Below are 72089 nucleotides of genomic sequence, written 5' to 3'. Positions count from 1 at the left end.
GATCATTGTTGGGTCTATCAAGGCGGATAAAGTAAAGGAATGCCCTTCAACTCCAAGCCTTTTCTTTATAGGAAGTGGAGAAACTGAAACAGGAGCTGTTAATAGGGAAGAGCTAGAGATGGAAGAAGAAGAAGAAGGAGATGTTGGAGGGCTTAGTGGACCTGAGTTGTTTACCAAAGCTGAGATTTTCATTGGCAACTTCTACAAGCAGTTGAAGATGCAGAGGGAAGAGTCTTGGAAGAAGATCCATGGATTTTATCAAAAAACCTTTTAAGTGATCTACTGCTCTACAAATCTTCAGCATATCGTATAGTATTATAATTATCTTGGTCAGTATAGATAATGCATGATTTGCTCTCATTTTCCTGCTTGCCAAGCAGGTGAATGGTTAGTCTCTTTCAGGCACTTCAAACCATATTTTACCTTGAGGTGTCATGAAAACAAGAGACATAGATTTCCAATAGTTGTACATATTATAATATTGCAGACATATAATTTAGGATTTTGCCATATTTGTAACATTATTTGTTAAAAATGTTAAGAATATCAGTTCTTGAAATTTGATGGTACTGGTGTTTGCTCAAGTAAAATTAATATTTGACCCGTTTATCTGACAGAACATAACATAGACTGGTCAACTGGCCAATGAGTTTCTTACCTTAAAGAAAAAGTCCTATAGTAAGTACTCAATAATCTCTTTTGCTATGTTGATTGATATAATGGAGTCTTCAACAAGCTTTTAGTGCAAGTAAACCCGAGATTTAGCTAAATGGTTTCAGCTTTAAGAACCTCGACATTTGCAGTCTCCTTTCATACGAAAAGTGTACAAGTTAATGCAAAGGCCACGGTGAGCATGTAGTGTAGGTTGATTCACCCCCTTCATCAAGACAAATTGTCAATTGATGCTAATAAATGCAAGTGCCAGATGCTTTGCTTGAAAAGAAAGCTGTTCAACAACCTTTTGATGACCATATATTTTTATGTGTGGGGTTAACTTGCCTGGAATTAATGTTTTCTTAAAAAGATTTTATCATTTTAGATGTTTCCAAATTTTCTATGATAAAAATGTTACAACCCCCTTTCTTCACTTATGATTTATGTTTTAAAACTCCACTTGTGCCTTGTGGCCTGTGGTGGTCCTAGCTGTGGCTGCTAATGTTGGAACCTTAGCTTACTCTCTTTTTTTCTTTCCCCTGGTTCCCTTTGATATTCTTGTGGCATTTTCGGATGAGGACAGCCACTCTTTTTATTATGTATATTCGTACATGTGTTTGACACAGTATGTTGATTTCTTTTTAAATGGACCATTTCTTTTTATTTATGTTCGAAAATATGGATATGGATAACTAAAAAAAAAGAGAGTGAAGAATCAAGTCTAGAAACTAGCCTTGAGAAACCTTTTATATGAGTAATATTGGCTAATCACTTTATCCTTATCCGATTCCAGTATAGAGTATTTATTTATAGCATCATTTCATTGTCTCACATTTTAAATCAACATCTAATGTGAAAAAAAAAGTGGAGCATGAACAGACATGTCCTTTGGGTGTACATCTATGAATCTGTGTCTCTTGATATTTGTCTTTCTCTTAAGATCATGCAAATAGCATTGCAAGAATCGTGTCCACCACAATATACTATCTACTTTTTTCTTCAATTTTATTCTTTGAGAAAAGATGCCTCGATATGAGAATGATGACATTTATTCTACAGTCACAGTCCTAACTATAAGAGCTTTTGCCCATTTTGGCCTCTTTCAGTAGACCCTTGATGTAGGAGCAAACATCCCTCATTCCTCGAAGGGCTAAGGCTGTAAAGTTTCCTACTCTTCGAAACCAAAAACCTTGGGCAAATTTTAAGGACTAAGATAGAGCTTTTATATGGCAGTCTATAATCCATCATCCATCATTCTTTTTGGGCCTTAGTGAATGTGGTCTCTTTTAGAATAAATTTATATAAGAGTAAACTACCTAGTTGGTCATCTAACTTTTAGTCATTTAACTGTTAAATCCTTTAGAGTAACTGATTGTATACACCAAGTCATGTCTTCATCATATTTACACTTTCATTCTTGTCATCGAACTTCTAGGTCTCTTCCATTTTGGTCACCGAAATAATTTTTTTTAGTCTTGATCTGAATAAAAAAATGATTAAAGTGAAAAAAAGAGAGAGAATAAAATAATACATTAATTTTTTTAAATTATACTTGTTTATCCCATTGTTTGAAAATTTAAATTTTTTCTTTTTTTTTTAATATTAAAATTTAAATTTCAAAACATCAAAATCAATTAAATAAATTGTTGCACGTTTTATCCCTTGATATTGCCAACCAATTTATTACTATAATATTTAAGCTAAATAAATAAGTAAATTAATTAAATCAACCTCTAAATTTTAATCAAATAACTTATATTTAATAATTTTCTACGAAACTTAAATATCTTTTTATTATATAATCTCAAATATTCATGTTAAAATAAAAGTACAGGAAAAAAATCACTGCAATTGATTAAATTAATTGTTTGTTCTTCATTTGAGGAAAAAAAGTTATGAAAATCATTCTGAGTTTTGTTTGGCATGGAAGATAAAATTAATTAATTAAATTAATTGCAAAGATTTTTCTTCGCTTTTAGTTTAGCATATTTGAAGATCCAAGATTATACAATCAAAAGAAATTTGTATTTCATAAACAGTTGTTAAAAATGAGTTATTTGATTTTATTTTAATTTGGAAACATAAAATTAAAATTTAAAAATTAGGAGATTAAATTAAACTAGTTTAAATATTATAGTAACAAATTGGGGTTTTAAATGTATTATTTTAGTTTATACTGCCTTTTCACTTTAATCCTTAATTTATTTTATTTGGATCAAGACTTAAAACAAAAATATTTTTTTCAATGACCAAAATGAAAGCGGACTAGAAGTTGGGTGACAAAAATGAAAGTGTAAACATGATATGAACATGATTTGGTGTGTACAGTCAGCCATCATTAAGGATTTAATGGTTAGGTGACTAAAATGAAAATGTCCTAAAAGTTAGGTAACATAATTACAAAGATTTTATTTTAAGTGATCAAAATGAAAAAACCCTTAAAAATTGGATTATTAGCTCAATAATTTACCCTAATATAAATTATAAATCTTCCCCATTAGCAGCCCCATTTGACTTAGTCATCCAATTGATCTAAACCTTCATTTAAAAAGGAGTTGGTAGCCATTGTCATTGTTGAGGAGATTAGGTGACTATGTTTTATATGAATGGAGTTGAGGCCTAGGTCCTAATGTCTACACAACCAAACTCTTTCAAGCTACATGGGATATTGTTAGGATGGATGTGGTGAAAGTTATTTAGTTTTTCTTTCACTTAGGAGAGTTGCCTGTTGTTTTCAGTTCTACCATTATTGCCCCAATTTTGAAGATTCAAAATCTTATGAAAGTCATTGATTTTAGGTCAATTTCATGTTGCAACACTGTTTATAAATACATTACAAAGATTCTTACAAAAAAAATATATAAAAAACTCTACCTGCTATTATTTGTTCAAATCAGAGCGCTTTTCTTGAAGGAAGGGAGTTAGTGGACAATGTTTTGCTAGCATAAGAAATTGTGAATAGATATTTTATGAAAAATATTTCACCAAGGTGTGCTCTCAAGGTGGATCTTAGGAAGGCGTTTGATTCACTTAAAAGTGCTTTATCAATTTATTTTAAAGGGTTTTTCATTTTCTAGTGGTGTTTAGGAGTTGGATTATGGCATGTATTACTCACTCTAAGTTTTCAATTCCTTTAAATAGTGAGTTAGTGTGTTATATTTTATGAGCTAAAGGACTAAGGCAGTGAGATCCATTGTTTCCCTACTTGTTTATTCTTGGAATGAATGTCTTGTTTTGTTTACTGAATTTGGTTAGCTCTCAAGGGGTTTTGGAGTATCATCCAAAGTGCAAAAGAGTTCAACTTACACATTTGTGCTTTGTTGACAACTTGCTAGTTTTTACTAAAGGAAATTGTTGTTCCATTCGAGTTGTTTGCATTGTGCTTAACTTTTTTTCATAAAATTATAGGGTTGCAAATGAATTACTTGTAAACATGAGCTTTATAGTTCTAGTATTAATGGTGCTTGTTTGGGTAAGATTGTTGAATAAACAAGTTTGAAGCTTGGGAAACTACCTGTAATGTATCTTGGAGTACCCTTAATCACTAGGAGTCTCAAGAGGAGTGATTGTAAGGTTCTTGTGGAGAAAGTAACCAGCAAATTTAAAAGTTGGACTGCTAAAAGTCTCTCATTTGCTAGTGGACTTTAGTTGTTGAATTCAGTAATTTCCAGTTTGCAAAATTTTTGGTGTAGAATTTTTTTTTCTCCTTAATAAGGTGCTTAAAAATATTATAGAACTGTGTAATGCCTTTCTTCGGAAAAAAGATGAGACTTTAGCTAAATGAGCAAATGTTAGTTGAGGAAATATCAATCACCCCAAAATAAAAGGTGGATTGGGGATAAAAGATTTGTTGGTTTGCAAGAAAGCTTGTAGGATGAGGAACTAATGGCAGTTTCTTGTTAAGGTAGGGTCAATTTGGGTAGCCTGAATTAAGGAGTATATGTTGAAAGGGGTAAATGTTTAGCATGGCCAGCCACTCCAATGGCATACCTGAGCATGGAAGAAGATTTTGAAATGAAGAGATTCTTTTCTTTCTTTTGAAGATCATGTAAATATTTTAGTGAAAAAAAACTCAATGGATGAAGGAAACTAAACTACCTTTATTCAACAATCATTTAGAATTTATACAAAATAAAATCAACAACCCACTAACTTTCTCCTAAACTTAAGCAACACACAAATAACTAATTCCTAAAAACAGGAACAAATTTTGACACAATACTTAACAAAAAAAACACATGTGTACATGTTTTAGTCCTAAAGCATTTTCTTAACACTCCTCCTTGCTTTAGGAGTTGCAAATACCAAGTATTGACCTTAGAAACTCGAACTTGCAAGCAGGCAATGGTTTGGTTAAAATGTCTGCAACTTGATTTTCTATTTTACAGTAGATAAGAATTACATCTCTATGTTTCTGTACTTCCTTTAGGAAGAATAGCTTGATGTTAAAATGTTTAGTCTTCCTATGAAACACGGGATTATGAGAGATAGCAATAGTAGCTTGGTTGTCAACAAGAATCTTTGTGCTTTCCTTCCGCTTTAAATCAGGATCAAGTAAAATTTTCCTCAGCCATAAAGCTTGATTAGTTGTAGCTGTTGCAGCAATAAACTCTTTTTTGGTAGTGGATTGGGCTACAGATTCTTGTTTCTTTGAGCTCCATGAGAAAACACCAGAGCCAAGAGTAAAATAGTAGCCTGAAGTGCTCCTCATATCATCAATGGAACCTCCCCAGTCACTGTCAGAAAAACCAACCAGTTTAAACTCCTTGCTCCTTATGAACTTAACACCAAAATCACTTGTGCTTTGACATATCGAATCACTCTTTTGGCAGCCTGTAGATGTAATTCACTTGTACAATGCATGAATCGAGACAAAATACTTACAACATTCAAAATATCATACCTTGTTGCTGTGAGATACATCAAGCAACCGATCAAACTCCTGAAATATCCTTCATCAACTTTGTTAGCACCATATTCTTTGCACAACTTCTCTTTCTGATTCATTGGAGTGTTTGTTACCTTACACTCCTCTATCTGAAACTTCTTCATTATTTTCTATGCATACTTTTTCTGGCAGACGAAAACTTTACCTTGCCCTTGCTTGATCTCCATGCCAAGGAAGTAGGACATGAACCTGAGACCTGTCATTTCAAACACCTTCATTATCTCCTGTTTGAAATTTTGAATATGATCTGTATTGTTTCCTGTACCCAGTAGGTCATCAACATACAATGAAACAATAAGAATGTCTGTATCATTGTGCTTGACATACAAGGTTGTTTCTGATAGACTTTTCACAAAACCCAAGTTCAAAAAATGTTCATCAATTTTGCTAACCAAGCTCTTGGAGCTTATTTTAGACCATAAAAGGCCTTCTTAAGAAGATAGACTTTATCTCCTTCACTTTCCTTCCCAAATCTTTGGGGTTGCTCAACATAAATTTTTTCCTGTAAGACACCATTTAAAAAAGCCGATTTGACATCCAATTGGAACACTTTCCAACCTTTTCGTGTAACTATTGCAAGCAGTAACCTGATTGTGTCCAATCTAGCAATAGGAGCAAAAGTGTCAGAGTAATCAACACAAAAGATTTGGGCATATCTTTTAACCATAAGCCTAGTTTTGTACTTGTTGATTGAGCCATCAATGTTAAGCTTGGTTCTAAACACATACTTAACTCCAATTACCTTCCTACCTTGATGTCTATCCACAAGGATCCAAGTTTTGTTCTTCTCTATCATTGACAGCTCCTTCTTCATTGCAGCTATCCACCTTTGATCCTTTTTTGCTTCTGCATAGTCGGCAGGTTCACAAACAGAAACATTACACCTTTCATAAACATTTGAGAGCAACCTTGTTCCTCTCACGGAAGCATCGTCCACTATTTCATTCTGCCAATCATCTTCTTCTTCGATGCTTGAATCAGGAAACTTGAGTTTCAACTCTCTCATGGTCTGACCCTTGTTCTCTGCATCATCCGAGCTTCACTCTTCATCCTCCACGAAGTGAACATCCCTACTAACAATAATATTTCCATTTTGTGGCTGAAAAATTTTATAAGCCTTGCTAACAATACTATAGCCTATAAATATACCTGGTGAGGCTCTCCTATCAAGCTTGTTACGTTTGCTCTTTGGAACATGAATGAAACACAAGCAACCAAATGCTTAAAGGAATTTCAGAGATGGTTTATAACCATACCATGCCTTAAATGGTGTCTATTCCTTCACTGCATTTGTTAGAAGCCTATTTTGAAGAAACACAGCCGTATTTGTTGCCTCTCCCCAAAACTTCTTTGGCAAATTCTTCTCATGCAGCATACATCTTGACATCTCCATGATGTATCTATTTATCCTTTTACTAACTCTATTTTGTTGAAGTGTGTAAGGGGCTGCAAGTTGATGCTCTATGCCTGAATCTTTACAAAACTTGTCAAATTCTGTTGAAGTTTACCCCTTCCCATTGTCAGACCTTATACTCTAAATTTTGCAGCCACTTTTGTTCTTAACTCTTGCCTTGAACTTCCAAAAAACTTGAGCTACTTCTAATTTAAACGTCAAGAAAAAGATTCAGCACATTCTGGTGAAGTAATTAATAAAGACAATATAATAGCGACTACCTTTTAAAGAAGGTGTTCTTTGAGGATTTGCAACATTCTTATGAATGAGCTATAATTTGTGAGTGGCTCTCTAAGTTGACTTCAGAAATGACTTCCTATTTTGCTTTCCAAACTAACACGCTTTGCAGCTTGAGATTGATTCACTAAGCTTAGAAACATCAAGTGCCAACTCCTTTTCTCTTAGCTGTAGTAACCTTTGATGATGATAGTGTCTGAATCTATTGTGCCAAATCTGTGTGACATCTTCTTTGAGAGGAAAAATAGATTACTCCTACTCTAAAGGATTGAGTGAAAAGCTCTTTCTTTTCATTTTTACTTTGAAGATATCTTGATTAGCTGCATCTTTAATCAATCAATATTCATCTTCAAAAGTAACTTTAAAGCCTTTTTCAATAAGTTGACTTACACTCAATAGATTTTGGTCAATGTCAGGAACAAAGAGAACATCTTGTATATGTTTTGTACCTGTACAGTTTGCAATCGCAATAGTTCCCTTTCCTTTGACAGAGATGTAATCCCCATTTCCAATTCTGACTTTGGTGATGTTAGTTGGCTTCAAATCTCTAAACAACTCCTTGTCATGAGTCATATGGTTGATGCAGCTACTGTCAATTAGCCAGTTTTCATTTGATTCACTGCCTACGAAGCATATAGCCACAAACAGTTGATCCTTGTCCCCCTGATTAGCAATCTTAGCCTTTTCACCTTGATGTTGATTCTTGTTCCTACAAATCACTGCTTCATGCCCCATTTGGTTACATTTATTGCACTTGGCATCTGGTCTTCTCTAGCATTTTTAAGGAGGATGACCCTTTCTATTGCAATGTTGACATAGAGAGTAGGATCCCTTTTTAACTCCTGCGTTGTTGTTATTTGAAGATTCTCTAGTAGAATTTTGATTCTTCTTGAAACACTTGTTCTTATTGTTCCTCGCATTCTCATGATGCATAGCTGGTAAGGCTCTTTCAACAGCACCTTATTGCCTCATGGCTCTTCTTTGCTCCTGTGCTTGCAAAGCATTGAGAATCTCTGCAAGAGTGATTTAAGTCAGATCCTTGGTATTTTTCAAGGCTGAAATAGATGCCTCAAATTTTTCAAGCACTGTTACAAGAATTTTTTCAACAATTCTTGAGTCCTTGAACTTAGAACCAAGTAATCTGATTCGGTTTGCAATGTCCAATAACCTATCAGAATACTCTTTAATTGATTCTGTTTCCTTCATCTTTTGCAACTCGAATTCTCAAATCAAGTTTAGTACACACATTCTTTTGATTCTTTCATCTCCCTCATACTCTGACTTGAGATAATTTCATATCTCATATGCTGACTTCAGAGTCATAATCTGAGTAAAGATAGTAGATGAGACTGCAGTAAACAAACAGGCCTTTGCCTTAGATTTCTTTGTCTTCTTCTCTTCTGTAATTTGATCTGCGCCATGGTAGGATTTTTTGGGAGAGCAGGAATTTCATAATCCTCTTCCAATACTTCAAAAATATCCAAAGCTTCCATATACGCCTCTATATGAATTGCCCAAACTTGGTAGTTGTCTCCATCAAACACCGGTGGAGAAATTGAAGAGAAACTAGAACTTGCTTCGACGTCCATGACACAACAACCTCGTACACTCACTCACAGATCCCTGATGATCGCTAAACTAACTAAAAATTTAACTAAGGCAAGCGCACCTATTGAACAGTAGTATAGTTATGATGAGACCAGAAATATCGTATCTACAAGGACTAAAAGTACTAATAATTACTATCTTTTTATTGTCTAGCCTAAGAATTAAATGGGTGTTTTAAACTAAGATTTAACTATCTAATTAACTAAGAATACGACGGAGATAAAAGTTGGAAAATACTTTTGGAGAACTAATGGAGAAGACAATACCCAAGGAAGAATCCACCTAGACTTCACTTATTACTTCTGAATTAGACGATTTATTCACTTGACTTAATCCGTAGAAATCCTTAGCTTATGTTAATATCTCTCTCGAAACTAAAAACAACTGACTCTAGGTTGATTAATTGAAATCTCTTTTTAATTAAAACCCTTATTGTTGCATTAACTCGATTATGGATTCCCTTATTAGATTTGACTCTAATCCGGCAGATTTATGTCGTCCTATCTCTAAGATTGCATGCAACTCCGCTTAATTATGGAAGATCTACTCTTAAACAGGGATTTTTGCTCCACTGAATAAGCACATCAAAACCTGAATTAATATCCTGGAATATTAAAGCAAGGATGAAAACTCATAATTAAGAATAAGAACAAGTATATCATATAATTCAAAAGATAATACGATACGATTTGTCTTAAGTTTCATCTTTCCTAGGTATTTAGGGAATTTAGTTCATAATGATGGGGGAAAACATCTCAAAATTGGAAAAACAACAAAACATAGAGAAACCCAAAAACTTCGGTAGAAATTGAATGGAGATATTCAATCTCGAAGTAAATCCTACTTCTGAGCTGATTCTAATGGTTGTCTTCGAGTATTTTTTGCCTTTTCCTCTATGCCTCCCTTTTAACCTTCTTCTCGTGTGTTTAAATAAACTTTGGAATGCCCAAAATTAGCCTTTTCTAAGTAGAATTAAAATAGGTCTCGATAGGGACACGACCGTGTGGTAGCCCGTGTGATAGTGCTCAGGCTGTGTGTAATTTTGACATGGTTTTAAGTCGACACGGCCATGACACACGGGCGTGTGGATTACCCGTACGGAAGTGTCTGGGCCATGTGCAGTACTGAAATAAACCTATTTTGTCCGTTTTTGGCCTTTTTCTTCCGCTTCTCGCTTTTCTATGCTCATCTGGATATAAAACATGAAATTAAATGATTAGGAGCATCAGATTCACTAAATTTTATCATAAATCATCCAAAAATATGCCAAGCATGGGATTAAAATATGTTACTTTTGAGGTTTATCAATCCCTTAAGAATACAGCTCCAAGACCAATTGTAAGTATTGTAGTGAAAAAAAAAACTCAATGGATGAAAGAAACTGAACTACCTTTATACAACAATCATTCAAAATTTATACAAAATAAAATCAACAACCCACTAACTTTCTCCTAAACTTAAGCAACATACAAATAACTAAGTTTTAAAAACAGGAACAAACTTTGACATAATCAACTTAAAAAAAAAACACACGTGGACATGTTTCAGTCCTGAAGTATTTTCTTATCAGATCCTTTTGCATTATACAAAGTAAGAGCTGTTTAGGATCTGTTAAGACATAAAAAAGAAAAGTTGCTTTGGCGTAAGGTTGTTTGGGTAGGGCTTTCAAATCCTAGGCATAGTTTCGTGCCATGGCTTACCATTCAAAATAGACTTCAAACAAAGGATAGATTGGCTTCTTGGGGGTATCAACTACACACAGTGTGTGCGCCATGCAGTGAGGGTAAAGAAAGTAAAAACGATTTATTTGTCTCTTGTTTATTTGCTAAACGAGATTGGAAGTTTGTGCTGACAGCTTGTAATGTGGATCAATAATTTTATTCTTGATGGATCACACAAATGTGTCATTGTTGCGGGCTCCCATGGTCTACCTATGACATTGTAATTCCCCTAACCCATATCCGTCGCCGGACTAGGGTTAAAGGTATTACTAGACGAAATAGAATATTTTACGAACAATTCATTAACAACATCCACAAACATAGTCAAACATCATTATAGAGTCCCTTATATAGGTTATCGAGACCTTAAACATGTATTAGAAATGGGTCGGGACTAAACCAAAATCATACAAAATTTTTCAAAACTTAAACAATTTTTCAAAGTTTCACAGGTCACACGCTCGTGTGTACAGGCTGTGTGCCTCACACGACTTTAGATATGCTCGTGTGTCTAGGCCGTGTCAAAACAAGGCATATATACTGACTTGTCCAGATAGCCACATGACACGCCCGTGTGCTAGGCCGTGTGAAAATTAGGGAGGCTACTGACTTAGATTACACGGCCAGTCACACGCCCGTGTGTCTAGCCCGTGGTCGAAACTGACTTGGCCATACGGCTTAGCACACGCCTGTGTGTGCGACTGTATGGTCTGCCCAGGCTCATTTCGAAATGGCCCTGAAGCAACACGGCTGAGGCACACGCCCTTGTGGGCAAAAATAGGCCATTTATAAGGCCAACTTGCCACCCATTTTGGGTCATACCTACAAGCATAAAACTAAGCATATTTCATATCAATTTCCAGCCAATTCATACACTAAAACATAAACCTTTCGTGCTATATCATAAACAACCAAATTCATGCTTATAACTATACCAAAATCATGCCAAATCATAATTCAAAATCATACCAGAACTTATGTTTCATAACTTCAACTTACTTTATTAAATCTCATACCATAAACTTACTAATTCCTCAAATATGCACATACCAAAACTTACCAAAATTGACCATTTCATTTGGTCATTCAAGAGTGCATCAAAACATACCATAATTGCATCACATATCATATACCAAAAACAAACCATAAGTTTAACCATAATCTAGCCATATCTCATGACATGTTATACACTTTACAAAAAATATCTAAATACTTCTAGCCTATACATGCCATACTCTCATATTTACACTTCCAAAATGTACCAAAAATAGAGTTGTATAGTGTGGTGACGATCCTCGACGATCTTAGAGCTCCCGGTAGCTACGATATCTATAAAACAATTGAGAAACATACAAAGTAAGCTTTCAAAAGCTTAGTAAGAAATATACAAATAAACTTATCAAATAAAACATATAAACATTATCTAAATACATATACTCCATAGTCAAATACTATCACAAACCACATAACTCATGTACATTTCCCATATACTCATTTCATTTGCACAAATAACATACTTTCTCATACTTATGTCACATATCATCACCTGTACATATACTTACCTTTGTTCTCAAATAAAGTATACATTTCAAACGTACCTGAATCGGATACGCATCTCACATATATTTATTCATTTCTCGGAATGCCCGTTGAACCATTTGGAATCAGAAGGATACGCGGATAGTTCGAAAATCTCTTACGATACCAATGTCCCAGACGTGGTGTTACATGTAATCAAATATCGATGCCACTGTCCCAGATCGGGTCTTACATGAAATCAAATTGATGCCAATGTCCTAGACGTGGTCTTACACCATAACACATATCGGATCCTATGTCATGACATATGTATCCTAACTATTCTTAAGGTTCGTACGGGGCTTTTCGGACGTCGAAACTTTGTCGATACTTTTTCAGATATCTCATTCTCAACACATATATTCATTCAACATTGTTCAAAATCATATAATCAATAATAATTCAATTCAAAATACATTTATTTGTATATCGGCTTACCTCGTATGGATTCGAATAAACAGGATCGGCTACTCGAAAACTTTCGACTTTCTCCAATCTAATTCCGTTTTCTTTTGTTCTTGATCTATATTAGCTCTGATCATGGGCTGGGCGGCCCGGCCTGGCCCGAAAGCCCTCCCGAAAAATGGGAGGGTATGGGAAAAAATATAGGCCAAAAAAATGGGCTTGGGCAAAAAAAGGCCCGTTTAAAAAACGGGCTGGGCCTCGGGTAAGATTTTTTTGGCCCAATCTCGGCCCGACCCGGCCCGGCCTAAATTATATATTAATATATTTTTTATTTTATTTTTAATCATTTTAAATTTTTAATATAACAATTTTTTATTATATTGTTAATTTGTGTATTGTTTTAAAAATTATTTTAGTATCATTTTTATTTGTTTTAATATTTGTTTTTATGTTTTTAAATATATTTGATTTATTATATTTTTAAAATTTTTTATTTAATGAAATAAGCCAAAAAAATTTTAATATGGGTCGGACCGGGTCGGGTTCGGGCTTAGCAATTTTATTTTGGGCCGAGCTTGGACAAATTTTTAGGCCCATATTTCGGGCCAAGTTGGGCCCGGGCTAGTAGACGGGCCTAAAATTTTGTCTGGGCCCGACCTGAACCCGACCCGGCCCGGCCCATGATCACCTCTAATCTATATAAATTCAAATTTAACTATTTTATTCACCAAATCATTCAAATCAATCCAAAAACACATATTTTTGCCATTTTACAAATTAGCCCTCACATTTTCACATTTTGACAATTTAGTCTCTATTTCACACAATCACAAAATACACAAAATTTGCATATACCCATGTTAGGCCAAATATACATGGTGTTCATATAAGCCCATATGTTTCATTTATTTTACATTTTAGTCCCTCAAAATCTTTTTTTTACAATTTAGCCCAAATTACTCAAATTCATCAAAAATTCAAAGACAAAATATGTTAACCCAACATATATCTTTCATTTTCTATCAATTAACTTCACAAAACTCATAATTTCATCAAGATCTCAACTCAAAATCATCAAAAAAATCAGAAATTGAGACATGGGCTTGATAGTATACAAATTAACGATTACAAAAACATAGAAATTATAAAAAACGGAACAAAACTCATACCTTAATCAAGGAAATCAATGGCCGAACCCTAGAGTTCTTATTCTTTCTTTTTTCTTTGTGTAATTTTGGTAGACAAGTGAAAATAAACCTTTAATTTTAATTATGTTTTATTATAAACATTATAATAACCATTTTACTAATTTAACCTTACTATAATAAACCTTTAAGCTTATAATGGATGTCCAACTATGTCCATTTAATAAATCAATGGTCTAAATACATAATAAGGACTTTACAATCAAAAAGACATAACAAATAAACACTTTAACAAATAGAAGGCCACTTTTACATTTTATGCAATTAGGTCCTTTTATCAAATTAAGCACACAAATGATAAAATTTTCATACAAAACTTTCTCACATGCTAAATCACATATCATAAGCACAGAAAATAATAGTAAAATATTTTTCTGACTCAGATTTGTGGTCCTGAAACCACTATTCCTACTAGGGTCTAAACCAGACTGTTACAGTCATTCTCCCCAATCGAATCTAGCGACACCCTCGTCACGTCTTCCGCATGGTAATGATCTATCTGGTCTTGAAATTGCCACAAGGCTTCAATGGGTTCCCAACTTGTCTCATTATCAGGAAATCCTTTCCATCGGACTAGGTATTCATGCCACGGTTGATAGTGCTTCCTTCCGACCATACGATCCATCTCGATGTTTTCGACCTCTCGATCATAGATGACTTTTACCTGCATTGGTGCTCATTCGAACTTGCTTTGATTTGGGTCTTCTCCATCTTCATAGAATGGCTTAAGAATACTTACATGGAATACTGGATGGACTTTGAGCTTTTCAGGCAATTCAAGCTTGTAGGCCACCTTGCCCATCTTCTTCACAACTCGTAATGGCCCCTCATATTGTCGCACAAGTCCCTTATGCAAACCATCATGTCGCAAAATCAGGTGTAGTTTAGCAAGGACTGGGTTACTAACTTGAAATTGCACATCCCTTCGATTCTGATTCACCCACTTTTGTTACACTTACTTGCCTTATGTAGACAAGCTCTAGCTAGATCATTTTGCTATTGCCAATCTCTCGCAAATCAATAAGTTGCTGGATTCGATCTCGCATAACTAGTTGCAACAACATTGGGTGTAAGTGGTTGTTTCCCCATTACTATTTTGAATGAACTCTGGTTCGTCGCCTCACTTCATTATAAGTTGTACGAAAATTGAGCCACATCTAATAACTTTGGCCAATCCCTTTGTGTCGCACTCACATAGTGCCAAAGATACGTCTCCAACAATGTATTCACTCCTTCAGTTTGCCCATCGGTTTGTGGATGCATGCTAGTGGAAAAGTTCAAGTCTGAGCCCATTAACTTGAACAACTTCGTCCAAAAATGGCCCGTGAATTGCTCATCTCGATTACTGATGATAAACTGTGGTACTCCCTAATATTTCACCACATCGGGACACTCCTTGGTTGTGGGGATAAAAGTTGCATATTTTAAAAACATGTCCACCACAACAAAAATACTTGCAAATCCATGAAACTTAGGCAAACCCAAAATAAAGTCCATGGATAAACTTTCTCATGGGCGCTTCGGAATGGGCAAAGGTTGTAACAAACCAGCAGGAGCCTTCAACTCGACCTTATTGTGCTGACACAATAAATAGGTTTTCACATAGGTCTCCACATCATCACCCATGTAAGGCCAATAAAATTGATCCTCCAATAGAGCCAAAGTGCGGTGTATACCTCGATGGCCAGTCCATCTTGAATCATGGCATTCCTTCATGACTTCCTTTCGCAAATTCTCATGTTGAGGAACATATAGATGTTGTCTCTTAGTGTATAGCAATTCTCCCTCGAGCTAAAACCGCATCGTTTTTCTGTCTTTGGCAAGCTTAATCAGATTCTTGGCTGTAGGATCGTGGGACAATCCTTCTTAAATACACTCCAATAAGGGACTCTCGAGTTGGCTTATCATTGCAAATTTTATTTTTCGACTAAGCTTGGCACTTTCCGACTTGTATTCCATACTAAAATCAAACTCCGCTAGGAAAACCTGCCAACGAGCCTGCTTGGGGTACAACTTTTTTTGGGTTAGGAAATAATTATTAGCAACATTATCAGTGAATACCATGAACCTGAAATCCAGTAAATAGTGCCTCCATGTGCGCAAACAATACACCACAACAGTCATCTCTTTTTCTTGGATCGTGTATCTTTATTTTGTCTCATTAAGCTTTTGACTCTTGAAATCAATTAGATGCTCATCTTGCATCAACACTTCTCCAATCGCATAATTTGAAGCATCCGTGTGTACATCATATACCTTTGAGAAGTCTGGTAACGCAAGTACAAGCTCACTCATCATTGCTTCCTTCACTTGGTTGAAGGCTTTCTCACACCGAGGGTTCCAATCCCATACTTTACCCTTTTTCAACAAGTCCATCAAGGGTGCAGTGATCTTGGAATAGCCTTCAATGAAGTGACGGTAGTAATTTGCTAACCCAAGAAAAGACTGCAACTCTATCATCTTGGTTGGTAGCTCTCAATCGGTAATTGCTTGAACTTTGCTTGCATTTATTTGAATCGTACCACCTCCCACAATATGGCCTAGAAATGGCACCTCTCGTTGGGCAAATGAGTATTTCTCCTTTTTGACATATAACTTATTTTCTCGTAGGGTTTGGAACACCTCCCTCAAATGTCCTAATGCTCCTCAAGTGTCTTACTATACACCACAATGTCGTCAAGATAAACAACAACAAAACAATCTAAGAAGGTTGTAATACCTTATTCATTAGGGTACAAAATGTGGCTGGAGCATTTTTTAACCTGAACGGCATAATAAAGAATTCAAAAGACCCGTACCGAGTCATACAGGCTGTCTTGGGCTCATTCCTTTTGGCTACTCTTACTTGGTGGTATCCCGATCGCAAATCCAACTTAGTAAACCAACTCGCGCTACCAAGTTGATTAAACAAATATGTAATAAGAGGAATAGGATACCTGCTCTTCACAGTGATCTTGTTTAAGGCCCTATAGTTGATGCACAATCTCAAAGACCCATCATGTTTCTTTTAGAACAACATTGGAGCACCAAATGAGGGCTTTAGATGGTCTAATGACCCGGCATCTAAAAGTTCCATCAACTGCTTTCGCAATTCCTCCAACTTGGGTGGAGACATCTGATATGGTATCCTTGTTGGCGGTTCAGTATTGGCAACAACTCAATCTTGTGATCCACCACCCTCTTAGGTGGCAACTTTTTAGGCAACTCCATGGGCATTACATCTTGAAATGACTTTAACAATTGTTTCATTTCCTTTGGAATTTTTCCCTCGAATTTCTCATCTACATTATCCTTTAAAGTAGCTAAATAGGAGACTTTATTTTTACGCACTCATTTGGCAAATTGGATTGCCGACAATGTTTTTCCTTCTGTGCTTCTCTTTCTTTTCATTCACACCATATATCGATGGTTTGAATCAGAGATCGTCATGTAATTCTCAGAAGGATGAATATCCGTATTAACTCGGTCAAGTAAGCTTAATTCAACTACAAAATCATAATCATCAAGTGGGATTACCTTAATAGTTTCTTTGCCAGCCCACTCACCAAGTTTAAGTGCCACCCCCTTTTCCACACCCATTATGGGAATGCTTTTTGAGTTCACCATTTTGATTCGGCCCGAATTTTACTCAATTTTGAGGCCAAATTCCTTCGCCATTTCTTTAGACATGAATAAATCGGACGCATCAGTATCGACAAGTGCATTCAATCCTTTGTCAGCTAAAATGATGTCCATAAATATCAGCCCATTACTTACCTTATCTTCGGTACCACCCAATATCGAATTGAGGCTTTTGGTGTCATCTTTGGCTTCCTCAAGTGCCTTCATAACATGGAAAGCAGCTTTCTTTGAACAAACACTCATCCTATGTGGGCCTTAACAAAGATAGCATCTCATTGGTCCCTTCTTATCCCAAGGTTTACCTTGACTAGCCCTTGGGCCTTCTGTAATATCCTAATTTTCGGGTTTTGTCGCGATTCTCGATATTTTGGTAAAGTTTTTAAAATTAGATATTTGTTTGTGAAATTCATAATTGAAGGGTGTAAATGGGCTTATGGAAGGCCCATGTGTTGGCCGAAACCCTATAGAATTTTTAAATTTTAGACTTAAGAAGTTAGGGGATTTGGATAGGTGGTCTTATTAAAAATTGTGGGTAAAATGTATCACAAAAAGAGCCTGTGGTGAAGTGGCAAGGTGGCATGTAAGTGGTTGGGGGAAGACCTGGGTTCGATTCCCTGTGATGGCAAAGGTGATGTTAGTTTTTAAGCTTTGAGCATGCAGGAGTTGTAGCCGAATGGAACTCTGTAGAAGAGAGTTTGAATCAGTCAAACGCATGAATTAAGGAGGGATAAGGGAAGAGATTTTAGGGATTTGAGAGGGAGATAGAGTTAGCCGATTAGAGGGGATTAGGGAGGGGATTTCGGCAGAGGGGTGTTAGGGTAGTATTTTCGGTATTTAGAAATTTAGCTGTGCCATTTTCTTCTGTAAACCATAGTTTTATTATTTTCTTCTTTTTCCTTTCTTCTTCTCTAGCCGAACCACCACCCTTCCATCCACTTTTCCTTCCTTTTCTTTTTCAAAACCTGTTCACTATTCCCTCCCGTTCATCTACTACTTCTATCTTTACTTTTGCTGAAAAGTCACAAAAGCCGAAACCTGTGGTGCCGATTTCTTGTTGACCAGTAACTCTCTGTTTTCCTTCACTTTTTGGTGGCCAATCCCTTCATCTTCTAGGCTTTAAACGGATTCAAGAAGAGAGACTGTGGTAAGTATTCGTATTCTAAATCGATTTCAATAGTAACTGTTAACAAAAGCAGAAACCCCTATAGTTTAGGGAGGTGGCCGATTGGAGATATAAGCCTTATTCGGCTTATTCATTTGTTTTTTGGGTTTTATGGTGGAGTAGATACTTTAAAGGAGCAGCAAAGCGTGGGGTGTCGATTTGGATAAGCTTGGATCATCGGAGTGACTAAATCTAGATCTAGTCATCAATTTCGGCAAAGGTATGAATTCTAGGGCCATTATGGATGGTGGCCGACTATGTAAGTGTTAATAGGTAGTCTTTGATTTGGTTTAATTACTAACATGATCTAATCTATAAGTGGTTGATTATAGGAGAAATCGCATAGGAGATCTCGTCAAGGAATAGCAAATCAGGTGTGTAACGAACCCTCTTTTGTAGCTTAACTCGATATTTGTCGAAAAGCCGAAATGTCAAAATTCTAGCATTTTGAGGACTCGTGAGCATGCACACGCTCATAGGTTAGTTAGATTCACTAAGTTCGATGATCGAGATCGTTGGAACAGGTAAGGGCACGATTTGGTGCACGATGGTAAGTTGGGCCTCGATGGGCTGAAATCGGGCCCAATGGGCTTCCGGGTCTATTTGGGTAAATTTGGTAGAAAATAGAATCTTGTCAGATTGTACGTTAATATGGCTAAGACCGTTATGGAAGATGGGCTAAATGGGCCTAGATGACTAATTCAGCTATGTAGGGCCCATTAGGGGTCTTGGCCCAATAACTCGGTTTCGCTAAGAATGGGCTGGAATCGCTATCAAAACACATGAAATTGTTAGTAACTGATAATGAACATGGAAAATCCTAATATCTGGTAAAATTAAGAAATTACCCTTATAATATGAAAATGACTGTTTTGCCTCTAGGTAAAAATGACCATTGTACCCCTAGGGTTTAATTATGAGTTTGATGCGTGAGATTTTGATATATATATGATTTGATACGATATGCACATGATATGTATGATTTGCACATGATGTATTCATTTATGCATGGGTTGGGTTTATATGGATGGAAGAAGTGCAAAAGGGCTATGCCCCAGTTTACCAAAAAGGGCTTTGCCCCAGTTTACCGAAAAGGGCTTTGCCCTAGTTTATCAAAAAGGGCTTTCCCCAGTTATTAAAAGAGGCTAGGCCTCCAGTTATATGTTAAAACAGTTATGCTGCCAGTGGAGAGTTTGGTCGGGTGGGTTAAGTTATTCCCCACATGGAGAGCTTGGTTGGTACGAGTGGAGAGTAGCGGTTGGTGGGTTGAGTAGTCTCCCCAAATGGGCTTGCATATGTTCATTGCTGTTGCATGTATTATTGAAATGGGCCTATGGGCCATATCGTTACAGTAAAGGCTTCGGCCCAGTATATGCTGAGCTTGAATTTGGGCTTAGGCCCAGCAGGCTGATATTGTTTTGGGCTCTGAAAGGGGCTTGTTGCACACTGAGTTTCCAAACTCACCCCTTCCTTAACCTTGTGGGAGAGCCTTGATGTGGGGGCTTGGAGCTGGAGGGGATTCAGAGTGGCCACGGTGATCACTTTTGGGCTTTTGAAATAAGTGATTGGTTTTCTTTAATTATCTTATTTACTATTTATTTTTGGGTTGTAATAAGACCATTTTAACTTTATTTTCTTTTCTTTTTTGGGATTATTTTATTTTTCTTAATAACTTTAAACTGGTTGATAATAATTCAAATGGGCTAGACTTAGGACACGTTTTCAAAATGATACTTGCTTTCAAAATAACACAACGTCACGATTATTCGATTTATCAAAGATATCTACTCAAAGAAATTTCAACTCGTTGTAACCAAGTGTGGCAATAGTTGTGGGCATGTCTAGGATTGGATCCAATCAAATAGTTGGTACTTAAGCAGCCTTCATGGCTCACCTCCTCTGTTACGGATTCCTACCTGGTGCCTAGCTTCTATTCACTTTGTTAGCTTAAACAAAAGTCAGTTTATAAAACCCTAAAACAAAACATGAATTCTTAACTTCAACGTGGCACGTCGGATTCGGCCATAACGTTTGGGCTGGGTTTAGGGTGTTACACATTCGCCATTCTTTTCTACTTGATCCTTGTCTCCCCCACCATTGCCTTTAGGTCTTGACTTGGGCTTGCAAGACTCACTAATATCAAACTTTTTTCCCCTAAGATTGTAGAAATTTTCTGCCTCAGCCATGGCTACAGTCAATTAAGTGATACCTAGGCGATGCAACTTTTGCTTAGCCCACATTTTCAGCCTATCCTCGAACCAATAAAATGCTTCATTCTCATTCAAGTTTGAGATCTAAAGCATCAACTCACTGAATTCCTGAACATAGCCTCAAACGGTGCCTTGTTGTGTAAGCCGGTGCAACTTAGCACGAGCCTCATTTTCAGCATTCTGTAGATAAAACTGCTTCTCCAACTCTCTTTGGAACTCCTCTCAAGTCCCAATAGCCATTCCTCTATGTTTCTCATTCGTAGACCTACGTCGCCACCATAAGAGAGAAATATCAGAAAAGTAAATTGAAGCAGTGTTTACCTTGGTGGCATCATCCTCAATACCCATTGCTAAAAAATATTGCTCCAATTCCCACAGGAAGTTATCCACTTCTTCTGCGGACTTAGCCCCCTTGAACTTCTCGGATTTTGAAACATCCACATGACTTTGCTTCGTCCCGAAGCCAACATCCCATTCCCTAGGCCAGCCTTATAGATAATAAGCTCCCCCTTAAGCTCAACAATCTCCTCTTTCATGGCAGTCATCAGGGCCTCAAAAGCTTTGTCCCTTACCGTCAATTTATTCAAAGTGGATCTGAGAGTGTCCAAAACAAATTCCTTTCTATCTTCCTTCAATTCCTTTATACGAATCAAAACCACTTCGAGTGTCTCCTTCATGTCACCAACAGACTCCTCGAGATTGACCACTCAATTTTCCAAGCTTAACCGCATATCCCTCGATCGACTAGCCTTTCTGGCCCTCCCACAAGTCTTCATTGGCTCATTCTGATCAACAACTTCTTTTGACATTCCTCAACAATTCTTTTGCAAACCTGGCTCTGATACCAACTGTCACGGACTTAAAAATTTTACCTTATAATCTATGTAGCCTTAGGCAGTTTCTTGCTCCAAAAATGCCTAAGTCAGCCTAACTCCTACAATATGAGGATTCAAACGAATTCCTCTACAAAAAACCAACTCAAAATGAAAGTAACTTAAAGCCAAACTTGGATGAACGAAGAACAAAATAAGAACAAGCCAGAGAGAAAAAAGAACACAAGAGAGAGAAATTTGAGTGAATGCTCACAAGAATTCTTATTGCTCAAAACTCGAGTGATTTACAATGAGAGGAGAGGCCTCTATTTATAGTTGAGCATCCCCAAATCCAACGGTATAAATTAAGTACACCAACTGGTAAGATTAAAGGGTATCACTGGTAAGATTAAAGGGTATCTACAAATTAAATCTCTAAGATTTCAAAATCATGTCTTCTAAGATTACATATCATATCTAGATTGCATATCCTCGAAGATTATGTTTCCATATGTGTCAAGTTTGTAGATGGACCTTCAATCTCTTCAAGCAACTGGCCAGTCCGATCAGGCCAAATGACCTCCTTCCCTCTTGATGGATTGCACAAATGTGTCATGGTTGCGGGCTCCCAAACGCAACCCATGACACTAGACCATGGCTAATTAACATCATTCTTCTTCTTCTCCTCCTCTTTATTAATATTAAATATCAGGGGTTATCTTAAAATCGTATTATTTTTATTTTGATCACTTAATTCTATTTTTTTTTTGTCAATTTAGTTACCTTTGTTATTAAAATTGACCAAAATGGTCACATAACTATTAAACCCTTAGCGGATTGTTGACTGTACCTGCAAAAAAAGAAAAAAAAATCATTTAGTCCTTTTAAATATTACAAAATTTTTAAGTTAATCCATTAAATCTCCATCGAAAACCCATATTAAATAACATAAAAAAATTACTAAATCCAACCTTTGATATGCTTCTACAACTGTCTTCCCCTACTATCTCCTTCGTTTCCTCTTCCAATCTCGACATTAACGTAAATTTTTTAATTCCATGTTTTCCCATTTATTTATTTTCTAACTAAATAGTTTAGTTGCACAAGTTTCTCAAATGCACCATAATTATCCATGTTTTCCCATTTATTTATTTTCCAATCAAAGTCAATGGCGACATCAACGGTGGAGGAAGAGGAAGGTATTGAATCAATGATGACATTTTTTATGGTGGAAACCATGACAAAGTTTTCTTGTTCGGGTGAAAGACGATGGAGTGGATATGATGGTGATGTCATAGAGGGTGGAGCTACGATAAATCGATGTGTTTTCCTTTGCCTAAGCATAAAAAGTTAAAACTTCACGGGTATAGCAACGATGTTAATTGAAATTTTGTAATTTTTAAAGGGACTAAAAGAATATTATTTTTCCTTGTTTTTGTAGGTCCATTCAACAATCCGTTAAGGTTTTAATGGCTCTGTGACCATTTTGGTCAATTTTTTAACGACGGAGTCTAAATTGATAAAAAGAATTTAAAGTGACCAAAATAAGAATGACACTATTTTAAGGTAATCTTTGATGTAATTTACCTTTATTATTATTATTATTATTATTATTATTATTATTATTATACCTTTAACAAAAGTTTGAATCAAAATTTTTATATATAAGCCAAGATTTGTTTTGGGTAGTAGTTAAGCTTCAGTGTCACACCTAAATGATAGGTGTTCAAATTGTTTCATTTTCATTCTCCCTCTCTTAATATTTTAATAATAAAAAATTAGTGTTAATGTACCAAATGATACGTTGATTTGGCATTATGGTTCAATATGGTACTTATATTATTTTTATTTCAGATACTTATTTTTTACTTCAGTCAAAAGTATCTAAATTTAACACCATTAAATTTCAAAATTTTATCCAATTTGATTCAATGTTTTTTTAAAAATAAGTAAAAAACTTAATATTTTTTTATTACTTTTATTATACATAATATAATATTAATAATTTTAAAAAGAAAAACTTAAGTAGGAGAACAAAAAAATATTGAAGAACCCATTGCATTTTTTCCCTGCCCTCTTCCTCTCCCTCTCTTTCAATCTCCAATTGGTACACTAAATCAAAATATTATCTATAAATATGATTAATCCTATAAATAATAAAACTTAGTAAATGACAAAATTAATAATATAATGAAAAAAAAGATATTAATTATTCAAAAGATTTCTTGTACTTTTGTATATGTGTGAAATACATAAATTTAATTTTTTTAATCATCAAATATAAATAAGTTTTGGATTGTTTTAACCACCAAATATATATATACTAGAATGAACATTGCAAGTTTTATAATTTCAAATTTATGGTAAATAGTGATGTTAAAGTGTGGGAGCCACGAAATGAAGCCAATAAACAAGCAACAACTATCAGGAATTAGTAATTAGTAATTAATAATTTAAAAACTACTGGTCAACTACAGCCACCAACAACCTTATTCTAAAAATATAAACCTAGTTATACGACAAACTATTCTTGAAGAACATAATTCAGCAATGCAGCTGAAGCTTCCCTTCCATTGGTTAATTATGCCTTAGAAAGATCCAAATGCTAAATATATTATATGATGATTGGAGGCTAACTATATGAAATCTTAATATTTTATTTACTTATTTTTGTTTGAGGTATTTCAAAGGCATTCATTAGTATCAAACAGTTTTTTTCTTTTTCTTTTTGCAGGTTGAAAGATGATGGAGAAGGAATCAAGGAGGCTGGTGAATTGTGCAACTTTACCTATCTGTTTAGTGTTAATCGGTCTGGTTTATGCTACTTTTTTTCATTCTAATGACACCATTCTTGAATCATGTAATCATCCTTTAGCAATTAAGTATTTTGGTATATATTTTTCGTTTATATATTATTGGCTGATTTGAGACTCTTTGGAAATGAAGGGGGCAATCTCAGCAGTGAAAAGATCAATATTGATGCAGTTGACCCTCAAGAATTTCTATTAAGGAGGCTTGTTAGAGGTTATCTCTTCATCTCTTTCATTTTTTTTAGAATTGAATACATGCCAATTCGCAATCAAAAGTATATTAAGACCATATATTATATATATTGTGTTGCGTGGAACAGGAGATGATCGAGTTCAATTAGACTCCAATGGATTTTCATGCCGTGCGGATGTTCATACACAAGTATGCGTTGCAAATAAACCAGTAAGGATTTACAACAAAGGGTTGACAGTTTATGTGCCATCTGATTCTGACCAACCTCAAGTTAAGAGAATTGTTAAGCCTTACGCAAGGCTGGAAGATGAAACCGCCATGATACGTGTTTCCCCAGTTCAGATACTGCATGGGAACAACACCATTGATCCACCAACCTGCAATTTCACCCACAATGTCACAGCTGTTGTCTTCTCTTCCAAAGGCTTCACCGGCAATGTTTTTCATGAGTTTAATGAGATTATCATCCCTTTATTCATCACTACTCGCCATTTCCGATCCAGGGTGCGGTTTGTAATCACAGATTTCGAGCTTTGGTGGGTTCAGAAGTACAACAGATGTCTATCTCACTTGTCCGCTTATGAGGTTATAAATCCTGGAACAGATGATGGAAGCGTTCATTGTTTTCCAGGGGCTGTTATAGGGCTTACATACCATGACAATCTAGCCCTCAACTCTACTGATATTCCAGGAGGTTATTCTATGTTTGATTTCAAGCAGTTCTTGAAAGAATCATACAATCTGAAAATAAACCATGTGTCTGAGATACAAAAGCCAATGCTGATGCTTATATCACGCCGTAAAACGAGACGGTTTTTGAACGAAGATAAAATGGTGGAGATGATAATGGAACTAGGCTTTCAAATCACAAGGGTGGAACCGGAGTGGATGTACAACTTGGACGAGTTTGCGGAGGTGGTGAACTCTTGTAGTGTGATGCTTGGAGCCCATGGTGCTGGGCTAACAAATGAGATATTTTTGCCCACTGGAGCAGTGATGGTTCAAGTGGTGCCACTGCAAAATGAATGGGCGGCAACCACCTACTACGGTGGACCAGCAAAGGAAATGGGTGTCCGATATTTAGAGTACAAGATTGAACCAGAAGAAAGTTCGTTGTTCGACACTTACGGTAAAGATCACCCTGTGTTTACTGATCCAAAATCTATAATCTCTAAAGGATACTATGCATTCAGGTCTGTATATTTAGATCAAGACCTAAAGATCAATTTAGAGAGATTTAAGAAGACCCTTATTGAAGCTAAGAAAATTGTTGAAAGCTCAACTCCCATTAATTGATGAATGTAAATTTGATCAAGATACAGCAAGAGATTTAGCTTATATAATTCATTTTATTTCACAAGACTGCCAAGAAAAGCAAGGAAAATTGGCTTAAATGTAGCACAATTCTTTATCATAGTAAACCCATTTCGACTGCATATTCTACTTTCTCAAAAGCTTGATATTATCAAACATTCAACTCCATCCATCCTTTCGCAGCATAATATTATCCAATATTAACATTAGCTCTTCCAAGATTTGAAAACATATGCATCAAAACAATTTTGCTTAACCAAGCTCCAAATTAGGCCACACTCTCACCAGCTACTTACCAACCTAAGCCATTTGGGTCCAAAAATTTGATTAATTACTTTATTCTAAATTGAATTAAAAACTATCCGACTTGGCATAAATAACGGCTTTAAGAAAGACTATTGAAACTATAATTTTCGGTTTAATGTTTGATTTGGTTTTCGATCTCCTTTCAAGATTTCAATTATCTTGTTTATTTCTTCTACTCTCTTACTTAAAAGAATGTAAATATGAAATGATTTTTGTATACCAATTTATCTTAGTTTAAACATCTCAGAGTTTTAATTTTGTAGATGAAGAAAATAATATTGGGAGAGTTTTCTCCCTTATTTAATAATTTCCTTCAACTTTTTCGATTTAAATTATAAATTGATATTTAAACTATTCTCAAACTTTTTTTTTTTAAAAAAGTGGTACCTAAACAATATTTTTTCCCCATGCTGTTACCTTCATTAGTTAATCATTTGCCAATGATGGCCAACAATAACATGACATAATCACATAGGACATGTGGCATAAAAGCCATATAAGCACTACCAATTGATCAAATGTTGATTAGGTGTTGCTCAACATTGACTAGATTTGAATATTTTTGGGATCATACTATCTCGAGCTGGTGTTGTTTTCAGGTTTGAGTTTAGATTATTTCATACTTGAATTGATTTGAGTAGAGCAGGTTTAGATGGATTTAAAATAATTTTAAACTTTTTGTAACACCTCAAACCCGGCCTAACGTTATTGCTGAATCTGGCGATGTCACATGGGATGGAAATCGAAAATGAGTTTGTCGAGTTAAAATCGTTCCAGTTAATTAGCTTTATTTTAATTCGAAGTAAAACGCATATTCTTTATTATGCCTAAATCAAATCCTTTTAGCGGAAGCTTTTGGAAATGTTTATTTTTGGAAAACTGTTCGTGTTGAAAGAAACCTTTGTTTTTAGCAAAATCGAGTTTTTACCGTCCAGCCGTTCTAAAATCGTAACGCGGTTAAAAACCTAAATTAAAAATCCAGAACAGTCCAAAGTCCCAAAATTTACATCAAACCCCAAATAAGTAATAAAATCTGAAAATTTATGGGAATAGTCTAAAATTTACGTGTGGTCACCGTCGAGTCCTCCGCTGCGCTGGTCTGTCAAGTCTGGGGATTACTTGTACAGATTAAACAGAAAAGGGTGAGTTTTCACAAACTTAGTGTGTAGTCCCCACAAAAGTCATGCACACAGATATACATCATAATACAGTTATTTACAATCCGGGCCTGAGCCCATTACAAAATCAATTTGGGCTTTAGCCCATTCAGATACAACCTCAGAATTATATTAGGGCCTTGGCCCGTATCAGATACAAAATGCAGATACAGTAAATCAGAGTCCGACTCACCAGCCTCTACACACCATCTCCATCTAGCCCTACACACCATGTGGAGATTAAATCAACCAACCCATCCCTACACACCATGCTGTACCGAAATGCGACACATAATTAGAAGATTGCAGTTGAGCTGCCAGATAACAAGCTTAAGAGCCTTTAAGATACTTCCTCAAAACATCATCAACCCACCTCGATACAATGTAACATACCATAAATGACATGCACATATGCTAATAACAGAACATACATTCAGTTCAGTACAAATATCATGCTCAGTCAAACACCTTACAATCAGATCATATAATTAGGGGTTTAAGTAAAGCTTACCGACCCGACAGTAGGTCTACAGTCAACTAGGGCGACCCGTGCAACCTTACAGAATATTTTAGAAAGATGGGCTCACACGCCCATGTGGTCTGCCCGTGTGGGCCCATACGCCCGTGTGGCCCACACGGCCCAAATTAGTCTTGGCCGTATGGATCACACGGCCTAGCCCAGAATTCCACACGCTCGTGTGGTTTACCCATGTGGGCCCACACGCCCGTGTGGCCCACAAGGCCCAATTCAGTCTAACTCGTGTGTCGCACATGGCTTACCTGGCCCTCACATGGTAGTGTTCGACGTGCACGACCTGGCATCATCGACCATACACCCGTGTTATGGCACACGACCTACCAAACGGCCGTGTGGCATCGACAGAATGATTTTTAACTTTTTCCGACACCCTATTTTCTACGTTTTCGGGTACACACCTGATACGAATTTGTAGCAAACGTAATCCCGAGCAATCCAGAACCTGAATATAGCATGCCAAACACCGATTAAGCGATTGATTTCAGAATTCAACCAACGAAACAATCGAAACTCGACTTACCACCGACGAAGAACCTTCTTTAATTCTTACTAAACCGAAGCAACGAACTCACTGCTCACGACGTTCGTTTACACCATCAATCGTATTAATAGTCAGATTCTAAATTGATTACTAAACACCCATTACAACGAACAGAATTAGAAGACTTACCTATTCCGCACAAGTATAAAACCCATTGTTAAACGAAAAGATGAAGTAGAGAATAAGAAGAAAAGGAAAAGAGGGAAAAACCAAACGGAAAATTCTGCAGAATAGCAGAAAAACTGAAGGTAATTCATGTAACCTCCCTATAATCCCTCAATCTCTCCACTACTCCACTAACTACCACTACTCAGACTTTCCGTTTGACCGAAACTCTATCAGTCCACCGAGCAAAAATATAGCACCCTTGCCAAAGTAAGAATTTGAACACATAACCTCTAGTAACTTAACACTCCTCCTAACCACCAGACCAACAAACCTATTCTAATATAAACTTATCAATAATTAAATTAAAACCCTTTTAGCAAGGATAAAGCTTTATTCAGAAAAATCCCAAAATTTAACCCAAGTAAGGCTTGAACTTGGAACCTCTCACACACACCCAAAACACTTAACCACTGAAGCAGATAAATATTTGTATGTAAAATTTACAAAAGCTGAAAAACAAATTTTTGGGGCGTTATACTTTTATAAGTTATAAATATTTTATTCAAATGTAATAATTAAACTTACTTTTAGATAATGATAATACAACCAAATTTGTAGCAAACGTAATCCCGAGCAATCCAGAACCTGAATATAGCATGCCAAACACCGATTAAGCGATTGATTTCAGAATTCAACCAACGAAACAATCGAAACTCGACTTACCACCGACGAAGAACCTTCTTTAATTCTTACTAAACCGAAGCAACGAACTCACTGCTCACGACGTTCGTTTACACCATCAATCGTATTAATAGTCAGATTCTAAATTGATTACTAAACACCCATTACAACGAACAGAATTAGAAGACTTACCTATTCCGCACAAGTATAAAACCCATTGTTAAACGAAAAGATGAAGTAGAGAATAAGAAGAAAAGGAAAAGAGGGAAAAACCAAACGGAAAATTCTGCAGAATAGCAGAAAAACTGAAGGTAATTCATGTAACCTCCCTATAATCCCTCAATCTCTCCACTACTCCACTAACTACCACTACTCAGACTTTCCGTTTGACTGAAACTCTATCAGTCCACCGAGCAAAAATATAGCACCCTTGCCAAAGTAAGAATTTGAACACATAACCTCTAGTAACTTAACACTCCTCCTAACCACCAGACCAACAAACCTATTCTAATATAAACTTATCAATAATTAAATTAAAACCCTTTTAGCAAGGATAAAGCTTTATTCAGAAAAATCCCAAAATTTAACCCAAGTAAGGCTTGAACTTAGAACCTCTCACACACACCCAAAACACTTAACCACTGAAGCAGATAAATATTTGTATGTAAAATTTACAAAAGCTGAAAAACAAATTTTTGGGGCGTTATACTTTTATAAGTTATAAATATTTTATTCAAATGTAATAATTAAACTTACTTTTAGATAATGATAATACAACCAAAGTTGTTTCTTAAAAAGGCCAAAATTTTATACATATGTTTTTGTATGTGTAAGGCCCAAATTATGTCCGGGCCCGTATGAAAATATATACAAAAATAATAATAATAAGCCACAGTCCATTAATGTCCTTTTACAGCCCAATACCTAGACTAAATAACCTAAAACCCAAAATCATTACTTAGACCCAAAAACCAAACTCAATATCCTAGCCCAAAAAGCCCAATCCATAACAGCCCAAAAAGCCCAAAAACTTCAACACTTTCGGGAACCCTAGGTCACCCTCTTGCGCCGCAACAGCCTCGCAGCGACCGTACCACCTCCGTGCTCCACGTCTCCCTCCGTACCTGCATGAAGACAAGAATAGCACAAACACAACAGCAAGGACAAGCAAAAAAAGAGAGCAAAAAACAGCAGCAAAGAAAAAGAACGAAAAATAAAATTCTTTGTATTTTTCTTTTTATTTTTTCGGATATAAAGCCTACTATTTTCAATTGTAAAGGGGGCTTTTTTTTTCTTTTACGAATACAGACAGAATACACATACTGAATAAAAAAAAAGAAATCAAAAAAGTCATTGAAAGGTGATTTCACTTTTTTTCTCCTTCATTTTCGATCTGCTTGTAATTTTTTTAGCATAGAAAACGAAAGGCGTGTTTTGAAACAACACCGATGAAAGCCCACACGTCTCGAAAATATGGAGATTCGGGCTAGGGTTGTTTTCTTTATTATTATTTTTATTTTCATCAGATTTTGCTTTGTTTTTGGTAGAATAGCATAAGATTTTAAGTTTTTCCTTAAAAAAAAAGAAGAAAAAAAAGGGAGAAGGAGTGCGCTTACCCGATCTCCGTGGCGTGTCCTCCGTTGACAAGATCCGATCGCCATTGGCGCACAGTCGGCCATCAAATAAATGATGGTTTAGGCAGCTGCATGTTGAATCAAACACTAGGTGGAGGGGTTAAAGCTTCTGTTTTAAAAAAAAAATGAAAGGTTGCTGAGTTTTGAAAAGGAAATGACTAGGAATTAAAGTTTAGCATCAGACTTGGAAATGATGGAGTTTAAAGAAGGGGACCCACGCGTGTTGACCCAATCCAAAAGATTGGATCCGCATTCTTTTGTTTCAAATGGGTTAATGGCGCATTTGGTCTTCCTCTTTCGCGCCAATTTTCAATCGGCTTCTGTTTGTGCTTTGTTTATTTTTTAAATGTTCCATAATATTTGTATGTTCTTACATTTTAGCCCACGGTGTACTGCTGCGTTTTAGGCTCTGGGATATTCCCAATTCTAGTCCTCATACGATCGTGTGCATTATATATTGGCCTCATAAACTATTTCATTCCTAAATTATTCTTATTATTTTTAATTTGATTTCAATTAGTTTTCTTTTTCTTCATTTCATACTTCTTTAATCTATGTTTACCATCATACGTCATTTGATTACTCATTTTGGAGTAGTTATATTTTCATTTTCTGTACATTATTTTATGTAGTTTCTTTTTATACATTATCATATACATATATATACATATATATTATAATAAGGCTAATGTCACTTCATTTGTATAATGTTTTCTTTTGTATTCTAACCATGTATTTTAGCATAAATTTTTGCTACGATAACATGTTTTGTATATATATATTTTGCATAAAATTATTTTTTCTACTTGCTTATATTAGTATGCATATTTGGTTTATATATTATTAAACCTATACACATTTATCATTTCCATATAAATCTGCATGTACTCTCTTTTAAATTTATATGTATATATATCGATACACTTATTATTTTAATAGATTTTTTATTTAAAATACTTTTGCTTTATGATTTATTAAATCTTCTCTTTATATATATATGAAATTATTTTTAGGAACTTCATCGTTGTAATTTTAAAAATTATTATTTTTAAGTATTTCTCGATATTATGTTTATGTTTTAATATTGCCTCTTATATAAATATTTTTAATAAAAGGGTGTGTATATAATTTTTAGATTAACAATATATATATTATTAATTTCATGATCGTTTTTTTACAATAGATTTACATGTACATGTGTCTTTTAAATCCATTTTGTGTGTACATGTTTTTTTAGTTATCGTGATAATTACCCCTTTTTATATAAAATCTTTATTGTAAAGTTTTCATCATATTGTTTTAAATTTTGTATAATACTTCATTTAAATATTCTTATATATTATTATGCATATGCAGTTCATGGTAAAATTAGTTTTATTTTATATGCAATATTAATTCTATGTTACTTTACATGTATGATTTCTTTTCAATCTATTTTCATATATACTTTAAAACCTTATGTATATAACATATATTTCATCATACCTTTTTGTTATTTGAAAACCTTCCATGGTGTATACATTACTTAAATCATTTCCCCTTTTATTATATGTATATGGTCATCTTTAAATAGACATTTTATAAAAAAAATACTTGGTATATATGAGTGTGTTTTTTTAGTCTATAATTTGTAATAAAATTAATTTAATCTTATGTGCATATTTAGTCGCATGCCAATTTATTTTACAAATTCTTTCAAATTTATTTATATATATTATTTTGTGTATATAAGTTTTTCTTTTAGAACATATTTTATTATATATTGTTTTAATTTTAAGTCTCACATTTAAATACCATTTTTATGTCTATATACAATTTTCAACTTTGAATATATACGTCATCTTTAAAATGTTTGCGTCCATTTTATAATTTGTTATAAAATTAATTTAAGCTTGTAGGTATTTCTATGTTTTTACACATAATTGTTTTTTTTTAAAAAGTTACTTATGTACATGTATTGTAAATCTATTATGTGTCTAAAATTACATTTTCTATACATTTTTACAATCCTCTCATATTTTGTACGCAATTTCGAAATTTTCTATATGTATATATTGTCATTTTTAAACCAATATGTTTTAATGTTTGATATATTGCTTGATCAAAATATCCATTTCACTTCACATATTTTAACAAACAAGTATATATCTTTAATTTTCTTAATCCATCCATTCATGTATTATACATTGTGTGTTTATTATTATTTCAAGCTAGTTGGGTACTGTTGATCATATCATATTAGGTTTTATATATCATTGTGGCATACTTTCATGTATTATTTTATTTCGTTTTGTACGATGCGTTATCATTATAATTGTGTTTTGATATTGTTATATCAATTAGTATCCCATGCATGCTTGTGATCGGATTATATGTTTTAGGTTAGTTATACTTAAATTTTAGTTCGTTAAGCATTATGTCTCGTATGTACGTATTACCCCATTCATCATTTTCCATTTGATTTTTGAAATGTGGTTTTATAAAATACAAATTCTTAAGACCGACTCCGTTTTTTTATCTCAAGTCAAATTGATACTTTTAAGCTGGTTTTATAAGTATCCATTTAAAAATTCTCTAAATTGAAGACGAGATTCGATATTTGGCAATTCGCGAAATAGTGCCCTAACGTGTTAGGTTGCAATTTCGCGTTTGCTCAAAATAATCGAATGTCCCTTCAAGATTTTACTCATGCCTTTTAAAAATTCTTTAAAACGAAGGCAATATTTGGCGTTTGACAATTCAAGAATCATGCCCTATCGTGCTGGGTTGTGATCTCTCGCTTGCTCAAAACAATCGAATAGTCCTTTATATTCTCACTTATGTTTATTAAAAATACTTTAAAACGAAGATGATGTTCAATGTTTGGCGATTTGAGAATCGAGCCTTATCGTGTTGGGTTGTGCTTTTTCATTTGTCCAAAATAATCGAACATCTCTTTGAAATTTCACACGTATTTTCTAAGGTAAGGCAATGGTCAATGTTTGGAAATTCGAGGAATCGTACCCTACTGTGCTGGGTCTCGATTTTTCGTTGGACTAAATAGTTGGGCATCCTTTTGTGATTCTCGAATTATAAACTTTCGGACGTCGAAACAAGAAAGTTTTGGCGATCAACTCGGGTTATTCAACTTTTATTAAAAAAACCACATTTCAAAAAAAAAACTTTTTAATTTTAGACATAAGGACAGTATTTAATCGATTCGTTACCAATTTTGGGCGTAGTGAGGGTGCTGATCCTTCCTCATGCGTAACCGACTCCCGAACCTGTTTTCTCAAAAGTTCGTAGACCACAATCATTGTTTTAATAAACCAAAAATGTTTTATTAAACTAATCTCATTTTTAGGTGATCCGATCACACCAAAACAAAAGATCGGTGGCGACTCCATGCATTTGTTTTTCAAAAGTCGATTACCCCATTTTTTTTAAATTTAAAATTTTTAAATCGAGGGATGGTTTCGACAGGTTGGCAACTCCGCTGGGGATTTGAGAGTCGAGCCATAAAAATCGATTAGTTACTGTTCTTTTGTCAAAAATCGAAAATGTATTTTAAAAATCATGTATCTTTCGATTGCATTCGATTGTATGATTGTTTTGGTGCGGGTCTTGTAGAATAGTACTGCATTTCATTGCATGACCACTGTGGTCGCACCTTCTAAGTGGGAGCAAGAAACTACGCTTTCGTGAGGTTTTCACCTCCGCATGGGCTAGTGGATTGCTTTCGGGGTACATCCGTACCTATGATTTCTTGAGATTTTCGTCTCCGTATGGTCATAGGGAAATGTATCCCCCGAACCAAACTCGATCTATATAAGCCTATAATGGGTGAGGATTGAGGAATCTGCTAATTCGGGTACCTTATCCCTAGAACCGAGCCACATATAGAGAGACCTAGGAGCTTACCCAGGGTAGAGCCACTCCGAATCCCTAGTGATCACCCGATTAGGTACTTTGTCGTTTGTTTATTTCCGTACTAATGTCTTTTGTTTTTGTTTGTTCATGACTGCATTGCATTACATCATCATAGAAATGAGGTGTTGATTCGTATTCAATTGCTAAATAGAACAATTTGTCATAAGAAAACGAATTTCTTAATAACGCGGGTTACAATACGGTTGTCCTAATTTGGTCCAAGTGAACACAATAGAAGAAGTCTAACAATTCGTGGAGGAAAACAAGACTTTACCTAAGGATTCAAGCCGATAAAGATTATCCAAAAGCCATCGCGTCCCGACTTTCTTAAAGGAGCTAATCAACATCGCGAGGATAGTAATTCGTGGCCTGGATCAAGTAAAAAGGAGCCAGTAGAGGCATACATTGGAAGCTTGCGAGATTTGATTTTCACGGGGATCAGTTCCCTCGCCAGGAATACGAAAGCAAGACTGTATACGTAATCCGTTTTATGAAAAAGATTTTGTTTTATAGAAAAGTTGTTCTAGGGGAATTGAATTCAAAATCAACATCTTTCTTTCCTTTGCATTCATCCCATGCATTTGCATTGCATTGCATCATTTACATTACATTGCATCATTTGCATTGCATTGCATCATTTGCATTAGATTTCCCTAAAACGACCCTAATTAGGTAAAATTATTTAAGAACCGACAAAAGATATAGACCAAAGGTTGGAGAGAATGGAGCAAAGGAAAATGCAGATGCAAGAGCAGTTGATCGAAATTCAACAAGATATGCGAGAAATGCTAGAACTCCAAAGAAATATGATGGGCCAGTTAACCCATTTACTGGCCAGAGAATTTGAAAAAAGGAGTGGCCTAGTGGTCAATAGTGAGGATAATGTTGAAAAGATCATCTATTCCCCAGACTTTGCCCCAATAAGCGTCCCGACCCAACCAGACATGCAAGGGGTACCCGTTGTTATCGGACACCAACATCAGACGGATACATCGGCACTGTTGAGCTTCTCGATGGGTTCAGGTTTTAACCTGAAAGATGATCAAGCTAAGCTAGTTGTTCTGGTAGAAATGAAGGCAATGGGAGAATGGACTTTAAAGGCCCCGAAGAAGAAGGAAAAGAAGGCAAATGGTATGAGTAGGTTAACAAGGGTCGTTCGGAGCCGATTATAGCAGGCCGGCCAAGGTCAGTAACTATCGGCCATCAGGCCTCCTCAAGGCAAGAACCCAATCGAAGACCGATCTTAGAAAAACCCCAATACACGCCCATTCCAATCTCGTACGGAGAATTGTACCGCGTTTTGTTCGACGCACATGTCGTATCCCCTTTTTACATCAAACCTATACTGCTCTCATATCCTAAATGGTACGATGCAAATAGCCAATGTGAATACCACACGGGAATCACGGGGCATTCCATCGAGAACTGTACGGCTTTTAAAAAGATTATCGAAAGACTCACCAATTTGGGTATCGTAAAATTCGATGATCCCTCTGGAGCGGGAAATCGGTTATCCAACCTTTCTGTTAAAGAGGCGAACGTTATGAGTTCCATGTTGGATTGAGGCATGAAATTTAAGGGTGCATCGAGCTCAGAACTCTAATGCAAGGCCTGGTATTGGGGAACCCGAACATCAACGACGTATCAGAAGAGGGAACCCGAGAGTAGACTTTTCCAAGCTTCTGCCCTTACGTACTTGGGTGTTTTAAACAATGGGACTGTGAAAAGGATCCTTTATTTTTAGAGCTAATCTAGAGTAATATTCAAAACAAGCTTGTTGTTTTAAGCCTAGAAGCAACAAGAATCCTTTTGTGAAATAGGCTTATATCCAAAATCTTTATTTCAATGAAATACATGTTTGAGTAAATATTCTTTTATTCTTTCCATTTTATACTGTACAAATGACTATTCTTAGATTCTTTCATTCATGATCATACCATACAAATAATCATTATTAGAATCATTTATTCTTTGAAAAATGCCTTCGTACCTATAACAGGTCTCCAGACATCAATGATGCGAGCGACGTTGCCACTAATTCCGAGTCTCTTTTTTGAGCAAGATATGTGTCTAGAGGGATCTCATATAAGTTTTTCTTTTAGAACATATTTTATTATATATTGTTTTGATTTTAAGTCTCACATTTAAATACCATTTTTATGTCTATATACATTTGTCAACTTTGAATATATACGTCATCTTTAAAATGTTTGCGTCCATTTTATAATTTGTTATAAAATTAATTTAAGCTTGTAGGTATTTCTATGTTTTTACACATAATTATTTTTTTTTAAAAAGTTACTTATGTACATGTATTGTAAATCTATTATGTGTCTAAAATTACATTTTCTATACATTTTTACAATCCTCTCATATTTTGTACGCAATTTCGAAATTTTCTATATGTATATATTGTCATTTTAAAAACCAATATGTTTTAATGTTTGATATATTGCTCGATCAAAATATCCATTTCACTTCACATATTTTAACAAACAAGTATATATCTTTAATTTTCTTAATTCATCCATTCATGTATTATACATTGTGTGTTTATTATTATTTCAAGCTAGTTGGGTACTGTTGATCATATCATATTAGGTTTTATATATCATTGTAGCATACTTTCATGTATTATTTTATTTCGTTTTGTACGATGCGTTGTCATTATAATTGTGTTTTGATATTGTTATGTCAATTAGTATCCCATACATGCTTGTGATCGGATTATATGTTTTAGGTTAGTTATACTTAAATTTTAGTTCGTTAAGCATTATGTCTCGTATGTACGTATTACCCCATTCGTCATTTTCCATTTGATTTCTGAAATGTGGTTTTATAAAATACAAATTCTTAAGACCGACTTCGTTTTTTTTTATCTCAAGTCAAATTGATACTTTTAAGCTGGTTTTATAAGTATCCATTTAAAAATTCTCTAAATTGAAGACGAGATTCGATATTTGGCAATTCGCGGAATAGTGCCCTAACGTGTTGGGTTGCAATTTCGCGTTTGCTCAAAATAATCGAATGTCCCTTCAAGATTTTACTCATGCCTTTTAAAAATTCTTTAAAACGAAGGCAATATTTGGCGTTTGACAATTCGAGAATCATGTCCTATCATGCTGGGTTGTGATCTCTCGCTTGCTCAAAACAATTGAATAGTCCTTTATATTCTCACTCATGTTTATTAAAAATACTTTAAAACGAAGATGATGTTCAATGTTTGGCAATTTGAGAATCGAGTTGTATCGTGTTGGGTTGCGCTTTTTCATTTGTCCAAAATAATTGAACATCTCTTCGGAATTTCACACGTATTTTCTAAGGTAAGGCAATGATCAATGTTTGGAAATTCGAGGAATCGTACCCTACTGTGCTGGGTCTAGATTTTTCGTTGGACTAAATAGTTGGACATCCTTTTGTGATTCTCGAATTATAAACTTTCGGACGTCGAAACAAGAAAGTTTTGGCGATCAACTCGGGTTATTCAACTTTTATTAAAAAAACCACATTTCAAAAAAAAACTTTTTAATTTTAGACATAAGGACAGTATTTAATCGATTCGGTACCAATTTTGGGCGTAGTGAGGGTGCTGATCCTTCCTCGTGCGTAACCGACTCCCGAACCCATTTTCTCAAAAGTTCGTAGACCAAAATCATTGTTTTAATAAACCAAAAATGTTTTATTAAACTAATCTCATTTTTAGGTGATTCGATCACACCAAAACAAAAGATCGGTGGCGACTCCATGCATTTGTTTTTCAAAAGTCGATTACCCCTTTTTCTTAAATTTAAAATTTTTAAATTGAGGGATGGTTTCGACAGTATGGTATAGATATTGAAAACATATTTGATACACTGTTAGTGGAGTTTTTAGATTTTACAAATAAGGTCGAGGTGATGTTAAGTGTCATAAACGATATAGTAAAATATTAACAAAAATAAATATATAAAATAAATGTGACATGTGATAGTTTTTAAGTTTGCTTGTGGAATTAAAAAAGTATATTATCAGTGTACAAAATACTAACTCATGGATATTATTTAAATATCCCTAGATTAAATATATATTGGATAAAAATATTTTATATAATGTAATTCAATATAATTAAAATTTAAATATATTTTATGTAATGCTAGTTATATATAGAAGTGCTCATGGGTCGGGTTGGGCCCAACCAAAATTTAGGTCTGTTTACTAGGCCTGGCTCGAAAAATGGGCCTAAAATTTTGCTCAGACCCTACTTATTTAAAAATGTTAAAACCCAAGCCCGGCCCGACCCGCATTAATTTTTTAATATTATTTTTTATATAAAATTTCTTTTAAAAATATAATACATAAAAAAAACTAAAAACATTAAAATAAATGTTTCCCAACAAATTAAAAATAAATTTTAAAAAATATGTATACTTAAATAACACTAAGATAGGTGCAACTTAACAAGAAAATGCCTCAAAATGGTAACAAAATTAACAATAAATCAAGATTTATACAATAATAACAAAATAGTAGCAATATGATAATGAAATGATAGCAAAATAGTGAAAAAAATAACAAGAAAATAGCAACAACAAAAAAAATTATATAATCTAGGCTTAATACGTTATTTTGTACCTGAGTTTGATATTTTTTTCTTAGTTGGTACATTATTATTATTATTGTCTAATGTGATATTTGTATTTTAAAAAAAGTTATATATTTTGGTACTTTAAGGTAACATTGTTACTTTTTAGTATTTAATTTGGGTTCTGGAGTTGATTTGATGAAAATTCATAATTAAATAATAATATTAACAATTAACTTTCATCAAATTAACTCTAAAATCTGAACTAAATTACATCTATCGGATTGTATTTGGTAAATTAAATTCAAAATTAAACAAATTCACAACTAACACTAATTTTATTTTATTAAAAAATTTATGAAATATTCAAACTTAATTGACAGATAACTTTCACCAAATTAATTTTAAAAACCCTAATTAAGCACTAAAAAGTTAACACTATTACTTATATGTACCAAACTATATAACTTTTATTAAACACGTGTATCAAATTAGACAAAGAAAAACATAAATACTACATTAGAAAAAAAATAATCATACCAAAACTTATAATATACCGTATACTATAATTATGTTATACTATATCATAAATCTCCTTATAGTATACAAAGAAATTACATTATATATGTCGGAACCATTTTTCGAGTTAGGAAAAACGGGGATCGACTTTTAAAACCGAGTGTGGAGTCGCCACCAATCTTTTGTTTAGGTGTGATTGGATCACCTAATAAAACATTTTAAAACAATTCTGGTCCACAAAAATTTAAAAAAATGGGTTCGGGAGCCGGTTACGTATGAGGAAGGATTAGCACCCTCACTACGCCCAAAAATTGGTACCAGATTGATTAAACGCTGTCCTCATATCTAAAATTTTTGAAAGATTTTTTGAAGTTTAATGCCTTTTAAAACATTTGAGTAGTTTAAATTAGTTATCAAAATTCTCTCGTTTCAAAGGTATACCGTATCATATCTAACACGATTGAACACGATCCTTTATACCTTTAAAAATACGATTGACTTTTGGACTTCAAAAAGCTCATATGCCAAAATTATAAAAGGATATCCAAATATTTAGTTCGACTAAAAATCATACCTAGCACGATAGGGCACGATTTCCCGAATTCCCCAAATATTGAATATTGCCTTATTTTGGAATCTTTAAATGATAAGGAAAATTGGAAATTAGCTCAAAACGCTTTTATTTTTCTTGAAATAACGAGATAACTAATATCAACCAAAATATTAAAATTTGAATCACGATGCAACAATATAGAAAAAAAATCAAAGTTACAAACATGGATTACTATACGAAATATTATACAAGTAAAAAAGAACAAATTAACATAATTTAAATAATAGTGCAAAAGGCTAATAATCAATATAAAACAATAATACATGAAATAATATGAAAACTAAAGCGACACATAGCACACAAAACAATTTGGAAACAATTTGAAAACTATTAAATATATGAAAACTTACAAAATGAATCAACACATGATTTTGGGTTTGAAATGATGCACATATATAAAATAAAACTAGGAATATGTAAATGAATATGAAAATAAATATTGTGAAAGAAGACATTTGGAGCTAATAACATGCAAGAATATTTTTAAAACGAAACCTATATATTTAAAGGTGTTAATGTACATACAATAATAAAAATCAATAAAACAATATATAATGAAAATATAATATAATAACAGAGAATAAACAATATACATGAAAGAAGAACACACCAATATACAATCAAACTACATATACATGAAAGAATCTTAAATAATAAAGAAATAATAATATATGTATTTTTAAAGAATAAGTTATGTACATAATAAATTTGAAAGGAAATACAAGTAGAAATTATATAAAATATCATGGAATTAAAATATAAATTATAAGATTAAATTAACTTTATCGTAAGCTATATACGTAATATATTTTCACAACATAATTATATAGACAAATAGATTTCTTTTTTAAAAAAAATATTTAAAATAACATGATCAAATATATGCACCAAGTATGTGAATAATAATTGTTTAAATGATACATAAAATATGTGGATTTTCCTTCAAATAATCAAAAAAACATATATAACAAAATATAGGGATAGATTTAAAAGAAATCACATGTATAAAATAATATAAAATTAATAATATACATGGAGTAAAGACCCTAGTACAAACAATGCATATATAAGAGGATAATAATATAGAAAAATATTTGAAACAAACAAAATATATAACACCCAAAATTGGATTTAAAAGAAACAAATAATATACAAGTAAAATTTTAAAGAAAAATTATATGAACATGCTCAAAAGAGGATTCAAATGAGTAAGTTGACATAAAATATGTATATGTATATATAAATATCAATGCATGAGAATGAACATTTCATAAATATTTTAAATATAAATTTACATAAAGAGGATTTTAAAATAATAATTTATATAGTAAAACAATTTAACAGTATATAAATGAAAATTAACAACAAACTAAAACTAAAATGGAATTAAAAAAAAGTTCAAAAGAATATGTTAAAATAATAGGTCAAACAAAATAATAAAAAATCCTAAAAATATAAAACCTAAATTTAACTTAATTGAAATAAAATCAAAATCAAAAGGATAATCTATAAATAAAACAAATCAGTAAAACAGAACTGCGGATCCAAGTAAAACGCACACAAATGAGCAAGGATTTGGAACGAAAATATACCGAATCTCAAAACGCAACATTCAAATAAGGACTAAACCGTGACAATGCGCAAATCTCAGGGAAAATATAAAAACAAATAAAACGTGATTGAGGCTTAAATAAAGATCGGTGCAGGAGAGGAGGGACTACATGTGAAATTATCCCTCAATGACAAAAACGCGCGGACCTCCATGGGCACCGGGTCGGAACGCACAGGTAGGGCCTATACGGCACCGTTTTGGAGCCACTGAAGTAGGCTCTATATGGTGCCGTTTTACTTTTCATAAAACAAAATTAAAAGAAACCCTAAACTAATGCTCAGTCAATTGAAATCAACACCAAAACCTAGCTTCCTCCCCTCTCATTCGGCCGAACGAAAAAACCCTTCAACCACCATTTCGCCTCCGTAATCAGCGAACGACATCACACAAAGGCCTAATCGACCATGTTCGATCACGACTCCGAGGGTTTTGCCACTCTTAATCCACACAATCCCTATTTGAGCTTCGATTTCTTCAAAGCAAACAAGGATTCGAGGGCTTTTATCACGATAAGTATCCTCCCTCTCCTTCATTTTTGTTTTTTACTCATATAATAACGAAAATCAAAGAAATAAAAGCAAAATGAAAGGAAAAATGATATCAAATTACCACTTAAAAACTGCTCTTTATTCACACTCTTTAGAACTGATTTGTATGCGAAAATATGCGTGTATCTTTTTTCTTTTTCAGATTACACTCGGCCTTTTTATAGCCAAAATAAATAAATATACAATGGCCTTAGATTTTCTGTTATATATTTGCTGTCAATTGCGGGATATCTGCTATGTGCTCTTTCTGTTGCAGGTGTGTATGGCATGGTGCTGCTGACATGGCGAGGCCGTTCGTGGGGTGTAACACGAAGTCTTCCAGAAGCTTCACTGTTTGGGGCTGCTGATAGTGTTTGCGGTGCATGGGAATGGTGGCTTGGTGGCCTAGGGTTTCCAATTTCTGAAAATTATTAATGGGCCAAGTTTTGGGTTAGGTTCTTGGGCTGTGTAATGGGTTAGAATTAGATCCAAGTCAATGGGTTTGGGTTTTATTATTTGAGCTTATTTGGACTTGTTTAATGGACTGTAAATTTGGATTTTATTTATTATTTTTCTATTTTGGTTTTTTTTGTTTTTGATTTATTTTGTTTTTTTTTTATTTTTTCTGTAAGCCCGGGCAAAAATGGGCCATTACAATATGTATTATTTATGATGAGTGACATTTATATCAACTTTATAAAAGCATGATTGGTATGTTAACATTATGAATAGGGGTGAGAATAATCCAAATTTAATTAGGGAAAATATCCATTAAAAAGTTACATGTCAAATTAAATAGGTTAAGTTATTCACCTTTTTAAGTCAACTTGATATAAATAGTTGAAGTTAAACGGTTTTGCTCGGATTTCAAACTACAACTTTGAGTTATTCAGACACTCAAATAATTAACAATAACTGAATCCTACCTATTTTGTGCATTTTTTTTATCAAATCAACATTCGAAAAATCATTCGTGGAATATTTTTTGGTTAAGTGCTGAAATTAAATTTTAATTTTTATAATAGTAAAAATGTAATTTTATCATCTGAATAGTTTATATATTTATAAATTTTAAAAGATTAAATCAAATTTTTATCATTTTAGGGGGTCAAAGTATAATTTTTATCTTTATTAATTTAAAATTTTAAAAAATTTAAAAGGCCTAAATAGAAAATTTTTCATTTTAGGGGGGTCAATGCCCTTGCCAGCATCTCTCCGAGCTACGCCCCTCGTGATAGGTGTATAATTTTCTATTTATTTTTTACAAGTTTTTACTGTTTAAACTTTCAACACAGTGTTGTTTTCTTTTTATTTATTATTGAACTTTCTCTTTACTTTTCTACTTTTGATACTAAAATTTCCTCCCGTTGTTTTCTTTTTGTTTCCTTTTTTTCTTCTCAGTTGTTGAGCTATTCTTTACTAGCGTTCTCTTTCGATATCATTGTGGGCTGTGTGTGGTAATATTGTCAATTTAAGATTCGTATACTATTAAAGGAATTTTCACGTTGTTGGATTGTGGTTTTCTTGTTTTGTGTGACAATAGTTTTAATTGTTTGACATCCTTGATTTAGGTGAAGATTTGGTAACGACTAATCTTTTAGAAAATTGAGAGCGTTAGGAATTATTCTTCTGTTGGGGTAGGTGACTGAGTGTTTTAGTGTTGTGAACATATTCTATAATCAAGTAAGGGTCGGTTTTGTTTTGGAATTGATGTGTTTGTACTAAACAACTTATTTGGTGTCATTTAGGCTTTGCAAATGTTGTTGTGTCGGAATCGAAAAACACAGTCAGGTGTGTAACTCAAAGTTGTAAAAACAATGAGCGATGCAAAGCCAAAAATCACATTTTTGACGCCACACGACCGTGTGTCAAGCCGTGTGGGCCACACGGGTTGGGCCAGGTAGGTCATGTGGGCCTATTTTCAGTAAAATTTAGTTAGGGTTGTGTTTGAAGTGCGTTTCAAGGTTAGCTATTTCGTAGGGTCTGTTATGTGATATGCATGAGTCTGATATATGAAATTTGTTGTACTGATATTGTATGTGTAACATCTGAAAGCATGTCAATAGTATAAATTCTGCATATGATCTATAAATTTGGGAAATCTGTTAAAGCATGATTCATCTGAGTATGTATTATGTTTCAACATATGTATTGAAGTGGGGTAATTATATGACAGAGGAAGTGTTGGCAGTTTAATGATCTGCCCTATCCAGTGGCTTAACCACATATGTGATTTGATGGCTTGACCACATTTATCTGATTCTGGCAGATTATTGCATTATTTTTCTAGCAGCCTTGATTGCACATTTCTGTACAGTGACATACCATCACTTATTTGGTGTGTAGGGTTGGATGAGTATTCAATATCCTAATTGGTGTATAGGGATGGACGGAGATGGTATGTAGCGAATGGGGGTACGATTTGTATCTGATATGTGAAATATGTTGCATCGCATGATATGCCATGCCATCTGTATCTGGTCTACCTGCCATGTTGCATCACAAGACATGCCATATTTTGTATTTGTTCGATTCATGATTTTTGTGTGATTATTTGCAATTTGATCTGTTTGTATGTGTCGAGTTGCACACTAACCTTTTTTTAGCTCACACTATATTTTTTATCTTCTTAGGCAACCAGCAAGCTTAGGACTGGGTGGCGTGCGAGAGCTTAGATTAGATTCTCAGTTAATAAAATGAGACGGTTTATGTTTTTAAACTATTATTGGACTTCTTTTTTTGGCTGTAAAACTATTTTGGACTTTACTTTTCGATTTGGTTTGTTCTGTCAAATTTTGATATTTTTATCGTAAACTACAAAATTATACGATTTATCAAATTAGAATCTCGTCTTTCAAAGTTAAAATTCTGAAATTTTCACTGCAAAGATTAAGTAATCAATTAAATGTTTTCTGCAAAATAAATAACCTTAACAAATATCTTCCTAAAAACTTATAAGAGATTTGCCAAAATTAATATTGTTGAAACACACGTTTTTTTTTCTAATTCAAAATTTGGGTTTAAAACGAGTCTATGTAATTCCTTAAGATTCGGCCATAACGTCTAGATCGGGTGTGGGGTGTTATAGCAAAATTAAAAATTTAGCTCATATTCTCCAATTAGATTATTTCAAGTCACTATATCTTTTGAATTTTAAAATTTCAATATTGACACATATGATGGTCATTAATCTATTAAATAAATTTTTACTGAATAATATGTGGAAACAACAAGCAGACATTACATAACACATGATAATATTTTTGCCCCATCAAATTTTGAAAATATCAAAACTTAATGAATTTAACATTTATCGCTTGAAAAGGACTAAAATTTTAAAATTTTAAAAATATAGGTACTAAAAAGGCTGAAATTAAAGTAAATGCAGTCTCCAATTTACAATACTTGAAATATGACTATATATATCTATATCTATATATATATTATTAGGTTCTGGTTGTCCTAAAAAAGGATTCATTAATAGAGACCTCAAGGCTCACCGCTATCAAAGGATTGCATGCAGAAACTGTATGAAATTTGATAAACACATCTCTGCTATTGCAAACTTGCCAAATATATAAGTTGTTTTTTCCTGACCCTGAATTTGACTTCATCTGTATTTTATAGATTATACAACAGTCACATGGTGTTTATTTTCAGACAGCACCTAATTTTGGGGGAAATTTGACTTTTCAGTTCAGAAATATCTAGGGCTTTCATTAATTCAGATAGCGAGCTTGCTAAGTTTTTCAAAATCTGACCACCAAAATTATTTAAAAAACCCATTAATCTGCAACTTTATTGATGCATTCCTGCCTTCCCTACGCGTACTTATCCGATATATCACATTGGAGGAATGTAGTACCTTTTGCAAATTTGGTCTTCGCTTTTCTTCAACTTGGTTTATTAATTATTTTATGCACAGAGCTGACCCTTCCACTAAGACCTAGCAAAAAGTTCAAAGTCCAACCCCTATACTTCATCGTTAGTTCCCTACAAATACTAGTTCTCTTTGCCACCCAATTCCTCCATCCCATAGAACTCTCTATTTTCAATTCTGTTCAAGTCTTCACTATCTCTAGTTTCTCTATCCCTAGATACAAACAATCTCTATGAAGTTCAGAAAGCTAGTTTTCGTATCGGTTCTCGCCATAGTTCTAGCCCTAAGCATTTCAGCAGCATCAGATGAACGTAAGGATGATGTTAATGATGCAACAATAGAATCATCAGACTACTCTTCAGCACAAGGTCGTTGGCTCTTGCAAACCAAACGAACTCGTAGGGTTACTTGTAAGAAGTTTCCTGGGATTTGTGATGCAAAGGGGAGCCCTGGACCTCAATGCTGCAAGAAAAAATGTGTAAACATATTGACAGACAGGCAAAATTGTGGAAAGTGTGGGAAGAAATGCAAGTACAATGAGATATGCTGTAAAGGAAAATGTGTGGATCCATCTTTCAATAGGAAACATTGTGGTGGATGCAACAATAGGTGCGGAAATGGAGAGTATTGTGTTTTCGGTTTGTGCAATTATGCTTAGAAAAAAAATTATTTTCTTCATATATATTCTTTTGTCGTTGTTGTTGATTATCAGTTGAATTTGATTGGTTTGTAAAATCTAAATATAGTTAATTTAATGAAAATTGATATTAACAATAGTTCTGATGTGATGGTTTTTATTATTATTTAGAATTATCTATAATTCATTCTCAACTCATGAATAGAAGAATAATACATTTCAAAACACTTGAGCCCATATTCTACTATATTGGCAACAATGATTATGTCAATCTAGCTAATTAAGATTCAATCGACAGCTATAGTCTGATAGTTAATAGTAATGAGATTATATATTTGGATTCAAATATAATTTTCATGATGAGAGGAGGATTTAAAATGACCATTAAATACTTCACACTAGAAATTATATATAAGAAAATCTGAAATATAAAATATAATCTTATTATTTTATTAAAAAATTGAAATAAATAAACTTTTTTTAAAAATTGAAATATTCAAATTACCATATATATGTTCCATCCAAAACTATCTAATATAATATAAAATATATAATAAGATTAAAATTAAAAATAAATAATCTTTTAAAAATCAATATTCAATTTTATCAAGCAACATATATAATTATATTCGAAACTTGTATTTATTAATTTACCAAACAATTTTATAAAAAAAATTTAACACTAATAAAATTTAACATTGAAATTTAGAACTTAATTTTTCTGTACTTAACTTTTTACTTTATCAAACATTTTTTTAATTTAAATTACATATATTACGTATATAAGAGAGGGATGATGACACATTAGAGTTAGAAGAGATAAATGAAACTAAGCATGATTTCGGTAAACACTCGTATTTATAAATTTAAAACATTCATAAATTATACTATAAAGGATTTATTATAAATATTTATAAATTGTATTATTAAAATATTAATATAAATATTTTTAATATTTATTAAGAATATTATTTAAAATTATTATTAATTAAAACTGTAGATTAAATCATTTATTAAAATGATAAATTATATTAATATATCAATAATTGATTATTAATTAAGTATTTATATTTTATGATATAAATAAATGAAAGGGTCACGGAAAAAAATGTAGTGTACGGTGAAGGTCTTCCACCATTGTTATTGAACGCATTACTGTGGTGCGATTGCATAAAAAACTAATGCAAAACTCACTGAAACATGAGTTTAGTGAAATCTAAAAACAAGTTAAAGTTAAGTTTTGTTTGTGAAAATGTAAAATTATAGTTGATAATTTTATATTCTGAAATGAAATTACGGTGTGTGGATTATTAATGTTCAAGTTATCCTGTCATCTTATAATACGAAATAGTATTAAATTGTCGTAATATATAGTGTAATTTCACTATAATACATTCTTTAGATTAACTTAGATTACGGACGTAATCTTAAATTTTAGATTAATTTACTTTTTATTTTTATTATTCTAATAATTTAGTTTTTTTTTTAAAATAAAATTTAAAGCCTTGATAAATCATTGAAAAATTAAATCATTAAAATTTAATATTTTCAATGATTTATTTTTTATACATGTATGGGGTAATGGAAAATGATTTTTTTTCTACAATGCCTGAAAAATAATAAGGTGATAAGAGCTACTTATCACTTAATGAGTAATATTTTCAATTAATTTAATATAAATTTATTTATATTAATTTTATATTATCTTATAAAAACTTATTGTTTTATTTATTTTTTTGGTCTAGGATAAGGTGAAATGCTTAAAAATTAAAGATAAAATGTAGAATATAATTTTTTATAATTTTAAATTTATATTTATCACACGATCTAATTATATTCAGTAATTAAATTCAAGTAATATATCAAACAAAATTTATAACTTAAGTTCAATACTTAAAATTTCAATACTTCATTTCTCTACACTTATTTTTTCGACACTTAGTTTTTTAATTTATCAATCAAGACTTAAGACTAATTAAAACAAATATATAGATATAGATAAAAAGACCACTCTAGCCCTTCTCAAAAAAATCAGAGCAATTTAATCCTTAACAATTTTGAAAATAAGCAATTAAGGACAAATAATCACAACGTTAATGTATTTTTGTCAACTGTATATAATTTTGATTGGTATAATAACAAATTTAGCACTCAAATTTCACACATTTTGTCAATTTGGTAATGATTAACAAATTTAGATGTTGCAGGCTAAATTTATTAATTCTTTTAAAATCTAAACCAAATTGACAAAGCATGTAAACATTAAGAGCTAAATTTGTTGTTATACCAATTAAAATTATGTACAATTGGATGAAGACATTAATGTCATGATTAATTGTTCTTAATTGCTCACTTTCAAAATTAATAAAAATTAAATTTTTTCAATTTTTTAAAGGGATAAATTTACTCAATTTTGAAATTAATGAGAATGATTGAAGAGATTTTTTACTTATTTTTTTCTTAATAGTGAACAAGTAGTTGTCATATGTTACAATTATAATATTATATTTTAGTTAATAATTTATTTATTTATTATGGTTATAATTATATTTATGTTTGGTGTTACAATCACTTTTAATAAATTATTATAATTATGATGTATAAGTTTATTTCAATGCCATATATTTACTTATTAACAATAAATTGTAATGAAAAGTAAGAATTGTAATAATTTATCATAATTTTACGAAAATTGAGATTAAAAATTAAACAATGCACATGATACACCTGTGTATGACACGAGTAACTACATATATTTTTAATATTATACAATTAAAGTGATAGTACACATACCTATATCATCCGTCCAAATAAAAGCATTCCTCTTTCTCTTACGAATTTGATTGAATTTCATAATTAAACATATTTAATCACCAAACCAATCATAAGAGTAAAATATTATGTTAAGTTGTTGGTGCCTATATATATATACAAGCCGGTGCCACAATCAAATATTTATAATTATGAATGAGTAATGGGAATCATAATTAAGATCTTTTGATGCAACCTGTCATTGCCATAGAATTCCCTCAAGAATAAAATATTGAGTCTCAACTTTATTTGGAGCAATGAAATCCACAATCATTTAAACATACAATTGGAGCAGCAGAGCATTAAGTCACGTTACTCCAACAGTAAGGGTGAGTGTATCAAGTATTTCTTTTAAAAAATCACATTTAGGGACGGTTGACTTGAATTCTCACACAAATATAAAAGTGCAGATGACACAAAACGTGTAAACTATATATTAAATCATCACATTGTCAATGTTTGAATAAGAAAGGAATTTGTTTAAATGAGTTAAACGTTTTCGGTGCTTCAGCTCAGCTTTTGAACCATTACTTTTTCCTGTTTTTCAATAAATCACAACCACTGTAATTGGTTGAAAGATTGTATCTATTGAAATATTTAAAAATTGAAGAGTTATATCAAACAAAAGTGAAGAGATATATCAAGCTCAACAATATTTTTTTTATCAAAGCATTAGTTTTCTAAATTCTTATAGGGAGCCTTTAGAATTTTTTCCAAGGCCTATTGAATTAGTTTTATAGATTCCTTCATTTTATTGATTCGAACTAAATAATAAGCTAATGAGTTTTTTTTTCATTAGATTTTCCTATCAAATTGTCAAAGATCCCACTACTTAAATTGTAGCTTTTTAAATTATATAAAACTATTTAATTTATTATACAATTAATGACCACTAAAATAGGTAAAGTGTTTATTTAATAATAGATATTCTAACATTCTCCCAGATAGTTTTGATTTTATAACATTGTATTCAATAATAGTTTCATAAACCATATGTTTAAGTAGAAAAATAAAATCGCATGTATCATGACAATAAATTCTCATTTAACCGAGCATTCCCTTTCATGTATTACTATACAATTTTTTTTTCTTTTAAAAAAACTCACATGTGTAGAAAATTACTATATGAGCATACCTTTAATGTTTGTTCCGAGCTCTATCAATGTGTTTGTTTTTCTCAACAGCATGAATGAGAAAACAAACTAAATAACAAAGTTTCAACTAGTACTTTATAGTAAAAAAATTGTCCAATTTGATACTTATATGATATTTTTTCGTTCGAGTAAAGAAACATAGGTACTTAATTAGAGAAAAAAAATTAAATAACATTAAAATTAAATAAAATTGAGACTAAAAAAAATTAAAACTATATTAAATATTAAAATCAAACCTACTTATATTAACCTTACGTGATTGTGTAAGTCTAGTATGGCCACCTTATTGATAAATTTTATTTCAATGAGAAAGCAAAAAAGTTTGCGGTACTTGAGATATGACTATATATATCCATAGTATTAGCCATTAGGGTCAGTTTAACCTAAAACAAAGTCCATCTATACAACTGCAGAAACTACATGAAATTTGTAAACACATCTCCGCTATTGTAAACTTGCAAAATATATAAGTTGTTTTTTCCTGACCCTGAATTTTATAGATTATAGTAAGAAGCCTAAAATAGTCGCATGGTGTTTATTTTCAGGCAGCACCTAATTTAGGGTGGAAAAATTGACTTTTCGGTTCAGAAATATCTTGGGTTTTCACTAATCCAGCTAGCGAGTTTGCAGGGTTGCCAAAATCTGACTTACAAAATGATTTGTTTTATTTATTTATTTATTAAAACCATTAATCAGCAACTTTATTGATGAATTCCACCCTTTCCTACGCGTGTCTGATATATATAATATCATATTTGATAAGCATTTGAATTTGAGGAATGTAGTAACTTTTCCGAACTTATTGGACTTCGCTTTTCTTCAACTTAGTTTATTATTTTATGCACAGGGCTGACCCTTCCACTAAGACCTAGCAAAAAAAGTTCAAAGTCCAACCCCTACGTCTCGTAGTTAGTTCTCTATAAATACCCTTCTTCTTTGTCACCCAACTCCCCATCCCATAGAGTTCTCTACTTTCACTTCTCTTCAAATCTTCACCATCTCTAAGTTCTCTATCCCTTCTTACAAACAATCTCTATGAAGTTTACAAAGCTAATTTTCGTATCGGTTCTCATCGTGGTTCTAGTCCTATGCACTTCAGCAGCATCAAATCTAGACCATCAACAAGATACTACTGATTTTAATGATGCAATAATGGATTCATCAAAGTACTATTCAGCACAAGGTCGCTGGCTCTTGCAAAACAAACGAACTCGTAGGGTTACTTGCAAGAAGTTTCCAAGGATTTGTGATGCAAAGGGGAGTCCTGGACCTCAATGCTGCAAGAAAAAATGTGTGAACATATTAACAGACAGGCATAACTGTGGAAAGTGTGGGAAGAAATGCAAGTACAATGAGATATGCTGTAAGGGAAAATGTGTGAATCCATCTTTCAATAGGAAACATTGTGGTGGATGCAACAATAGGTGCAGCAATGGAGAGTTTTGTGTTTTTGGTCTGTGCAATTACGCTTAGAAAGAAATTTATTTTCTTTATATTCTTTTGTGGTTGTTGTTTATCAGAAGAATTTTGTAGTTCTTTATTTTTTAAAAAGTAGTTTTAGCAATTTGATTGCGAATAATTTTTAAAATATCAAGTTTAAATATTATTCTAATTAAAAAACCAAATCAATTATTTATAAATAGTTAAAATTTTAACTAGTCCACTTTATTAATAGTAGCAAAGCACATCATACTCGCAAAGAAATAAATAGGATTCGAATCTTATAGAGGCACTACACTGAATATAAAAAAAAAATTAACATGAAAATATATACTAAAGTTGAAGGGGGCAATGATGTATTTCGAAGACCCTGAACAATCCACGAGATAAATGAATTTACGTTAAATTTGCTATCTTGGTGCCAATCCTCGAAAAAAGGAGTTATGGGATCCTGAACAATCCTCGACAGGGGCTTGGAAGATTGACATATAATAGAGTGGGAGGGCAGAAGGGACAGCATTAACGATAGTGAGGCGAGTCGCAAAACTAAGGAGTTTACGTTTCTGATAACTAACGATAGTGAAGCTTAAATCTCACCCCTTTAATAATAGGTTCTCATAACTCCTTTTTTCGAAGATTGGCACCAAGATGGTAGCCTAAATATTTAAGTGGGAGTTGACCAATCTTGCAGCCGCAATAATCACGTACGGATCTCACTTATCTGTCATACGAGAGTTTTTAAGAAATATTGTTAACCATAAAATATTTATTATACAATGATGATTTTGTATGAGAGTTTTTAAGAAAACTTTCGACATTATTTTTATTTTTATATAGTGAATATTTTTTTTTAATTTCTAAATTTCACACTAAATAATTTTAATAAGAACAAGATTTAATGATAAGTTTACGTTTTGTCAAAATGGCTCTAATTATATATTTGAATTATTTTTTTGTCATCAACCTTTATTATTTTTTTTTCAATTTGCTTTTTTTTAATAAATTTAATTAATAAATTTAATATTTAAATCTTTCTTTTCTTTTAAAATGTTTCAATCTTTAGTACTTTTATGAACAAAACATGTAAATATTAGTGGATAAATTTGTCATTAAACCTAATAACAATTAGATCTAAATTTTTAAATTCAAAAAATAAAAATAAAAAATAAATTTAAAATATACAAAATATTTAAAAACTTAAATTTCATTCTTCAAATTTTACAATATAATTTTACATAAATAAATAACCAAACCCAAAACGATGGGTTATATTAAATTATTAGTACCATGTGGTAGCTACAAATCACTGCCACGCGTCCAAGGATTTACATTTAATGGGATCATAATTAAGATCCTTTAATGTAACCTGTCATTTCCTTAGAAGTTCATGAAGAATAAAATCTTTAGTTTTAACTTCATCTGGAGCACTGAAATCGACCATGATTTAAAAATACAATCGCAGGAGCGGAGCACTAAGCCAGATTTATTTAATACGAATATATTTAAATTTTATTTTTTAAAATTTCAAACATTAATTTGCACAATATATATTATACATATAGAATTTGTATAATATATATTGAAAGAGTAAACTAGTTTATATTTTTTCTAAATTGTTAATTTTAATTTGATCATAATTTTAAAAATGATAATATATGTTAAGAGACTCGAGATAGTATGAGGTGGTGTGTTGAGTCTTGTTGGATGATTTGGTTGGGGAAAGATGTTACAATGTTGTTGGAAAACATTGATAGTGTAACATAATGTACGATTATTAAGGATTTTTTTTAGAAATCACATATTTTACGCTTTATCTTTTCATTCCAATTAACTGCATTTAGTAAAATTGGACCACTTCTTTTTCCTGTTTTAAACAAGCTCTCTGGCCTTTTATCGTCGCCATCATATGAATTTGGGTTTTCTTCACTTTTTATTTGTTTAATAATAGATGAATAATTTGCAAATGAAGACTTAGCAGTATTGGTAACAGGAGCCGTGAACCGCTGGACTCGTGTAGGTTATTTTTGGATTTAGATTACTTCAGATTTTTTTTACTCTTCGATATTTTGAGTTTGGGTTATTATCGGCTCAAGTCTTTTTAAATTTAATTTTTTTTAAACTCTGAATTATTTTTTATCCAAATTAATTTAGGTTGCTCAAATTTTGACAAGTTTAAATCATTTTAATGTTTTTTATTAATTTTTTTCGAATGTAATTATTAATTTTAGTGTAAATTACATTATAGGTTATTCAACTATGCTTAAGTTTTTGTTTTTGTCACCTAACTTTTAAAACTTTCAAAATGATCACTCAACTAATTAAATTTTTTTTAAATAACTTCCATTAAGTGTTTGATGGAAAAGTGATGTGGCAATTCAAAAAATGGTATAATAATAAATTTAGCCCTCAACTTATTAATATTGTGTGAAGTTAGTCATATTTTTTAAAAAAAAAATTTAACTTTCAGCGTTACAAATTATCCCACTTTGGTCCTAATTCTAAAAAAATTCAAATATATATATATATGTATATGTAAAATCCACATGAGTCAAATAATTGAGAATATTTATATTTTTTATATATTTTGAACTTTTTAGAATTAGGACCAATTTGAGATAATCTATAATGTTGATGGTTAATTTATTTAAAAAATTATGACTAAATTAACAGAATATGTAAAAATTGAAGGTTAAATTTGTTATTATACTAAAATTTGAATTTCCACCTCACCCTTCCATCCACAAAAAAGGAAACCTAAGTATAGTTGGGCAACCTATAGTGTTGTCTTTTACATTATAACATAATAAAAATTGAGAAAATATTTGGTATACTACTAGTAAATTTTTTGACTCCAGGAATAATGTTAAGAGGTTGACAAATGTCTTATAGATATATAGAAAAATATTTTAAAAAATAAGTATTTAAAAAAAAGATACATGGCAATTTATTAAGGTTGGTTGTAAAATAAAAAGAAAAATAAACTATCAGTGTACTAAATACTAACCCAAAGTAGGAATTTTATATAAATGTTTTATCATAATAAAGACATTTTATATAACATAACTAAAAGTGTTTTTTATATGTAAAGCTTATGATTATATAATATATGAATTTTATAAATATAGTTAATATTATTATATTATATGCATATAAATTTTATATATTTGAATTATTATCTGCAATATAAAGTATTGATTTGGAAAAGCTTTTAAACAAATAAAAATACTCTTCATTATTATTCTATTACTATAATGACATTTGAATAATTTTACTTTTATTATTAAATTTTGAATATTAAAAAATATTTTATTAATTTTATAAACTCAATACTCATATTCTAAAAATTAATCCAAATTCATAATCTAAAATATTTATTTCCAAAACCAAATATTCCAAACCCAAACCAAAATGAACTCATTAAATCCTCAAATATCAACTCCAAAATAAATAAATAAAAATTTAATACCCAAATATAATTTGTAAAAATTAAAAACCAAATCTAAAATTGAATTTAATAAAAATTAACTTTTAATATATAAAATTCTTAATAATTTTTAATATAGAAAGGTACTTAATTTTTGTCGGGTTTTCGAGAAAACAAATTAATTTAATTATGGGTTGCATATCAACTACCTTCACCATGATTCTTCTGAATGGGTCTTAACTCTAAAGTTTTCGATCTTCTCGAGCAATTAGACAAGGGGATCCCCTTGTGTTTGTAATATCCCGAATTAGGGCCTAATTGGAATAGTGGTTTTGGGACCACAAATCCGAGATAGAAACAATTATTTTATTATCATTTTAAGGTCTATGGCATGATTTCATGATTGTGTGAAAATTTCGTTTAGAAATTTTATCGATAGAGGTTCCAATTTGATATTTAGGACTAAATTGCAAAAGTTGTAAAATGTGTGTTCTAGTTCACAAAGGTACTAAGTACTTGTGAGTAACGGGTTTTTAAAGTGGAGGTCCTTGGATAGTAATTAGACCATTATACTAGTTTGGACAAAAATACCTAAAGGAAGATAAAACACCATAGTTTTTAATTAAGGGCATTTTGGTCATTTAGTTATTAAAATGAATTAAAAACAAAATTAAAAGCCAATTTTTGTCCATCTTCAACCCCTTGGCCGAATTTCACATGAGGAAGACATAGCTAGGGTTTTTCAAGCTTCCAAGCTCGATTGTAAGTCCATTTTAGTCCCGTTTTTAATGTTCTTTATGTTTTTGGAGTCCCGGTAACTTGATTAAGCTTATTCTTGCAATAATTTAACCTAAGGTTTATATTTGGAAAAATACCCATAGGTGAAATGTGTTTATTTTGATGTTTTAGGGTATAATATGAAGCTTGAAATTGTGTTAAACAACTTTTGCTAAATGATTTTACGTGAAAACGAGTAAAACAACATAATCGGTAATAATACCTAATGTTCATAAGTACATGTTAGAGTGAGAATTTGATGTTTCCATAGAAGGGAAAAATGATCAGCATGTCATAAAACATAAGAAAATAGGATGTCCGAGCCTTGGGACAAAAGTGTAAATATATAAAAGTTTAGGGGTAAGTGTAATTTTGCCAAATTTGAGTCAAGGACTGTTTTAATAAATGTGAGTATTAAATAAGCTAATTTTTTATTTTAGATCAAGAGAAACAAGATTCGAGTTGTGATCGAGGGAAAAATAAAGTTTACGAGGAATAGGCTCGATTTCTAACATTTTGTACCGAGGTAAGTTCAGGTGTAAATGTAGTAACATAATTTTTATTTTAAGTAATTTAATGTTATTTATACAATATGATGATTATTATCATGAAATATTATGGTTTGTGGATTATTATTTAGTAATATGCAAATTATGTGAGCTACTTAATAAACATGAAATGCTATCAAGTATCGGTTCCGACATTCCGTGGAAGACAGCAAAGATGTGTGATTGAGGAAAAATCCCGTTTGAACCTTCGGAATAGATTAGAATACAAGTAACATGTCACTAGGATATTTGAGTTCCGAACTCGTTGAGTTGAGTCCGAGTTCGTGAGATGTAACTAGGCATCCAAACTCGCTGAGTTGAGTCCGAGTTCACTTATGGATGCGAACGCCCGAGCTCGTTGAGTTGAATCCGAGTTCACTTATGGGCGGGTTACATGGTAGCTTGGCTACATAATTTCTGCAGGCTATTGAGTTTGTCTAGCTGCGGGTATGGCACTTATGTACATGGAATTCGTGTATCCAAATTATATTTTGATGTGTTCAACGGGTGAATCTTAAGTGAATAAGGAGAATACTTAAGACGAAGGTGACATGTTGGTAAGTGTGGTGAATGAGAAAATTTGGATAGGTATGCGCTTAAACCCTTGGGTTGAGAACTTGGTATGATGAAATCGTGGTAAGATAGTAAATGCAAATGTAACATGAATGTCCTGGTGATATTTAAACAAATGATGTTTTATGTTGGATTTCATGATTATGTTACTTGTTATTTACATGTGAACTATGTGAACTTACTAAGCATTTATGCTTACTCCCTCATTTCCATTCTTTGTAGTTTTGACAAACCATCTCAGAAATTGGGAATGGTCGGAGGCTCGCTCACACTATCCCTGGACCATTTTGGTATAGTGGTTTGTATATTTTGAGTATGGCATGTGTAGCATTATAATCATTTTGTGTATATGATCTTATGACATGGTTATTGGGTGGTAAGGAAATGTTTGGTAATGATTAGCCATTGGAATGGCTAATCAAGATCATATTTGGTGTTATGTATACTTAATGTGCCATCTAATCCAAGGAAATTCATAAAAAGGTGAAATTTGCTATAAAACAGTATCATACAACAGCAATGACATGAGTTTAAAAAATCACTAAAAATAGAAGAGACAGAATTAGATGATGAATAAAACATGAAATTGAAGCTTATTGAGTCTATTTTCATATGGAAGAAACAAAACAGGTAAATGAGTTGTATTTTATGATAAATTTGAGTTTTGGTGGAACATGGTCAGAGAGATTTCTGAATCCCTTATTCTGACTTTATAAATTCACTAAAAATTGTAAAAAAATAATTAGGATTCATATTTTATATGTATAGATTCCTTATTGAGTCTACGTTTAATAGAATGGCATAGTCATCTGAATTTTGTAAAGAGAGAAAAGTGATTTGTAGTGAACCAAGGTCAGAGTAGTCGAACACTGAAACAGGGGAAACTTTAACTAATAAACTGTACTAATTGGCCTGACCAAAAATTATGGAAAAAATTAGTAAATAGATATATGAGTCTAGTTTTAGGGAAAATTTATGGATTTTAATTTTGAGTTTCGTAACTCGAGATATGATTTTTTTTAGCGACTGTGACGCAGATGGACAGTTATTACGAAACGTGAAATAAATTGATTAAAATTGTTTAAGTGATAATTTAAATCTGTTAACGCCTCGTGCTCAACTCCGGCGATGGTCTCGGGTAAGGGGGTGTTACAGTGTCACATGCTTTCATTATGTGTACGAAATTCCTAAATCTGTAAATTCTCCAAGCACTGGAGCAAAGAATGTCGAAACCGATTCGTGTTTCAAGAAGTGGTCCTTGGTTCTCTCACTTAATGTTTGTATATGATGTTATACTTTTTTCCAAAACAAACTCTAAAACGATAGAAGCCATTGAAAAGACTCTTCAAAACTGCAAGAAGGTATCACATCAATGCATTAGTATTGGATTGCAAACTTTTTGGAGATTAGAGAGACTTGAGATCTTGAGAAATATTCAGTCTTCCCTATACACTCCAAGAGGGTGACTCGGGGTGATTACAATTTCATAATTAAGAAAGTTAGGAGTAAACTAAGAGCCTAGAAAGTGAATCTCCTCTCCCCTATCGGGAGAGTTATTCTTATTCAATCTACGATGGCTACCATCCCAAACTATTTCATGCAGTTCCAAATGCTTCCACATTGTGTACTTAACCAACTTGACTGCATGAACAAGCCTTATTCTGTTCAAGAAACCTAAATGTAGAAGGTCTTTTTCCTCTCTATTCTAATACTCAAGAAGAGATCAACCATTTTTTTCGAGAATGCCCTGCCACAAAATGCCTCTGAGAGAACTTTGCAACTACAATTACTCCCCTTCGACCTTTCTTAGATGGTAAGATTTGATCTCCTTGAATCTTTCATCGAAGTTGTGGATTACCATCTTTATCATTGCTTTATAAGAAATTTTTTTGGGTAGGAATGCCTGTGTTTTTGGAAACTTCTGTCTTATAGGGAATTTTCTAGTCAGAGTCCTTTCAACAACAGAGGAATTTTTGGCCATTTCCTCTTTGGTTAAAAAAGTTCACCTTCCATCTTTTACTCCAATGTCTTGGAAACCAACCCTATGAATTAGTATAAACTCAATACAAATGGATCATCCTAAAGCAACCAAGGAAAAGCGAGGCTGGGAGTCCTAATTCGTGACCACAATGAGAATTGGATTATTGGAGCTTATTTACATATCCTAAGATCAACTAATGTGGAAGCTGAACTGTGGGTCCTTAGGAATGAACTTTAGTTGTGTAACACCCCCTAACCCTTATCCGTCGTCGGAATCGGGTTACGGAGCATTATCGAATTTGTCAGATCAAATACGAACATTAACATAATTAACCACACAAAAATATCATAACTCAATCATATCGTCCCTTTTATGAGCCCTCGAGGCCCAAAACACGTGTTAGAAACAAATCAGGACTTAATCGAGTACTTCGTAAATTTTTCATGAAATTTCAAATTATTTTTTCTAGATGCAGGGCATACACGCCCACGTGCTCAAGGGACACGCCCATGTGACCATAGGACACGCTTGTGGCCAGCCACGCACTCATGTGTTAGGTCGTATGCCTCACATGGCTGAGACACACTCCCGTGTCTTTGCCCGTGTGAAATTACCTAAGCATTCTGTTTTGAAATTTTAAAATTGAATGGGACACACGGCCAAATCATATTCTCGTGTGTTAGCCATGTGTCTCACACGATCCAGTCACATGCCCATGTGTCTGGCCGTGTGGACTCAAAATAAACCTTAAACATCAAGTTTACCCTTCCCTACAAACTTAAACATCAAGCAACTCAAAAATCAATCGTTCAACCAATCCAAATCATATTCAAAATACATTCAAAACATGTTAAAACTATCAACCTATTGATCTATCCAATGCATACTCATACGTATTTCAAATATGTTATCCAAACAATCCATTAAAAACATCATTCAAGCTAATTTAAATTTTCATACCATTTCTACTCAAATTTTGTCAATTTCATACTTTTTATACATAAACTTAAACATTCCATATTAAACCTCAACATATCATATATATTCATTTATATAAGTAACCAATATCATCTTATAACATCATTTACATTCATTCATTTTTCCCAAAATGATAACTTAAGACATCCTAGGTACATGCCATGACCAAAAAGAAATATACTTCACCACGTTTGAGTTCGGGATCTCGTATGGATGCTGAATTGGCAATTAACTTTAACACTTAACCTGTGTATGGAAAACAAATCATATGTTGAGTATGAACTCAGTGGTATTTCTATAATCCGAATGCTTAAAAGTAGAGTAATATAATATTCACATTTAAACATACACTAACAATAATCAATCAATTGATCAATTTATTCATAATACATTCAATTCTCATCAATTGCTATCCCAGATAGATTTTCACATTATCAACACATTTTACTTGAACTGTAACAGTCCGGTTTTGACCCTAGTTGGAATAGTGGTTTCGGGACCATAAATTCGAGTCTAAAAAATATTTTAATATTATTTTCTGTGTCTATGATATGTGAATTTACGTCTGTGAAATTTCTATGATTTAATTTGTCTGTTTTTGAGCTTAATTATGACAAAGGACTTAATCGCAGAGAATGCAAAAGTGGCCTTCTAATTGATTAAGTACCTAATTGATTTGTCTTGTTAAATATGAGGTCTTTAAGATGCAAATAGACCATTGATATATTAAATGGACATTGTTGGACATCCATGATAAGCTTAAATGTTTATTATACTAAGGTTAATTTGGTAAAAAGGGACATTATAATGTTTATAATAAAATAAAACATGTTTTTGGATGAATCATTCATCCTTATTGCCGAAAATCACAAGAAAAAGAAAAGAGAAAAGCTTACCTAGGGTTCGGTCCTTGTTCATCTTGATTAAGGTATGAATTTTCGTCCTTTTTTTATAATTTCTACGTTTCTGTGATCGTTGCTTCGTGTTCTTCAGAGCTCATGTCTGAATTTCTATTTCTGTTAAAGATTTCATGAAATGCCATTGTTGATAACATGAGTTTTGTGATGTTTTTGGATGAATTATGAAGGCTTGGTAGATGGATTATAAGTTTTGTCTTTGAGTTTTAATGTAATAGAGTCATTTGGACTAATTTGTGAAAATGGGGTTTTGAAGGACTAAATTATGAATTAAATATGTTATTTGGGCTTGTATAGAAGCCATGTATATTTGGCCAAGCTATAGTCTTGGTGAATTTTGCATATTTGTGATTTTGTGAAAAATAGACTAAATTGTCAAAGTGTGAAATTGTAAGCGCTAAAATGAAAAGTTCCCTAAATATATGTATATGGATTAAATTGAATGTAATAAATGATTGAATGGTTGAAATTGTATTGTATTAGATCAAAAACAAAGAAAATCAGACTTAGATCGAGGGAAGTCCAAATTAGTCGAATAGTCGACTCGTTCCGTCCGAAATCTGTCCAAGGTAAGTCAAATTACAATTACGTGTTAATTGAAATAAATTCTGTACGTATAAATTGTAATATGTATTGGATGGCCTTGAGCGCCGGATAAATATATTTGGAGTAAAGTATGATAATATGTTAGTATCTGAAAAGCTCTGTATGTTTCTAAGAAAAGTTGACATCTGTCTGAGACATCATGTAAGACCGTGTCTGGGACACAGGCCTCGATTGATATTTACGTATAAGACCATGTCTGGGACATCGGCATCGTATCTGATTTCGTGTAAGACCCTGTTTGGGACAGAGGCATCGATATTGAATTACATGTAAGACCGCGTCCGGGATGTCTGCATTGTACTTGTTTATAAGCATCTGTATCGTTTCTGACCCGTCTGATGATAGCATACGAAATCTGAGATTGGGTATATGAAATGTATAACCTATGCAGGTACATTTGTATCATACTAAATTTCTACATATGAAAAAAAAAACTTTGTCTCTGTGAAATATGTATGAAAATGAAGCACGACATATATGCAAACAAAGGAGCATGGTTAAGTTTATGAATTATTTTATGAAATAGTTATGAACCTTTATGGTTGAATTGTACTTATATGCTTTAGTAGTTAGACCAATTGTATTTGGCATACTAAGCTCTTTGTAGCTTACTCTGTGTGTTTACTGTCTGTTTTATAGTTATCGTAGCTACTGAAGGCTCGGGGTTAGTTGAAGATCGTCACCACACTATCGATCTCATTTTGGTACTTTTGAAAGTGTACATATTTTAAAGTATGGCATGTAAAGGCTAGAAGGTCTATGTATATGAGTTTTTGATGTGTATATATTTTGCAATGGGAGTTGGCTAGCAAATGAAATGTTGTATATAGTTTTGGTATTTGGTTGATGGTGCCAAATTGTAACACCCCGTACCCGAGACCGTCGCCAGAGTTGAACACAAGGTGTTAACAGACTTAATTCATTACTTAAACAACTCAAACAATTTATTTTTAAAATTTCCAGTCAAGCTAGCAATCTGCATCACAGTGGCTTAAAAATTCATATCTCGAGTTTCGGAACTCAAAATCCAATTCCGTAAATTTTTCCTGAAACTATACTCATATATCTATTTAATAATATTTTTCTAGAATTTTTGGTCAAGCCAATTAGTACAGTTTATTAGTTAAAGTCTCCCCTGTTTTAGGGTTCGACTGCTCTGACCTCTGTATATTATGAATTAGATATCTCTCTGTACAGAATTTCAATGACTATGAAGTTTGTTTCTTTTAAAACTAGACTAAATAAGGAATATGTACATATAAATAATGACTTCTAATTATGTTTTTACAATTTATGATGAATTTTTAAAGTCAGAAAAGGGGATCCAGAAATCACTCTGGCCTTGTTTCACAAAAATTCAAATATCTCATAAAATATAATTTATATACCTGTTTTATTCAATCCATATGAAAATAGACTAATTAAACTTCAATTTCATAACTTACTCATCATTTAATTCCATTTCTACTATTTTTAGTGATTTTTCAAATTTATATCACTGTTGCTGTCAGATTCTGTTTTATGGCAAATTTCACTTTACTAAGGATTTTCATGGACTAAATAGCATTTTAAACATACATAACATCAAATATGACTTAGATTGGTCATTCCAATGGCTAATCATTTACAAACCCTTTTCTTACCAAACCATAGCCATATCATAAGATCAATTACACAAAGTGAGTATTTTGCCATACATGCCACATTCAAAATACACAAGCCATTTTACCAATTTAAGCCTTCGGATAGTGTGAACGAGTCTTCGACCTATCCCGATTCTCAAGCCAGCTTGTCAAAACTACAATGAAAGAAAAGGAGGGAGTAAGCACAAATGCTTAGTAAGTTCACATGCAAATAGCAAGTAACATAATCACACAATCTCACATAAAACATCATTTGCATAAACAACACCAAGACATTCATGTTTCATTTACATTTAATATCTTTCTACGATTTCATCATACCAAGTTTTCAACCCGAGGGTTTAAGCACATACCTGTCAAATTTTCTCATTTACCACACTTACCAACATGTCAAATTTTCTCATTTACCACACTTACCAACATGTCACCTTCGTTTTAGGCCTTCTTCTTATTCACTTAAGATTCACCCGTTGAACACATCGGAATATAATTCGAATACGCGGATCTCATGAACATAAGAGCCATACCCGCAGCTAGACAAACTCAATAGCCTGCGGAACTTATGTAGCCAAGCTACCATGTAACCTGCCCATAAGTGAACTCGGACTCAACTCACCGAGCTCGGGCGTTCGCATCCATAAGTGAACTCGGACTCAACTCAACGAGCTCGGATGCCTAGTTACATCTCACGAACTCGGACTCAACTCAACAAGTTCGGAACTCAAATATCCTAGTGACATGTCACTTGTATTCTAATCTATTCCCAAGGTTCAAACGGGATTTTTCCTCGATCACACATCTTTTCCGTCTTCCACGGAATATCGAAATCGATACTTCGGTGATAGTTCATACTCATCAAGTAAGTCACATAATTACATATTATTCAACAATAACCACAAAGCATAATATTTCATGATAATAATCAGCATCATATCATATAAACAACATTAAATTGCTTAAAATGATAATTATGTTACTACATTTACACATGAACTTACCACGGTACAAAATTATTAGCAATCGAGCCTATTCTTCGTAAACTTTGTTTTTCCCTCGATCTCGACTTGAATCTCGTTTCTCTTGATCTATAATGCCAAATTAATCTTATTTAATACATACATTCATCAAAACATCATTTAATACGAACTTTGGAAAAATTACATTTTTGCCCCTAAACTTTTGCATAATTACACTTTTGCCCCTAGGCTCAGGAATTAAACTTCACCCCTTATTCTTATGTTTTATGACATGCTGATCATTTTTCCCTTCTATGGAAACATCAAATTCACACTCTAACATGTACTTATGACTATTAGGTATTTTTACCGATTAAGCCCTTTTACTCGTTTTCGCTTAAAACCAAGTAGTACAAGTTGTCTAACATAATTTAAAACCTCATATTCTATCATAAAACACCAAAATGCACAAATTTCACCTATGGGTATTTTTCCAAATATAAACCCTAGGTTAAATTATTGCTAGCATAAGCTAAATCAAGTTACTAGGACTCCAAAAACGTAAAAAATATTAAAAACGAGGCTAGAACAGACTTACAATCGAGCTTGGAAGCTTGAAAAACCCTAGCCATGGTTTCTCCTTGCTATATTCGGCCATGGGGTTGAAGATGGACACATTTGGGTTTTAAAATTTGTCTTTTAATTTATTTTACCCTTAAATGACCAAAATGCCCTTTTTACTATTCTTTAAATTTTTACCCTTCCAAGCCCATTTTTGTCCAGATTTTTTTTAGAAATTGGTAAAATTTCTATTTAAGACCTCCTCATTAATATTCCAAAACAATTTCATACTAAAAACTCCTAGAATGCAAGTTTTGCAAATTATTCGATTTAGTCCCTAATTTCCATTTAAGCACTTTAGGCATAGGATTTTATCACGAAATTTTCACACAATCATGAAATCATATCATAAACATCAAAATAATTATAAAATAATTATTTCTATCTCGGATTTGTGGTCACGAAACCACTATTCCGATTAGGCCCTAATTCAGGATATTACACAAATGATGTATGGTTGTAGTGTTTTATGAGCTAATATGTTTTTGTTATAATGAAGCATGTTTTGAGCATGGAATTGGTTGGAAATATTGGTATGAATGTTGTATATTATTGCTTGTAGGATTGGACCCAAAAAGGGGTGGCAAATTTGGCTTAAACCAAGCCTGCTTGGTGCCACACGGTCAGGGGACACGGGCGTGCCTTGTGGCCGTATAAGAAAAGCAGTATTCTCTTAAGAACCACATGGTCTTGACACACGGGCGTGTCATATGGCCGTGGGCTAAAGTCAATAGCTAGCTAAGTACCACACGGCCATAGTACACGGGCGTGCTTATTGGTCGTGTAGGACCTATTTTTGGCACGGCTGGTTCACATGGATGTGTCTAGTACCTGTGTATGACACACGGCCTAGTCGCACGGGCGTGTGACTTTAAATGTTTGAAAGAATTGATTAAGTTCTGAAAATTCTGAATAGGTTCAGTTTAGTTCCGACCTTTCCTTAAATGTATGTTTTAGGTCTCGTAGACTATATTTAGAAATGATTGCTTATGAAATGATGTTAAATAATATCTGTGATTCTGAATTGGTCCAAAATGTTCTGTCTCTCTGGTAATGCCTCGTAACCCTAATCCAATGTTGGTTACGGGTTAGGGGTGTTACATGAACCATAGTATTGATCATTCATATTCAATTCACAAATATTAGTTTCATGTGTCTCTATCCATTTCTCATTTCACAATTCAATATCAATCATAACACTATTTATTTCAATAACCCTTATTAACATGACTCAGACTCGGAGAATACACAGATATAACCAAAACACACCAGTTTGGCACCCAGTGCCTCATCGGATAATTCGAAGTAATAATTTAACACCCAATGTCTCATCGGCTAAACCGAAGTAAATTGACACCCAGTTTTCCTCATCGAATTAATTCGAAGTAATAATGTGACACCCAGTGTCTCATCAACTCGAAGTCGAAGTATCCCTGAACTCTTCCAATCCTATGGCATGACATCTATATCCGACTCAGCCTGATACCGTTAATAGGGTTTCAATTCACTTTTCATATACAATCAATATTTACATCAATCACAAATTCACATAATCTCAATTCAATATCAAGATAATAACAAATAACACACCTCAATTACTTACCATAAACATTAAATTAAAATACAATAAATAATAACTACTAGATTCAGATTATAGAAATAAAAACAATAATTTTCGAGCTACTCCTCATTAACTTTATCTTTTCCTTTCTTAGCCGAGGTCTCCATCACAACGTTAGCTACAGAATTGAAACAATTTGAAATTCATCAATATGATACAATTTCACATTGAATATTTAAATTTTTATTCAAATTTTGCCTAAATTCCAATTTAGTCCTTAAACTGATATTAACTTCACTTCTTCAAAATTAGTTCCATATTTTCATTCAATTTCCACTTTAGACTAAATTCAATTCTCTAATTTCACTTAAATCCCTAAATTTTAAAATTTTCTCAATTTAGTCATTGTAACTCAAAACTTATACTTTATTTTACAATTCAATCCATTTTTCATTTCTAACTTAAAATTCTATCAATTTAGTCTCAAATACTTAAATTATTCAACATGAACATCATCTAAAAATTCAATATTTTCTAAAATTTCAACATAGATTATGTAGTATTTAACTCTAGGATTCTAAAAACTTAAAAATTACAAGAAAAGAGACTAAATTAACTAACCAATTTGAGCTTGAACCCTTGAAACCCTAATTTTCTCCTTTTTTTTCTTTCTCTTTTTCTTTTCTCCCTTTTTCTCCCCTATTTCATTTTGCTTCTGTTTCTATTTCATTTCTTTTATTTATTCTTTTATTTACTTTATGTTTTATAAAATATTATAATATAATAATATAATATATTACTTAAATAACAAGTAAATAATAATTTTAAATATATGTATATAATTGTCACACATGTCATTCCCCATACTGTAACAGTTCAGTTTTAGCTAAATTAGAACAGTGGTTTTGAAACCACAAATCCGCTATCAGAAAATTATTTTAATATTATTTTCGGTATTTACAGCATGCTATTTGATATGTGTGAAAATTTCGTGATATAATTTTATTGTTTGAATGGTTAATTAGGTAAAAAAGACTAAATCACGTAAATTGTAAAAGTGTTGTTTTATTAGCTAATGATGTCAAATAGCTATAGAACTTTGAAGTGTAGGTCCTTAAGTGGTAAATATACCATTAGTTGGTTAGTGGATGTTAATGGTTTGGCATAAATGAAATTTTGTATTAATTTTAAGGTTAAAATGGTAAAATAGTTAATAAATGTTATTTTAATAAAAACAAAGTGAATTTTTGTCCATCGTTTCTCTCTTTTGGCCGAATATTGATGAAGAAAAAAGCCTTTGATTGAGTTTTAAGGTTAATATTGATGAACAAGAAAGCCTTTAATTGAGTTTTAGGGTTTGAGACTTGCAAGGTTAATTGGTAAGTGTTTTGAGCTCAGTTTTTAATGATTTTTACGCTTTTGAGATCGTTGCTTCGTATTCTAGCTAGCACGTACCTTAGATTTTGAAAATATTAAAGATTTTGAGAGTTTCCATTGTTGAATCTATGTGTCTTTGATGTTTAATGTTGAAATATGAAAGCTTGATGATAGATTTCATGTTTTGTAAAGTGATTTTTGATGAAAATGCATAATAGGGATTAAATTATGAAATGTGCAAATTGTGTGGTTGAAATGTGAAATAAATGAAATTTTTGGGCTGATAAAGACCTATAAATAATTTGGCCAAGCTTGGGTGTATTGAAATTATGTGAATTTTGTGTTTTATGAAATAAAGACTAAATTGTTAAAAGTGTGAAAGTTTAGGGGCTAATGTGCAAATAGGCCAAAATGTATGTTTTGGACTAAATTGAATAAATGGATGATATAAATAAGTTAATTTTTAATTCATATAGATCAGGAAAGAAAGAATTCGGATCTAGATCGGAGGAAAAGCAAGGTTATCAAGTAGTCGATCCGATCTGTCAATTCCTAATACGAGGTAAGTTCGTATACAATGAGCTTATTTATAATTGTATTTTATATGCTTTGATAAAGCATGAATTGTGATTATGTGATTATGGACAAGTCCGGGAATGATTCGACGATGATTCGACAAGTTTGAAATCCCGGTTGAACCTTAGGAATAGTTTAGGATGCTAGTGACATGTCATTAGGTTATTGTGTTGGCTTCAGGCCACGATATCGGCCCTTCGGGTGTGAATTATACCTTGATTTGGCTTCGGGCCATGGTATAGGTATTTCAGAGATGAGTTACATTGATTTGGCTACAGGGCCATGGTATAGTTACTCTAGGGATAAGTTACCTTAATTTGGTTTCGAGCCATGGTATAGGTACTTCGATTGAGATCCTTGAGTATCCGATTTCTATTCTGAATGGTTCAACGGGTAAATGAAGGATGTGGTTGAGCGTGAGATTGTTACGAGATGGTACAGGTATTTACAGTAATGAATTGAGTATTAAAACTATGGAATTGATGAGTTCCTTGGTAAGTTATGTGAATGACCATTTGATTGCTTTGAGATTTAATAGAATTGTTATATATCATTTTCTATTATTTGAATGATGAATGAATGGTGATAGTTGTTTATTGTTCACATACGAGCTTACTATGCAATGAAGCTTACTTCGTGTTATTTTCCTATGTTTTATAGTGAATCAAGGCTAGCTCGGATCCGAGAGTCATCAAGAACATCATCGCACTATCAAACATCTAAGTTGGTACTTTTGAATTATACAATTATGGTATATGGCATGTATAGGCTAGATGTGGTATTTTGGTTGTGATTATAGCCATGAGATTTGGCTTATAAATGATGTTAATATTAATGTGTGTTTGGCTATTAGAAATGGCTTATAAATGTATGTTTTGGTTTGTATATATATAGCCATGAGTGATGGATTATTTTGATATTGTTTTGGCATGTATTTGGCTAAGTAAATGATAGTGATTTGAGAATTGGAATAGATGGAGTTATAATGGTATGAATTATGCATTTGGTTGATGATTTTGGCTATCTAATTGTATAATGAATGGTATCATTTTGCATTGTGTAGGTACATTAAAGTTGGGGTGGCAAATTGGCCTTTCAAATGGCCTATTTTTTTCCACATGGGTAGAGACACGGGTATGTGTCTCAGCCGTGTGTGACACACGATCATGTTACAAGGTCGTGTGTCCCCCGGTGTTGAAATTGAATTGAAGTCAGTATGGTCCACACGGTTTCACACACGGGCGTGTGACTGGCCGTGTGGTACAAGTCAGTATACCCCCCTAATTGGCACACGGCCTAGCACACAGGCGTGTGACTTGGCCGTGTTGCATAAGTCAGTATACCCTCCAGTTTTCACATGGACGTGTCATCGGCTGTGTGATACAAGTCAGTATGTATGCCCTGTTTCCACATGGCCTGAGACACGGACGTGTTTGGAGCTATGTGAGGCACACGTCCTGTTCACACGGGCGTGTGACCCCTGTATGGTTGAAATTTTTCTAAGTTTCCAAAAATTGTTGTATGTTATCAGTTTAGTCCCAAACCACTTCTAAAGCATGTTTAAGTCCTGTAGGCTCATTTGAGGGACACTATGATTGGTTGTGATTAAATTGTATTTGAAGTGATGAATTATATGTGAAATGTGTATTTAAAAGTGTTGTAAGTCCAGTATTGCTCCGTAACCCTATTCTGGTGTTGAATACAGGTGAAGGGTGTTACACATACCAAACACATGTTAACTTTAGGTTTAATTACTTATTTAATCCCTTTATTTTTTCTTCAATTTATAATTAAATTTTCACCCTTTATTCAATTTAATCCTTATACCTAATTACCCTCAATTCAAACTAATTCACCTAGCCAAAACCTAATTAACCATACAACTAACTTCGTAAATATTTATTAAAAATGTTTACGAATCTATTTTACGAAAATGAAGACCCGAAAATACACTTTTCAATTATCTGTGACTATCAGGTCGTTACAAATTAACTATTAGCCTAAATCTCGATAACCTTGAGATCAAAGTTGATGATATCACCATCATTTACTTAATGAAAATTTAATTAACTTCTAATATTTTACCATCACCTTTGATTGATGAGTGCAGGATACTCCTCCACTCTTTGAATATTGGCACCTTACGCTTATATTTTGAGAAGGGAGCAATTGCACGAACTCATTAGCTCAGTTAGGGAGCATTGTTCAATCCACCTTGCCCTTGGGTGATTTAAATTTCCAGAATTTGTTTTGTATTTGCAGCTTTCCTCCTAGTTGTTAAACCCCTAATAATAGCATAGGTGTGTTATATATCCGACAACTTTTTAAATTAGTGTGTAATGAAATCTAGTTCCTTTTCCCCAAAAAAAAAAATTCTTTGTTGCTGATGAGAAAAAATAGCCTTGAAATGTTTAATGTAGTTTTGCTAAAAATCCAATTTAATATCACTTATTGAACTGAAAAGAAAAACCTGGGATTTTCAATCCATATAATTTGATGGACATAATGATATTTAGCATAATCGTATATTAAAAAACATAATCTTTTTGTTTTATAAAACAATGATACAAGTATACAATGAAATACCCTCTCCTTTCTCCCTAACACAAAAAAAAATGTATAAAGGTATATAACAACATGAAGTATTCATAAAATTTTTGCTTAAACTTTTTTTTTCTGTATACCATTACATTTTAATAAGATTAGTAATTAATTTCATATCATATATATTATAATAGTTAAGAACCACTTTAAATGTGGCTTATTTTTTATTGTGTATATGAATAAATCCCAACCCTCACAAAGAAGTCTTAAAATCATGCATAGTTACACATGCCATAAACGCAATACTCGCCGCGGTTACACCGGTGGTTACAAGCTCCGCAATGTCTTTTGTCGAAAGCAACGTCGACGCACTCTCCCCGGCAGCAAACCTGGGTGAACTTGCACTTCCTCTTGCATGCACCGCAGTTGTGGTCGTCCGTCGCCAAAA

The 72089-nt window shown here is 32.7% G+C and overlaps 4 protein-coding genes and 1 long non-coding RNA gene across 6 annotated transcripts in view; 3 read left to right on the top strand and 2 right to left on the bottom strand.

Moving 5' to 3' along the window:
• Positions 1-24146: 24146 nt before the first annotated feature.
• LOC107916943 (alpha-1,3-arabinosyltransferase XAT3) lies at positions 24147-25962 on the top strand. Its single transcript, XM_016846319.2, has 3 exons — positions 24147-24474; positions 24561-24638; positions 24745-25962. The coding sequence occupies exons 1-3, from the start codon at positions 24357-24359 to the stop codon at positions 25911-25913; spliced, it is 1365 nt and encodes a 454-aa protein (XP_016701808.2). The 5' UTR covers positions 24147-24356; the 3' UTR covers positions 25914-25962.
• Positions 25963-27401: 1439 nt separating this feature from the next.
• LOC107918212 (uncharacterized) lies at positions 27402-31399 on the bottom strand. Of its 2 annotated transcripts, XR_005901049.1 has the most exons (3): positions 28453-31290; positions 28331-28374; positions 27402-27666 (listed from the first exon to the last, which is right to left on the bottom strand). It is a non-coding gene; the product is annotated as an uncharacterized lncRNA (long non-coding RNA). The 2 variants fall into 2 exon arrangements; XR_005901048.1 differs by having other exon boundaries at positions 28331-31399.
• A 15297-nt stretch (positions 31400-46696) lies between these two features.
• Positions 46697-47175, top strand: LOC107917702 (stigma-specific STIG1-like protein 1). Its single transcript, XM_016846985.2, has one exon. The coding sequence runs from the start codon at positions 46750-46752 to the stop codon at positions 47173-47175; it is 426 nt and encodes a 141-aa protein (XP_016702474.1). The 5' UTR covers positions 46697-46749.
• A 4979-nt stretch (positions 47176-52154) lies between these two features.
• On the top strand, positions 52155-52592 carry LOC107917297 (stigma-specific STIG1-like protein 1). The gene has a single exon (XM_016846662.1). It carries the CDS (start codon positions 52155-52157, stop codon positions 52590-52592), a length of 438 nt encoding a protein of 145 aa, XP_016702151.1.
• A 19031-nt stretch (positions 52593-71623) lies between these two features.
• Positions 71624-72089, bottom strand: part of LOC107917652 (stigma-specific STIG1-like protein 1) — an 859-nt gene continuing 393 nt past the window's right edge. Inside the window, exon 1 of the mRNA XM_016846957.2 lies at positions 71624-72089. This exon is cut by the window's right edge and continues 393 nt beyond it. Within this exon, the coding sequence (XP_016702446.1) occupies positions 71914-72089 (176 nt within the window). The 3' untranslated portion in view covers positions 71624-71913.

This window comes from Gossypium hirsutum, chromosome A01 (genome assembly GCF_007990345.1).
Source record: "Gossypium hirsutum isolate 1008001.06 chromosome A01, Gossypium_hirsutum_v2.1, whole genome shotgun sequence".
Lineage (NCBI taxonomy): Eukaryota > Viridiplantae > Streptophyta > Magnoliopsida > Malvales > Malvaceae > Gossypium > Gossypium hirsutum.
This window is presented reverse-complemented; position numbering and strand designations above follow the sequence as displayed.

Excerpts from the sequence above, each read along its gene's own strand:
- LOC107917297 (XM_016846662.1), top strand. The coding sequence starts at position 52,155 with ATGAAGTTTACAAAGCTAATTTTCGTATCGGTTCTCATCGTGGTTCTA.
- LOC107916943 (XM_016846319.2), top strand. The coding sequence starts at position 24,357 with ATGATGGAGAAGGAATCAAGGAGGCTGGTGAATTGTGCAACTTTACCT. Across the intron at positions 24,475-24,560 it reads TGACACCATTCTTGAATCAT|GGGGCAATCTCAGCAGTGAA; the intron begins GTAATCATCCTT and ends TTGGAAATGAAG. Across the intron at positions 24,639-24,744 it reads ATTAAGGAGGCTTGTTAGAG|GAGATGATCGAGTTCAATTA; the intron begins GTTATCTCTTCA and ends TGCGTGGAACAG.
- LOC107917702 (XM_016846985.2), top strand. The coding sequence starts at position 46,750 with ATGAAGTTCAGAAAGCTAGTTTTCGTATCGGTTCTCGCCATAGTTCTA.